The following is a 72,089-nucleotide window of genomic DNA, read 5'->3' as shown; positions in this document are numbered from 1 at the left end:
ACAGAAGTACTAGCATTCAAGTCCACTTTATGCCCACGTTTGTTGAGGGTGGGTGGAGAGGCTAAGGTCCTGGGTGATGGCAACTGTGCCAAGTTTGGCCTATGGAATTTATTTGTGGTTCATCCAGTCTTTGGTGTGATGCAATGAACCGTAACTGATTTTCTGGCCCTGAACAGAGTCTCTCAAATCTTCAAGTCTCTGTGTACGGTAAATTACTACTAGGTATCAGTGCTTTACACTGGTTCAATTTTTTCTGGCCTTGCTCAAAGCCTCTCAAGTCTACAAGTCTCTGTGGACGGTGAATTAGCCCTGCTTCTCAGCGCTATACAGTATTTTTTTTTTTTCTGGCCCTGCTCAAAGCCTCTTAAATCTACAAGTCTCTGTGTGTGGTGTATTAGGAATAGTTTTCAGTGCTTTACACTTCTTAATTTTTTTTTCTAGCACTGCATTGAGCCTCTCATATTTGCCAGTCTCTGTGGGCGGTGAATTAGGCCTAGATGTCAGCACTTTACACAGGTTCAATTTTTTTTCTGGCACTGCACAAAGCCTCTGATATCCATCAGTCTCTGTGTGCCGTTAATGAGGCCTAGGTCTCAGCACTTTACACTGGTTAAATTTTTTTCTGGCCTTGCTCAGAGTCTCTTAAATCTACCAGTCTCTGTGGGTGGTGAATTAGCCCTAGGTATCAGAGGTATACATTGATTTTTTTTTTTCTGGCCCTGCTCTGTCATTTACGCTACACGACGAGGACTAGGGGTAAGGGTCGAGGACGAGGTCGTGGACGCGGGCGTTAGAATGAGGGTGTGGGCACAGGCCGAGGTCCTGGGCAGGGTGAAACAGTGCCTGCTGCTGAGGGATTGGTAGAGTGCTGCTTATCTCCACTTCCCAGCTTCATGTCATATTTTGCAGGTCCGCATGGTAGACCATTATTAAAAGCACAGCAGTGCGATCAGGTGCTGACGTGGATAGCGGATAACACCTCCAGTACTTTATCCAGTACCCAGTCTTCCACACAGCCCACTCACGCCACCCAAGGGACTGCACCTCTGTGTCCTCAGACTGCTCTTCCTTCCTCCCAGCCTGGTCACTCCAGGAAAAGGGGAATTTGCGTTGAACAGGCATACACCCAAGAACTCTTCCTGCCCCAACCAAGAGGGCAGGTGAAACCCATTAATCGCTTTGGTTAATGTGGCTTAATTTGTAACTAGGCCTGTAGGCGGCCCAGTTAAAATAAAAATTGGTTCAGGTGCAAGTTTCAATGCTTTATTGAATTGAGAATTGAAACGTATAAACATGGTTTACAAAAGTTATATGACTGAGCCTTGTGGGCCTAAGAAAAATTGCCCGTTCGGCGTGATTACGTGAGGTTTCAGGAGGAGGAGCAGGAGGAGGAGGATGAATATAATACACAGATTGATGAAGCTAAAAGGTCCCCGTTCTTTATGGTTATAGAGAACGATGCTTCCATCCGCGGGTGCAGCCTACGTATTGTTTAGGTATAGCTGCTGTCCGCTGGTGGAGAAGAAAAGTCTGGGGAAATCCAGGCTTTGTTCATCTTTATGATTGTAAGCCTGTCGGCACTGTCGGTTGACAGGCGGGTACGCTTATCCGTGATGATTCCCCCAGCCGCACTAAACACCCTCTCTGACAAGACGCTAGCCGCAGGACAAGCAAGCACCTCCAGGGCATACAGCGCGAGTTCAGGCGACGTGTCCAGCTTCGACACCCAGTAGTTGTAGGGGGCAGAGGCGTCACGGAGGACGGCCGTGCGATCGGCTATGTACTCCCTCACCATCCTTTTACAGTGCTCCCGCCGACTAAGCCTTGCTGGGGAGCCATAAAGCTGTCAAAGGCCTTGGAGAGTGTTCCCCTGCCTGTGCTGTACATGCTGCGCCTCCCCTGCTACCTGGCCCTCGGAACTGCGCCTTCTGCCACTAGCGCTGTTGGATGGGAATTTTACCATCAGTTTGTCCGCCAGGGTCCTGTGGTATAGCATCACTCTCGAACCCCTTTCCCCTTCGGGTATGAGAGTGGAAATGTTCTCCTTATACCGTGGGCCGTCAGGGAGATATAGTGGCCCTGCCCGCCTGTGCTTGTCCACGTGTCCGTTGTTAAGTGGACCGTGGCAGTAACCGCGTTGGTGAGGGTGCGTACAATGTTGCGGGAGACGTGGTCGTGCAGGGCTGGGACGGCACATCGGGAAAAGTCGTGGCGACTGGGAGCCGAATAGCACGGGGCCGCCGCCGCCATCATGTTTTTGAAAGCCTCCGTTTCCACTAGCCTATACGGCAGCATCTCCAGGCTGATCAATTTGGCTATGTGCACGTTTAACGCTTGAGCGTGCGGGTGCGTGGCAGCGTACTTGCGCTTGTGCTCAAACACTTGCGCTAGCGACGGCTGGACGGTGCGCTGAGAGACATTGGTGGATGGGGCCGAGGGCAGCGGGGGTGAGGGTGTGGGTGCAGGCCGGGAGACGGTCGTGCCTGTGTCCTGAGAGGGGGGGTTGGATCTCAGTGGCAGGTTGGGGCACAGGGGGAGAGGCAGTGGTGCAAACCGGAGGCGGTGAACGGCCTTCGTCCCACCTTGTGGGGTGCTTGGCCATCATATGCCTGCGCATGCTGGTGGTGGTGAGGCTGGTGGTGGTGGCTCCCCTGCTAATCTTGGCACGACAAAGGTTGCACACCACTGTTCGTCGGTCGTCTGCACTCTCAGTGAAAAACTGCCAGACCTTTGAGCACCTCGGCCTCTGCAGGATGGCATGGCGCGAGGTGGCGCTTTGTGAAACAGTTGGTGGATTATTCGGTCTGGCCCTGCCTCTACCCCTGGCCACCGCACTGCCTCTTCCAACCTGCCCTGCTGCTGCACTTGCCTCCCCTTCTGAAGACCTGTCCTCAGTAGGCTTAGCAAACCAGGTGGGGTCAGTCACCTCATCGCCCTGCTGCTCTTCCTCCGAATCCTCTATACGCTCCTCCCTCGGACTTACTGCAATTACTACTACCTGAGTGATAGACAACTGTGTCTCATCGTCGTCGTCCTCCTCACCCACTGAAAGCTCTTGAGACAGTTGCCGGAAGTCCCCAGCCTCATCCCCCGGACCCCGGGAACTTTCCAAAGGTTGGGCATCGGTCACGACAAACTCCTCCGGTGGGATAAGAACCATTGCTGCCCATTCTGAGCAAGGGCCCGTGAACAGTCCCTGGGAGTCTGCCTGCTCCTCAGAATGTGTCATTGTAATGGAGTGAGGAGGCTGGGAGGAAGGAGGAGCAGCAGTCAGAGGATTCAGAGTTGCAGCAGTGGACGGCGTAGAACTCTGGGTGGTCGATAGATTGATGGATGCACTTTCTGCCATCCACGACAGGACCTGCTCACACTGCTCATTTTCTAATAAAGGTCTACGGCGTGGACCCATTAATTGTGAGATGAATCTGGGGACGCCAGAAACGTGCCTCTCTCCTAAACCCGCAGCAGTCGACTGCGATACACCTGGATCAGGAGCTCGGCCTGTGCCCACACCCTGACTTGTGCCTCCGCGTCCTCGCCCGCGTCCACGTCCTCTAGGCCTACCCCTACCCCTCAGCATGGTGTATTACCAGTAGTGCAGAAACAGACCGCTGTAATTAAATGTGCCGCTTATTGGCCTGTGGTTAGAGGCTGACTTCGCTTACGGAACGCACAGCAGAGCCAGGAACGAATTTTGCGCAAGCCTGTAGTGAGACGTAGGTGCGCATGACTGAGCTATTGGAATTCACAGCGCAGAAGCAGTCAAGTGTCCAAAGGCCACTAGTAGGCCTTAAGTATTTTGCTTCTATTTTTTGAAAGGCTGAGCTGAGACAGCAGACAGATACTGTAGGCAGTGTATATATGTATACTGTTTCCCTCTGGACGGGATGACGGCGGTGATGTAACGGGCAACGCAGAGCCAGGAAACAATTTAGCGCACGCCTGTAGTGAGACGTAGGTGCGTATGACTCAGCTAGTGAAATTCACAGCGCTGAAGCAGTCAAGTGGCCAAACGCCACTAGTGGGCCTTAAGTATTTTGCTTCTAGTTTTTGAAAGGCTGAGCTGAGACAGCAGACAGATACTGTAGGCAGCGTTTATATGTATACTGTTTCCCTCTGGACGGGATGACAGCGGTGATGTAACGGGCAACGCAGAGCCAGGAAACACTTTTGCGCAAGCCTGCTGTAACACTTAGCTGCGTATTAATTAGGACTACTACCCCCAGCAGACACTCAGTACACTGAAGACGGTCACAGGCAGCCCAAATATAGTATTTTTCGCAAATTTGTTTGAAAAAGCCCACTGCCTATATAGACAGTATATCTCTTTCACCTTTCCCACTGTCCCTGCCTCACCAGTACTGGCCCTATACTATGTACAATGACTGCAGACTGAGGGCGCAATGCTCTGCACGCCCGATATACAAAAAAAAAATAAAAAAAAAAGTGCAACACTGCTAAAAGCAGCCTCAACACTACTGCACACGGTCAGATGTGGCCCTAAGAAGGACCGTTGGGATTCTTCAAGCCTAAAATAACTCCTAATGCTCTCCCTATAGAAGCAGCAGCATCAGCAGCACTTTCCCTGATCTCTGTCAGAATGCATCTGTGGCGAGCCGCGGGCGGGGCAGATTTAAATACTCGGGTGACACCTGATCTCCCCAGCCACTCACTGCAGGGGGGTGGTATAGGGCTGGAACATCACAGGAGGAAGTTGCAATGCCTTCCCTGTCTTTCTATTGGCCAGAAAAGCGCGCTAATGTCTCAGAGATGAAAGTGAAAGTAACTCGAACATCGCGTGGTGCTCGTCTCTAGTAACGAGCATCTCGAACACCCTAATACTCGAACGAGCATCAAGCTCGGACGAGTACGCTCGCTCATCTCTAGTTGCCACACACCCACATGCACAATCTTTAAACGTGCATACCGCACAGCTACTTAGCCTGGAGATGCTGCCATGCAGGCTAGTAAAAACTGAGGCTTTCTGCAACATGATGGCGGCGGCGTTACCTCAGTACTCGGTCCCCAGTGGCCACTATTTTTCCCGGTGTGCGTGCCCGCCCTACACCAGCACGTCTCACTCAACATAAACCGTGCCCTCACAAACGTGGTAACTGAAAAGGTCAACTTAACCACCTACACTTGGACAAGTGCTGTAGGGCAGGGACACCACATCCCCCTGACTGCACATTGGGTGAACTTCGTGGAGGCAGAGACCGAGTCTGACCTTGGGTCTGCTCACGTGCTACCCACACCGAGGATTCCGGGTCCTACGTCCGTGAAGGTTTCTCTGGCTTGGAATACAAGAGGCACACCACCCAAGAGCTGTTGCAGGGTTTGACAGAGCAGACAGATCAGTGGCTTTAGCTCGGAACCTCCAACCAGGCATGGCCGTGTGTGATAATGGGCGTAACCTGGTGGCGGCTCTGTAGCTTGGCAGCCATGCCAATGCCATGTCTGGCCCACATGCTTAATCTGGTGGTTCAGCGCTTTCTGAAAAACTACCCCCATTTGTCTGACCTGTTCAGCAAGGTGTGCCGCGTGTGCTCCCATTTAAGGAAGTCCACCACAGATGCTGCCACCGTCAAGACACTGCAGCATCAGTTCCAGCTGCCAGAGCACCGACTGCTGTGCGGCATGCCCACATGCTGCAACTCTATGTTGCACACGTTGGCCAGGCTGTACGAGTAGCATAGAACCATTGTAGAATACCAGCTGCAACATGGCCGGCGCAGTGGTAGTCAGCCTCCACAGTTCTTCGCAGAGGAATGGGCATGGATGGCAGACATCTGTCAGGTCCTAGAAAACTTTGAGGAGTCTACACAAATGGTGAGCGGTGGTGCGGCCATTATCAGTGTAACCATCCCGCTATTTTGCCTGCTGAGAAGTTTGCTGCTAAGCATAAAGGCCGATGCTTTGCGGTTATGACAGGAGATGGGGGATGGCAGTATGTCGCTTGATAGCCAGACCACCCTCATGCCTGTTTCTCAATGCGTATTGGAGGAGGAGGGGGTGGAGGAGGAGGAGAAGGAGGGGGAAGAGACTGCCGCCCACACTGCATAGGGTACCCATGCTACTTCCCTCACATCTGCTCAGCGGGTATGGGCTGAAGCAAAGGAGGAGGATCATGAAAGTCATACTCCTAGTGAAGACAGTGATGTGTTGCGTACTGGGACTCTGGCATACATGGCTGACTTCATGTTAAGCTGCCTTTCCCGTGACCCTCACGTTAGATGTATTATGGCCAACCAGGATCACTGGCCGTTCACCCTTCTCGACCCACGGTATAATGAGAAGCTTTCCACTCTCATTCCCGAAGAGGGAAGGAGTACGAGAGTGATGCAATACCACAAGGACCTGGTGGAAAAGCTGATGCTAAATTTCCCATCTGACAACGCTAGTGGTAGAGGACGTGCTTCAGTGGGCCATGTAGCAACTCTACACAACTATTTGGTGTCAAAACTGGACACGTGTGTGTGTGGGGGGGGGGGGGGGGGGCTGACTGCCGACCGAGCTGGGCGCATTTTGCTAGGCTCCGCTGGCTGGTTCCCTTCCGAGCGACTATTAAGCTGCTAAAAGAGCTTTCTTCACCCTAAAGACGAGCTACCTACCGGAGAGAACACAGCGATGTCAAAGCGCAGGATTTCCAAGCCGCCCCCGCAGAAAGTCTCCGACTTCTTCTCTGCCCGGGGTGCCGGCCGGGGAGAGTCTGCAGCTGCGGACGGCCCGCCCGCGCTCCCCGAACGTTCCATAGACGGAGAAGCGCTGCAATCCTCTGCTGAGTCAGAGGGAGCTTGTGCAGCGATCGTAGATGCAGGGGAGAAGAGCAGTGATTCCTCCCCATCCAGGCAACAACAAGAGCCGCTGTCACAACGCCAGAGGAGGGTGAGTGAAAAATCTATCACACACAATCTCACCAGAGACATAGATAAGATGGCGCCTGCAACAGTAAATCAGCGGGGAAGTGCTTTTTCCCCCACCTCTAGCCCTGAAAAGCAACGGCCAAGAGTAGACTCCCCCTCCCTTTCTGATACCAGCTCACTTGCGGCAGAAAATCCGTTTATAAACCTACCCTCCACAGACCAACCGGCCTCTGAATCGTTTATAAAAAACATAGTGATGGCCTTGAGAAAGTCTATGCAGAAGGACTTTAAGATACTTTCTACTTCCGTTAATTCATCCATACAAGAACTAGGTGACCGCACAGACCATGTGGAGCACAAGATGGAGGAGCTGACCTCCTCACATAACAATCTAATTGACTCACACTATTCACTAGAGGAGGAGGTTTCGGCTATTAAAAATAAACTTGCGGACCTAGAAGATAGGAGTAGGCGAAACAACTTAAAACTCAGAGGAATACCAGAAAACGTAAATCAATCAAACTTAAAAACCTTCCTCGCAAAACTTATCACCGCCATTCTGCCAGGGACTCCAGAGTCTGAACGAATTATAGATAGAGCTCACAGACTCCCCAAACCAAATTTCCTCCCACCAGACACTCCAAGGGATGTGATTGTGAGAATCCATTTTTTCCATGTAAAAGACGCCATGATGCAGGCAGCACGAAAAATGGACTCTTTGCCTGATCCTTTCTCTAAAATTCAAATATTCTCTGACCTCTCCCAAGCAACCATCCAAGCAAGAAAAGCCTTTGCTCCTGTGACGGCGGCACTACGCGCAAACAAAATCCTATACAAATGGGGTTTCCCAACGAAACTGCTGATCAACAAAGACGGCACCCTCCATATTATCGCAACTCCCCAAGAGGGAAGTAAGACTCTCGCGACGTGGAATATTTATCTCCCGGAGTTTAGCCGGGACACCTCTACAACAAGACCCAACAAATTATCCAAATCGTGGTCCCGTACGACCCATACTTGAATCTAAATTCAGAGACTCCCAAACCCAGAATGGGACTCTCCAAATTTAAGCTTTTTTGCTTCTTGTTTCCTGGGTGAGATTGCTCATGCCAACCTTGAGGGAAGGTTGACCAACCTCAGGCGAACTTTTGCTCTCCCCCACCAGTATGCAGGCAACAAACCCTGCCTTTCTTGATGTTTGTTACACTTGTTTTGTTCTCTCCAGTTTTCTTCTTAGGCATCAAGAAATCTGCATGACATCCCCTACAAATGTCGAACCTGATGCACTCTCATTCGTATGTACCTATAATTGTTTATCTGTTGTTTGTGTGGTCTTGTCTCACTCTCGGAACTTTAATATCCACATGATTGAAAACCATGTCACTTAAGCTTACATCTCAAAACGCGAGAGGTCTAAATTCACCCTTTAAGAGAGCCATGGTGTGGAAGGATGCCAGGCAAACGGGGGCTGATGTGATTTTTCTACAGGAAACACATTTTTCCTCTTTAGCATGCCCAAAATTTTCCAATAAAAATTTCCCCCAAATTTATATGGCCTGCGCCCCTAAAAAGAAAGCAGGCGTATTAATTGCTTTTAAAGCCCAAGTCAACTTTACACTTAAAGACAGCCTAATAGACCCTAAGGGAAGGTACCTTATTCTATCCGGCACTATTGATCAAACTCCTATAACGTTTGCTAACATTTATGCTCCAAATACATCTCAAATTTCCTTTCTAAATAAAACCATAAAAAAAGTTAAAAAACTACAGATAGGTAAATTAATAATAGGTGGAGACTTTAACATTACGCCAGATAGAAATCTTGACTCAACAAATATCCATAGATCCTCGCCTACACTCTCCCCTTGGCTTCATAAAGAAGCTTTATACGACCTATTTAGATGTTTGAATTCCTCTTCTAAAGAATTCACGTATTTCTCCCCACACCACAAAACTTTTTCACGCATAGACCTGTTCATAACAGATAGATGGACACTACCACTAGTCAAGACATCTGAAGTTGGTATAGCAACTTGGTCTGACCATTCCCCAATATTCCTTAAATTAGACCTTGGACCCGCTAGAACAAACACCAAGATTTGGCGCTACAATGTTCCGTTAATGAACATCCCCAAAAATAAAATTTTAATCGCTGAAGCCTTGAAGGAATATTTTGAGATAAATGCAGACCCGGAAATCAGTCCTTTCACTCTATGGAACGCCCACAAAGCGGTCATTAGAGGGGTACTGATCAAAATAAGCGCCCAACATAAAATAAATAAGAAAAAACTGATGGACGAATTGTTAAGCCAAATCCAAACCATAGAAACCAAAATCCAAAAAACCTCCCAGACGTCTGATCATATCGAATTAGCAACTCTTAGGAGAAAATTGAGATCACTACTTATAGAAGAACATAATAAAAACACCAATTACATGACAGCTAATTATTATTCTTCATATAATAAGCCCTCCAAACTTATGTCAAACAAAGTCAAACCAAAACCTATAAAGGCAAGGGTTCCATTTTTACTCAAACTTAGCAACCCAAATGTAAGGCTCACCCATCCCCAAGATATTGCTAACGAATTCAGCTCGTTTTACGCCAATCTATACAATTTAAAAAATGACCCCGCCACTCCCCAACCGACCTTAGAATTAATCAACCACTTCCTACAAAAAGTGACCCTTCCCAAAATAGACCCATCTAAATACGATCTGGACGCCCCTATCACTAAAACAGAAGTTTTATCAACTATCAAACTATTAAAAAACTTTAAATCACCAGGCCCAGGCGGTTTCACAAACAAATATTATAAGATCCATTCGCAGACCCTCTCCCCCTACTTAGTTGATATCTTTAATGAAGCCATTACAAAGAGCACCATGCCAACAGAGATGCACCGGGCCACTATTGTTGCAATCCCCAAACCAGGAAAAACACCAGATAACCCAGCAAATTTTAGGCCTATGTCCTTACTTAGTTCGGATGCAGAACTTTTTTCCAAAATTTTAGCGGCAAGACTTCTTCAAATACTCCCAGATATAATTCATGGCGATCAGGTGGGCTTCACCAAAGGTAGGCAGACATCGGATGGAACAAGAAGGGTTGTCAACCTGTTGTCACGCATGGGGTCTAGTCGAGCACCTTCTCTACTCCTTGCCCTGGATGCAGAGAAGGCGTTCGACAGACTACATTGGGACTTCGCATTTGCGGTCCTGGAAAAGTTTGGCATCTGTAATAACTTACTTAAAGCAATTAAGGCACTTTACTCTTGCCCGTCGGCAAATTTCTTGATTGATGGAGCCCTATCTGTTCCTTTTCAAATCACCAACGGCTCTAGACAGGGCTGCCCCCTCTCCCCCCTGCTTTTTATAATGGTTATGGAACCCTTGGCCGAACTGATTAGATGTTCCCCCCATATCATCGGCTACCCAATGAATGGTAGACCACACAAGATTGGACTCTATGCCGATGATGTCCTACTAACGTTATCAAACCCACTAACGTCGGTTAGGGCATTGCAGGACATTATCGGAGAATTCAGTAATGCATCTTACTACAAATTAAATATAAATAAGTCCCTAATCCTAGGCATAAACGTTCCTTCCTCCCTAAAGGAGGCCATTCAAACCGAGTTTAAATTTTCATGGAAAACAGCGATCCCATATTTGGGAATAAACCTATCTCTTCCATTGTCGGAAATGCTGGCGCTTAATCTAGACCCTCTTTTCACTTCAATTCAGGAGGAATTGATCTATCTGGGGAGACATGAACAATCCTGGATAGGTAGAATTATGTTGTACAAAATGTTAGTCCTACCTAAACTTTTATACCTGTTTCGCACCATGGCTCTCCCAATCCCCTATAGCAAAATAGTAGCTTTTCAGAGACAACTATCGTCCTTCATCTGGAACAATAAAAGACCCAGAGTTGCATCCAAAATATTGTTTCTTAACCGTAGACAAGGAGGTTTGGGGGTTCCGGACTTGTGGGCATATTGCCAAGCTATCAATCTAAATTTGCCTGCCCCTTGGGTAGGTACAGACCAGCCCCCTCCATGGCAACATATAGAAAAACACTTCAACAAAAATAGAGAATTATAGTCCCTACTCTTAGCTACGACAGTAGCCGGACCCCCTCTACACCCCACCTTAGATTTGGAGCTTTAAGGTTTCTCTCCGCCCATGTTAGCAACCTTACAAGCCTGGAATATATGCAAGCTCAAATTAAAAGAAGATACAAATAAAAGAGAGATTAAACTCCCCCTAGAAATCCTCACTTATTTCATTCCAAACTTATCAATACTGAATTGGACCAAGGCAGGAATAACCCAAATAGCGGACCTTTTTCTGGAGGGAAGGATTGCTTCTTTTCAATCCTTAAAAATCAAACATGGAATCTCTGATAAAGAGTTCCACTCTTACTGCCAACTATGCTCCTTTCTATCAAAGACCCATTTGGAAAAGTACTATTTACCTAATAAATTACTCAGCTTCTTTTCCAAAGCAAATTCATCAAATACCTCCTTAACAAGAAAATTTTACAACATTCTTTCAGGAGATATGGGCACAAGGAAGAAAATTAATTTGCTAAATTGGGAAACGGATTTGGGGAGATCCTTCTCTGTAGATCAATGGCTATTAGCCTTTGAGTGGGCAAATAAATCTACCTTGTCGGCCAATCTCCTCCAGATACAATATAAAACCTTAACTAGATGGTACTACACTCCTGCTAAATTGGCTAGATGTTTTCCCGGTACGGACCCACATTGCTGGAGAGGCTACGGTCAAGAAGGCTCGCTCATACACTTACTCTGGTCCTGTCCATCCATACAATCGTTTTGGAGAGAAATATTTCTTATTTCTCGAGAAATCTCTAACTGCTCTATTTCTAAGACACCAGAACTAGCCCTACTGCTGCTAAAATGCAACAACATCCCATTTCCAAGGCGAAAACTGATATGCCACTTAATGATGGTTGCCAAGTTAGTTGTTTTCAGGAAGTGGAGATCCGCAGTCCTCCCAACACTATCCGAGGTCTCTGATGTTATGTCTGACTGTTGCTCCTACGAAAATTTTTTAGCATTATCAACTGACACCATGCCTAACTTCTCTCGCATGTGGAACCCCTGGCTAAATCATATCCTACGATAAGCCTGTTCGGACTCTTTAATATAGACGCGTCGTGCATAGTTCCTGAGATATAATCGCAGACCACACTGAAGTTTAGTTTGGTTATTGAAAAATATTTGTTTTCTTTATGTATACCAAATATATTTCTGTTCATCGCTTTTTATCAGCGACAATCAAAATCACCTTCAATGATTAATGACTGTTAAGTAAGCAGTAATCTTCTAATCCTGTTATTTGTGATATTCTTATATATCAGTCTATTTACTGTGATGATGTGAATGTAACATCCTATCATATGTAAACTCAATAAAAAAAACTACTTGGATTAAAACTGGACACGTGGCACAAACTTACGCTGAACTCGGGGACCATGCACCCTCTATCACCCCCAAAAAGGGGGAAAGTAGCTTGGTCTATGCCTCTCTGATCTTCCTCCCCCCTCCTCTTTCCTCACGCTGAACAGTCAAGTTTTCAGAGGGCCAAAAGGCTCTGTTAAAAGTAAATTTTTTGGAGGGCTGCATCCAGGCTCTGTTACAAATTAAGCAACTACGAGCTCTATCTTTAAAAAAAAAAAAGTTTCTGGGTTTCACCCTCACTCTCGGTAAACCCATTTTTTCAGGGGTACACCGGCACTCTTGGTACACCAATTTTTCAGGGGTTCGCCTATACTTTTGGTAAAGACATTTTTTTCAGGTGTTCGCCTGTACTCCAGGTACAGAAATGCTTCAGGGGATTGTCTATACTCTTGGTATACAAAGGTTTCCCAGCGTGGTGTTCAGCTATCTGACACATACACAGAATGAATTGTCCTGCTTTGCCCATTAAAATTTCTTCATGTTTCATGTTGTCTTTGGAGCGATGAAAGGAACTGTAACTGATTTCATGAGACTTTCACAGAAGAACTAGCATCCGAGTTTGCTTTAAATACCCTGAGTGGTAAACAGCCGGTTTGGTTTGGGTCTGATAGACACCCGCGCATCCAATCTTTTTCCCAAATATTCAACCTACACCTCAGACATATTGCCAAATTATGTCCGTTCCTCACCACGGACATGCTAAAAACACTGGTGGTTGCACTCAACCACTCCTGACTCGGCTGCTGCAACTTGCTTCTCATCAGCTTCCCCCGCACCAGACTCGCTCCAATCCATACTACCCATGGCAGCTAGGTTAATTTTTCTATCCAGCCATTATTCAGGCACCTCTGCACTATGCCAGTCGCTGCATTGGCTGCCCATCCGCTGCAGAACTAAATTTAAACTCCTCAACCGCACCCACAAAGCTGTGCATGGTGCCGCACCACCATGCATCACCTCCCTCCTTTCCGTACACCACACAGCCCTCTCACTCCCATCCGTTAACACACTCAGACTAAACATCCCTCTAATACGAACCTCACATGCTCGCCTTCAGGACTTCACCAGAGCAGCACCCATCCTCTGTGTTATCAGACCACACCGCTACCGATCTGATGACCTCGTTGCCAGGTGCCAAATTGGTAGATACGGAAGCCCGTGATGAGAAGACTGAAACCTATGCTTTGTAGTGCCGGGAACTAGGATTTTAAGATAAGAAGTCAACAGACAAATTAAATAAGGCTAAGCTATGTTAACAGAGAAGACACACAACTATTGCAGAAATGTTGTCTAATGCAACAGCAATATCCTGACTTAGGTAATTTCTATGTCTAAGACGGGCCTTAAGAGCTTTGAGAATATTTGGTAGATGTCAATAAGTCTTATGATCAATAAGTATTTTCACCTTTGTAACAGTAAGCTACGTAAAACAAATCTTTGTGCCAAGCAACATTTGGATGTGCCCTCTTCTTGCTGTATAAGAGTTGGCAATGATCATAATAAAGTAGAATTTCATTGAGATTCTCACTGGAGAAGTGTCTTGACATAACATGGAGTGATTTCATGCTATTGATAGATAATTGCTCATCACAAGCTTCCATATCTACCAATTTTTCACCTGGCAACGAGGTCATCAGATCAGTACCGGTGTGGTGCGATAACAATAGCATGGAATCACTTCATGTTATGTCAAGACTAGAGATAGACAGGTCAAACACGGCGATGGAAACTAAGTGTGTTTCATAGTCACAGACAGGTACAATTCCGCTCTGGGAAGCCACCAACGGAACATAAATAGATCCCATTGCAGCGCCCCGGATAGCTGAGCCAACGTCAGATAAAATGCAGGTGGGCTTCGGCCCACACTGCATGCCCCAGTCAGACTGTTTTTGTTTTCTTTTTTAATAAATAGACACAGGCAGGTACAACTCCCCTATGGGAAGTCTGTGTGGAGTGGACCCACAGCATGAGTGGCTCCCTGGAACCCACCAACGGTACATAAATAAAGCCCATTGCAGTGCCCCGGATAGCAGGGCTAACGTCAGATAAAATACAGGTGGGTTTTGGCCCACACTGCATGCCCCAGTCAGACTGTTTTTTTTTTTTTTAGAAAAATCACAGGCAGGTACAACTCCGCCATGGGAATTCTGTGTGCACCCACGGCACAGGTGGCTCCCTTGAAGCCAGCGACAGTACATAAATAAATCCCATTGCAGTGCCCTGCACAGCTGAGCTAACGTCAGCTAAAATACAGGTGGGCTTCGGCCCACACTGCATGCCCCAGTCAGACTGTTTTTCTTTTATATAAATAGACACAGGCAGGTACAGCTCCGCAATGCGAATTCCGTGTGCACCCGCAGCATGAGTGGCTCCCTGGAAGCCAGCGGCGGTACATAAATTAATCCCATTGCAGTGCCTCCCTTAAAGCTGAGGTAACGTGAGAAGAAATGCAGGTTGGCTTCGGCCCACACTGCATGCTCCAGTCAGTATGTGTAATTTACATTGTCACAGGTACGTAGAACTCCGCTATGGGAAGTCTGTGTGCACCCACAGTATGGGTGGCTCCCTGGAACCCACCGACGGGGTGGGTTGAGTGAGTGACAGCATATTAGCCTGCCATGGCAAGTTTGTCCTCCACAGCATTGTCTGGCTGCCGGCATATTTGTAGTGAATATGGCGATTGCGCCTGCCCTACTGCGATTTTGCTGATGGCGATTGTGCCTGCCTTGTGGCGATACTGCCTATGGCGACCGTGTCCGCTTGGAAGAGTAAGGGGTATTGGATTTTTGGCTTTTTCTGTGAATTATTCATAACATTGCAGTGCCCCGAATAGCTAAGGTACCGTGAGATAAAATGCAGGTAGGCTTCGGCCCGCACTGCATGCCCTAGTCAGTCTGGGTAATTTTTGGGGGGGCCATGTACGTTGAACACCACAATGGGAACACTTAGTGCACCCCTACCCCTCAGCATGGTGGATTATGAATAAAGCAGACACAGACCGCTGTAAATAATTATGGAATTATATGCGTACAGTTTCACGCAGAGAGCGGAATCGTAACGCTAACTCCAGGCAGAAAAAAAATGGAAGCAATGCAATAGTGATGCACCAGAACTCCCACCAGGCACCCAGTAAAATGCAGACGCTCAGCGGTAGCCCTAAGCAGGAGCTTTTTGGGTTTTTTTTGGTCAAAGAATACAGGCTGGATAGTGTGTATATTACTTCCCTTCTATCAGTCGCTGTGGCCGTATGCTGTGCGTCTCTAATTCACTGCAGACACAGCCCGGTGTAAATAATCTTGGAATTATGTGCGTAGACTTTGTCACTGAGAGCGGTATAGTAAGGCAAACTCCAGGCAGAAATCAATAGTCAGGAAGGCCGCAAACAGGCCCAAGTGCAATAGTGTGGGACTACAACTCCCATCAGACAACCTGTAAAATGCACACGGTCACAGGTAGCCCTAAGAAGGAGCTTTTATATATTTATAAAAAAAAAAAAAAAAAAAGAATACCAGTTATATAGCGTGTATATGACTTCCCCTGTATCAGGGGGGCTGTCGCCGTACGTTGTGCGTGAAGTTGACCGCAGACACAGAGTGGTGTAAAAAAAAATGGAATTATTGGCGTACAGTTGGAGGCTGACAGCGGTATTCTAACGCCAACTGCAGCCAGAAAAATATATATATATACGGAAGCCTGCAAATAGGCCTAGCTGTGCAATAGTGATGGACTACAACTCCCATCCGACAACCTGTAAAATTCATACGGTCACAGGTAGCCCTAAGAAGGACCGTTGGGGTTCTTGTACACAGGATGATACACTACCACTCTCCATATTTCAGCAACGCTGTCCCTATACTATGCAGTACAGACTGCAGCCTGAGAACGCTATAGCTGTAATGGGGCTGCACGCCCGATATACAAAAAAAAAAACCCGCAAAACTGCTACCAGCAGCCACAACAGTAATGCACATGGTCAGATGTGGCCCTAAGAAGGACCGTTGGGGTTCTTGTACACAGGATGCTACACTACCACTCTCCCTATCTCAGCAACGCTGCCCCTATACTAAGTAGTACAGACTGCAGCCTGAGAACGCTATAGCTGTAATGGGGCTGCACGCCCGATATACAAAAAAAAAAAGCAAAACTGCTACCAGCAGCCACAACAGTAATGCAGACAGTCATATGCGGCCCTAAGAAGGACCGTTGGGGTTCTTGTACACAGGTTCCTGCACTAACACTTTCCCTATAGCAGCAGCAGCACTGCGCCTGATCTCTCTCAGTGTGTGACTCTGGCGAGCCGCGAGCGTCCCCACTTTAAATACTCGGGGGTCACTTGATCTGGCCAGCCACTCACTGCAGGGGGGTGGGATAGGGCTGGAACGTCACAGGAGGAAGTTGTAATGCCTTCCCCGCATGTCTATTGGCCAGAAAATCGCGCTAACATTTCTGGGTAGGAAATGGAATTGACTCGAGTACCGCGTGGTGCTTGTCTCGAGTGATGAGCATCTCGAGTGCCCTAATGCTCGAACGAGTATCAAGTTCGGACGAGTACGGTCGCTCATCTCTATTAGTTAGAATATTTAAAGCGGCCCCGCCCGCCGCTCGCCTCAGACACACACTGGGAGTGTATACGGAAAGTGCTGCTGCTACTATAAGGGGAGTGTTAGTGTAGGATCCTGTCTTCAATACCCCCAACGGTCCTTCTTGGGGCCACATCTGACTATGTGCATTACTGCTGTGGCTGCTGGGAGCAGTTTTGCACTTTTTTTTTTTTTTAAAATCCCGGGCTGCAGTCTATTATGCAGAGTATAGGGAAAGTGCTGCTGAGATAGGGACAGTGGTAGTGTAGGATCCTGTCTTCAAGAACCCCAACGGTCCTTCTTAGGGCTACATCTGACCGTGTGGATTTTACTGGGTGGCTACTGGGAGTTGTAGTGCTTCCGTTTTAGTATTATGCAGCTAGGCCTGTTTGCAGCCTTCCATAATGTTTTTTGTTTTTGTTTTTTTCTGGCTGGATTGTGCGTTAAAATACTGCTCTCAGCGTGAAAGTGTACGCAAATAATTCCATGCTTATTTATACCGGTCTGTGTCTGCAGTAACTTAGATGCACAAAGTAGTGCCACAGCCACTTCTAGAGGGAAAGTGATATACACTATACAGCCTGTATTCTCTGCGCAAAAAAAACCCCAAAAGCTCCTTGTTGGGCTACATCTGACCGTGTGCATTTTACTGGGTGGCTGATGGGAGTTGTAGTGCTTCCATTTTAGTATTAGGCAGCTAGGCCTGTTTGCAGCCTGCCGTGTTATTTTTTTTTCGGCTGGAGTGTGCAGTAAAATGACGCTCTCACCGATAAACAGTACTGTAATATCACCGGACCACTGCAAAGTATTTCAGCTCAGCTGCTGTGCAGAGCGTCTCACAATACCCTTTCCTTGGTGGGGTTGAGATCGCCGCAGTTACCAGCACTCTCCACTGGATTTACAGTCTTCTCCCACTCCACACAGCCTCTATTATCTACAAGTCTCTGCGAGCAGTAAATTACCCCTAGGTACCAGCGCAAGACAGCGGGCTACTTTTTTCAAGCCACAGAAAAGAGCCTCCGCTATCTACAAGTCTCTGTGTGCGGTGAATTAAGACCAAGTTGTCAGGGCTGTACAGTGGGGTAATTTATTTAGCCCCTGCTTTTTTTGTAATCCGCCATGATGAGGAGTAGGTGTAAGGGTCGAGGAGGTGGACGCGGATGTCCAAGTGAGGGTGTGGGCACAGGCCGAGTTCCTGGCCCAGGTGAATCACAGCTGGCTGCTGCGGGATTAGGAGAGAGGCAAGTTTCTGGGGTCCCCAGCTTCATATCACAATGTATGGGTCCATGTGGTAGACCTTTATTACAAACAGAGCAGTGTGAGCAGGCCATGTCGTGGATGGCAGAAAGTGCATCCAGGTATGTATCGACCGCCCAGTCTTCTACGCAGTCCACTACTCCCAGATAGGGACTGCAACTCTGATTCCTCTGGCTGCAACTCCTCCTTCCTCCCAGCCTCCTCACTCCAAGAAAATGACATATTCTGAGCAGACAGACTCCCAGGAACTGTTCTCGGGCCCCTGCCATGAGTGGGAAAAAAATGGTTCCTCTCTCACCTGAGGAGTTTGTCGTGACCGATGTCCAACCTTTGGAAAGTCCCTGGGGTCTGGATGATGAGGCTGGGGACTTCCGGCAAGTGTCTCAAGAGCTTTCAGTGGGTGAGGAGGACGATGATGATGAGACACAGTTTGTCTATCAGTGAGGTAGTAGTAAGGGCAGTAAGTCCGAGGGAGGAGCGCAGAGAGGATTTGGAGGAAGAGCAGCTGGACGATGAGGTGACTGACCCTACCTGGTTTGCTAAGCCTACTGAGGACAGGTCTTCAGAGGGGGAGGCAAGTGCAGCAGCAGGACAGGTTGGAAGAGGCAGTGGGGTGGCCAGGGGTAGAGGCAGGGCCAGAGCGAAGAATCCCCCAACTGTTTCCCAAAGCACCCCCTCGCGCCAAGCCTCCGTGCAGAGGGCTAGGTGTTCAAAGGTGTGGATGTTTTTCAGTGAGAGCGCAGACGACCGGTGAACAGTGGTGTGCAACCTGTGTCGCGCCAAGATCAGCCGGGGAGCCACCACTACCAACCTCACCACCAGCAGCATGTGCAGGCATTTGAGGGCCAAGCACCCCACAAGGTGGGACGAAGGTCGTTCACCGCCTCCGGGTCACACCCCTGCTTCGCCCCTGTCGCCCCAACCTGCCACTCAGATCCAACCCCCCGCTCAGGACACAGGCACTTGCGCCTCCCGGCCTGCACCCACACCCTCACCTCCACTGTCCTCCACCCCATCCAGCAATGTCTCTCAGCGCAGCGTTCAGCTGTCGCTAGCAGAAGCGTTGGAGCAAAAGCGCAAATACGCTACCACGCACCCGTACGCACAAGCTGTAAACGTACACATTGCAAAATTAATCAGCCTAGAGATGCTGCCGTACAGTCTTGAGGAAACGGAAGCTTTCAAAACATGATGGTGGCGGCGGTCCCGCGCTACTCGGTCCCCAGTCTCCACTATTTTTCCCGGTGTGCCGTCCCAGCCCTACACCAGCACGTCTCCCGCAACAAAAATTGTGCCCTCACCAACGCGGTTACTGGGAAGGTCCACTTAACCACAGACACGTGGACAAGTACTGGCGGGCAGGGCCACTATATCTCCCTGACGGCACATTGGGTGAATTTGGTGGAGACTGGGACCGAGTCAGAGCCTGGGACCGCTCACGTCCTACCCACACCCAGATTAGCGGGTCCTACCTCGGTGCTGGTATCTGCGTCGGTCTATGCCACCTCCTCTAAACCCTCCCCCTCCTCCTACGCAACCTCTACCTCTCATTTAAGAAGTGTGAGCAGCACGTCGCCAGCAGTCGGTGTGGCGTGGCACGGCAGTACAGTGGTGGGCAAGCGTCAGCAGTCCGTGCTGAAACTACTCAGCCTAGGTGACAAGAGGCACACAGCCCACGAACTGTTACAGGGTCTGATAGAGCAGACTGACCTCTGGCTTTCGCCGCTGAGCCTCCAACCGGGCATTGTCGTGTATGACAACCTGGTGGCGGCTCTGCAGCTCGGCAGCCTCACACACGTGCCATGCCTGGCCAACGTCTTCAATCTGGTGGTTTCTTAAAAACTACCCTCACTTGCCTGACCTTCTCGGCAAGGTGTGCCGCGTCTGCGCACATTTCCGCAAGTCCACCACGGACGCTGACACCCAGAGGACCCTGCAACATCGGTTTAATCTGCCGGAGCACCAACTGCTGTGCGACGTGCCCACATGGTGGAATTCTACGCTGCACATGTTGGCCAGGCTCTATGAGCAGCGTAGAGCAATAGTGGAATACCAACTCCAACATGGGCGGCGGAGTGGTAGTCAGCCTCCCCAATTCTTTACTGAGGAGTGGTCCTGGGTGGCAGATATCTGCCAGATCCTTGGAAACTTTGAGGAGTCTACCCAGATGGTGAGCGGCGATGCTGCAATCATTAGCGTCACCATTCCTCTGCTATGCCTGTTGAGAAGTGCCCTGCAAAACATAAAGGCTGACGCTTTGCGGTTGGAACAGGAGACGGGGGAAGACAGTATGCCGCTGGATAGTCAGAGCACCCTCATGTCTATATCTCAGCGTGTTTTGGAGGCGGAGGAGGAGCCTCAGGAGGAGGAGGGGGAAGAGGCAGCTGGGCCTACTGCAGAGGGTACCCATCCTGCTTGCCTCTCATCTGTTCATCGTGTATGGCCTGTGGAGGAGGAGGATGATCCAGAAAGTGATCTCCCTAGTGAGGACAGCGAGGTGTTGCGTACAGGTACCCTGGCACACATGGCTGACTTCATGTTAGGATACCTTTCTCGTGACCCTCGCGTTAGACGCATTCTGGCCAACACGGATTACTGGGTGTACACCCTTCTTGACCCACAGTATAAGAAGAACCTTTCCACTCTCATTCCCGAAGAGGAAAGGGGTTCGAGAGTAATGCTATACCACAGGGCCCTGGTGGACAAACTGATGGTAAACTCCCCATCTGACAGCGCTAGCGGCAGAAGGCGCAGTTCTGAGGGCCAAGTAGCAGGAGAGGCGCAGAGATCAGGCAGCATGTACAGCGCAGGCAGGGGAACACTCTCCAAGGCCTTTGCCAGCTTTATGGCTCCCCAGCAAGACTGTGTCACCACTCCCCAGTCAAGGCTAAGTCGGAGGGAGCACTGTAAAAAGATGGTGAGGGAGTACGTAGCCGATCGTACCACCGTTCTATGTGATGCCTCTGCTCCATACAACTATTGGGTGTCAAAGCTGGACACGGGGTACGAGCTTGCGCTGTACACCCTGGAGGTGCTGGCTTGCCCTGCCGCTAGCATCTTGTCAGAGAGGGTGTTTAGTGCAGCTGGGGGAATCATCACGGACAAGCGTACCCGCCTGTCAACTGCCAGTGCCGACATGCTTACACTCATAAAGATGAACAAAGCCTGGATTTCCCCAGACTTCTCTTCTCCACCGGCGGAAAGCAGCGGCACCTAAAGATTATTTTCGCTGCAACCGTATAAATAAGCATTCTCTGTCACCAGAAAAAAAGGGGGGAATTAGCTTTATCAATCACTCCCGGATATTAGTCCTCCTCCTCCTCCCCCTGAAACAACATGTTATCACGCTGAACTGCCAATTTTTCTGCGGCCCAAAAGGCTCTGCTTATTTTTTTTTTTTACAATTGTTGAAAGTTTCAAAAGTATTGATACTTTACCAGAACCCCCCCCCCCCCCCCCCCACACACACACACACACACACACACACACTGGGCTGCCCCCAGGCACCGTTGCAAATTCAGCAATAGTGAGCTGTATCTTTAAAAAATATTTCTGGGTTTCACCTGCCCTCTCGGTTGATAGATTTTTCAGAGGTACTCTTGTTACACTAATTTTTCTGGCCTTCGCCTATACTGTTATCTAACTATTTTTTTCCGGACTTCGCCTACACTAATGGTACACCAAGGTTTCAGGGGTTCGCCTATACTTCTGCTACAGAAATGTTACGGGGGTCTGCCTATACTTCTGCTACAGAAATGTTACTGGGGTCTGTCTATACTGTTACTACAGAAATGGTACTGGGGTCTGTCTATACTTCTACTACAGAAACGTTACAGGGGTCTGCCTTTACTGCTGCTACAGAAATGTGACAGGGGTCTGCCTGTACTTTTACAACAGAAATGTTACAGGGGTCTGCCTATACTGCTGCTACAGAAATGTTACAGGGGTCTGCCCATACTTTTGCTACTGGAATGTTACAGGGGTCTGTCTATCCTATTGGTGCACAAAGTCTTCCCATCACAGTGTTTTACCTATCTGGCCCCAAAACACTGACTGACTGACTAGGGCATGAATTGTGGGCTGAGGCCAACATGCATTTTCTCTCGCGTTACGACAGTTATCCGCGGCACTGGTTTGGGCCAAACAAGAGGAGCGATACTGCACAAATAAGACGTTCACAGCTGCACTAGCATTGAAGTTCGCTCTATGCCCGCCATTGCTGAGGGTTTGTGCAGAGGCCTATGTCATGATGGAAATGCAACTGTGCCAGGTTGGGCCCGTGGAACTTGGCCCTGGTTAATCCAGTCTTTGGAACGGTGAAAGCAACCGCAACAAATTAAATGAGATGTTCACTGCTGTACTAGCATCGGAGTCCGCTCTATGCCCACGATTGCTGAGGGTTTGTGCAGAGGCCTATGTCCTCGGTGCAGTGAAAGTCTGCCATGTTTGGGCACTCTGATTTCTTCATGGTTCATGTCTTGGGATTCCTTGGACTCACCTATGCTTTGGGTGCACACAGACTTCCCATAGCGGTGATTTACCTGTCTGGTACAAAGACACTGACTGACTTGGGTAGGGTGCAGAGTGCAGATGGCTTTCCCCTTCCGTTGTCGATGAGGTACCCGACACCCAAACACAATGAGTAGTGTGTGGACACATAGAGTCCCCACTGCTATGTCATTGACGGTACCTTGGGTCACACAAAATGGAGGCTGGGACCAAGCCTGACCCAGGGCCCGCTCACATACTTCCCACGCAGAGTATTGCTGCATTGTGGAAATGTGTAGAAGTGCTGGTCTGGCACCTGAGTCGCCTTTATGCCCACGTTTGCGACTCCTGACAATTTTGCGACGGAGGTGGCACGGGATTGAAATTCAAAAAGGGTTGCTGCCTGACCCTGCCAACCCTCTGCAGTGTGTGCCCCCTGGTTCCTCCTCATCTCAGACGCACTTATAAATAGACATGAGGGTGGTACAGCTATGAAGCGAGCGTGTGGCATGAGGGCAGCTGAAGGCTGCACAGGGAAACTTTTGTGTGTGCTGTGGACGCAGGAGTGCAGTGTCACCTGCAGGCAGTGATTGTCCTTGGTTGCAGGTAGTGTTCTGCTTAGCTAAGGTGTGCCTTGCCAATGAGGGTTTGACCAAAGTAAAAATTGTTGTGTGTGTGTGTGTGTGTGTGTGTGTGTGTGTGTGTACATCTACAGCAGTGAGTGGCTGGCCGGATCAGATGAATGCTGAGTACTTAAACTGTTACCGCCCGCGACTCGACTCAGATGCATGCTGGCAGAGTTTAGGGATAGAGCTGCTGAGATAGGGAAAGTGTTAGTGTAGGGATTAGGTAGCAGTTAAGCAGGGACCCTGACTACATGAACCCAACAGTCCTTTCTAGGACTACTCTTATTGTGTGCTTTAGCATTTGGCTGGCTGGGCCCAGTAGTGCACCATTTTTTTTCCAAGCATCCCAGCTGTATTCTGCCCACTGTTAGAGGTTTTATGCTGTGTACTACTAGGGGTTTATATTTAGTTTTTGGGGGGCTCTAAGTGTTGTTGCTGTATCGGAGCATACTGTATCTACCAGTCTCTGCGTGCTTTGAATTAGCCCTAGTTCTTAGCGCTATACAGTGGGTTATTTGTTTCTGGCCCAGCTCAAGGCCTCTCAAATTTACGAGTCTCTGTGGGCGGTGTATTAGGAATAGATGTCAGTGCTTTACACTGCTTTAATTTTTTTCTAGCACTGCATTGAGCCTCTCATATCTACCAGACTCTGTGGGCGGTGAATTTGGCCTAGATGTTAGCGCTTTACACTGGTTCAATAGACACGTGGCACAAACTGGCGCTGTACGCCCTGGAGGTGCTGGCCAGCCCTGCCGCTAGCATATTATCAGAGAGGGAATTTAGTGCTGTTGGAGGGATTATCACGGATAAGCGTACCCGCCTGTCGACTGAGAGTGCCAACAGTCTTACACTCATTAAGATGAACAAAGGCTGGATTTCCACTGACTTCTCTTCTCCACCGATGGAGAGCAGCGGAGCATAGATATTATTTAAGCTGGAACTAAAGAACCATGCATCCTATATCACCACAAAAATGGAGGGAAGTAGCTTGGTCTATCCTTCTCTGATCTTCCTCCTCTTCCACCTTCTCCTAAACCAGCAGCCAATTCTTCTGCGGGCCAAAAGGCTTCGTAAAAACTATCTTTTTTTTTTTTTTTTTTTCTTTTCGGATGGCAGCCTCCAGGCTCTGTTAGCAAATTAAGCAACAACAAGCTCTATCTTTAAAAAAAAAAAAAAAAAAATGTTCCTGGATTTCACTTGCACTTCGGGTAAACAAATGTTTCCAGGTGTTCACCTGTACTCTTGGTCCACCAATTTTCCAGTGGTTCGTCTAAATTCTTGTTACACAACGGTTTCCCAGCACGGTGTTCAGCTATCTGACACATACACAGATTGAATTGTCCTGCTTTGCCCATTAAAATTTCTTCATGTTTCATGTTGTCTTTGGAGCAATGAAAGGAACAGTAACTGATTTAATGAGACTTTCACAGAAGTACTAGCATTCAAGTCCACTTTATGCCCACGTTTGTTGAGGGTGGGTGGAGAGGCCAAGGTCCTGGGTGATGGCAACTGTGCCAAGCTTGGACTGTGGAGTTTCTTTGTGGTTCATCCAGTCTTTGGAGTGATGAAATGAACCATAACTGATTTTCTGGCCCTGAACAGAGTCTCTCAAATCTTCAAGTCTCTGTGTACGGTAAATTACTACTAGGTATCATCGCTTTACACTGGTTCAATTTTTTCTGGCCTTGCTCAAAGCCTCTCAAGTCTACAAGTCTCTGTGGGTGGTAAATTAGCCCTGCTTCTCAGCGCTATACACTAGTTAATTATTTTCTGGCCCTGCTCAAAGCCTCTCAAATCTACAAGTCTCTGTGTGCGGTGTATTAGGAATAGTTTTCAGTGCTTTACACTTCTTTAATTTTTTCTGGCACTGCATTGAGCCTCTTATATTTAACAGTCTCTGTGGGGGGTGAATTAGGCCTAGATGTCAGCACTTTACACTGGTTCAATTTTTTTCTGGCACTGCACAAAGCCTCTCATATCCATCAGTCTCCGTGTTCCGTTAATGAGGCCTAGGTCTCAGCACTTTACACTGGTTAAATGTTTTTCTGGCCTTGCTCAGAGTCTTTAAAATCTACCAGTCTCTGTGGGTGGTGAATTAGCCCTAGGTATCAGCGGTATACATTGATTATTTTTTTTCTGGCCCTGCTCTGTCCTTTACCCTACACGACGAGGAGTAGGGGTAAGGGTCGAGGACGTGGACGCGGGCGTTAGAATGAGGGTGTGGGCACAGGCCGAGGTCCTTGGCAGGGTGAAACAGTGCCTGCTGCTGAGGGATTGGTAGAGCGCCGCTTATCTCCACTCCCCAGCTTCATGTCATATTTTGCAGGTCCGCATGGTAGACCATTATTTAAAGCACAGCAGTGCGATCAGGTGCTGACGTGGATAGCGGATAACACCTCCAGTACTTTATCCAATACCCAGTCTTCCACACAGTTCACTCACGCCACACAAGGGACTGCACCTCTATATCCTCAGGCTGCTCTTCCTGCCTCCCAGCCTGGTCACTCCAGGAAAAGGTGAGTTTGTGTTGAACAGGCATACACCCAAGAACTCTTCCTGCGTCCCTGCCCTGAGTCTAAAAAAAATGGTTCCACAGCAACGTGAGGAGTTTGCCGTGACCGATGCCGAAAATGGGGAACTTTCACAGACGCGGGGTGATGAGGGTGGGGACTTTGAATAACTGTCTCAAGAGCTATTTGTGGATGATGAGGATGAGACAGTTGTCTGTCAGCAAGGTGGTTGTTAGGGCAATAAGTCTGAGGGAGGAGCTGACTGAGGAGTAAGAGGAAGAGCTGATGGACTATGAGGTGACTGACCCCACCAGGCTTGCAAACCCTACTGAAGACAGGGCTTCAGAGGGAGGCGGGGGGGGGGGGGGGGGTAGGCAAGAACGAGCAGCAGAGCAAATTGGAAGAGGCAGTGCGGTGGCCAGGGGGAGAATCAGCTCCATAGCAAATAATCCACCAACTGTTCCCCACAGCACCCCCTCGCGGCAAGCCTCCATGCAGAGGGATAGGTGTTCGAAGGTCTGGAGGTGTTTTATTGAGAGCGCAGACGACCGACGAACAGTGGTGCGAACCTGTGTCGCACCAAGATCAGCCGGGGAGCCACCGCTACCATCCTGACCACCAGCATGCACAGGCATACGATGGCTAAGCACCCCCACAAGGTGGAACACAAGCCATTCACCGCCTGTGGGTCACGCCACTGCCTCTTCCTCAGTGTTACATCCTGGCACTGAGATGCAACCCCCCTCCCAGGACGCAGGCACAAGTGTTTCCCGGTCTGCACCCACACCCTCACCTCCACGGTCCTCCACCAATGTGTCCCAGCGCACCAGCGCAGCGTTCAGCTGTCGCGAACCCAATCGTTGGAATGAAAGCGGAAATACGTGGCCACCCACCCACATGCACAATCTTTAAACGTGCATACCGCACAGCTACTTAGCCTGGAGATGCTGCCATGCAGGCTAGTAGAAATTGAGGCTTTCCGCAACATGATGGCGGCGGTCCCTCGGTACTCGGTCCCCAGTCACCACTATTTTTCCCTGTGTGCATGCCCGCCCTACACCAGCACATCTCACTCAACATAAACCATGCCCTCACACACGTGGTTACTGGAAAGGTCAACTTAACCACCGACACGTGGACAAGTGCTGGCGGGCAGAGACACTACATCCCCCTCACTGCACATTGGGTGAACTTCGTGGAGGCAGAGACCGAGTCTGACCTTGGGTCTGCTCACGGGCTACTCACACCGAGGATTCCGGGTCCTACGTCAGTGAAGGTTGCTCTGGCTTGGGATAGAAGAGGCACACCGCCCAAGAGCTGTTGCAGGGTTTGACAGAGCAGACAGATCTGTGGCTTTTGCGCTAAACCTTCAACCAGGCATGGTCGTGTGTGATAATGGGCGTAACCTGGTGGCGGCTCTGTAGCTTGGCAGACTAACACACGGGCCATGCCTGGCCCACATGCTCAATCTGGTGGTTCAGCGCTTTCTGAAAAAACTACCCCCATTTGTCTGACCTGTTCAGCAAGGTGTGTCGCGTGTGCGCCCATTTAAGGAAGTCCACCACAGATGCTGCCACCGTCAAGACACTGCAACATCAGTCCAGCTGCCAGAGCACCGACTGCTGTGCGACGTGCCCACATGCTGGAATTATATGTTGCACATGTTGGCCAGGCTGTACGAGCAGCATAGAACCATTGTAGAATACCAGCTGCAACATGGCCGGCGGAGTGGTAGTCAGCCTCCGCAGTTCTTCACAGACGAGTGGGCTTGGATGGCAGACATCTGTCAGGTTCTAGAAAACTTTGAGGAGTCTACACAAATGGTGAACTGTGATGTGGCCATTATCAGTGTAACCATCCTGCTGCATTGCCTGCTGAGAAGTTTGCTGCTAAGCATAAAGGCCGACGCTTGGCGGTTATGACAGGAGATGGGGATGGCAGTATGATGCTTGATAGCCAGACCACCCTCATGCCTGTTTCTCAATGTGTATTGGAGGAGGAGGGGGTGGAGGAGGAGGAGGAGAGGGATGAGACTGCCGCCCACACTGCATAGGGTACCCATGCTACTTTCCTCACATCTGCTCAGCGTGTATGGGCTGAAGCGAAGGAGGAGGGCGAGGATCATGAAAGTCATACTCTTAGTGAGGACAGCGATGTGTTGCGTACTGGGACTCTGGCATACATGGCTGACTTCATGTTAAGCTGCCTTTCCCGTGACCCTCACGTTAGATGTATTATGGCCAACCAGGATCACTGGCCGTTCACCCTTCTCGACCCACGGTATAATGAGAAGCTTTCCACTCTCATTCCCGAAGAGGGAAGGAGTACGAGAGTGATGCAATACCACAAGGACCTGGTGGAAAAGCTGATGCTAAACTTCCCATCTGACAACGCTAGTGGTAGAGGACGTACTTCAGTGGGCCAAGTAGCAGCTCTACACAACTATTTGGTGTCAAAGCTGGGCACGTGGCACAAACTTACGCTGAACTCGGGGACCATGCACCCTCTATCACCCCCCAAAAGGGGAAAAGTAGCTTGGTCTATGCCTCTCTGATGTTCCTCCCCCTCCTCCGTCCTCCTGATTACGCTGAACAGCCAAGTTTTCAGAGGGCCAAAAGGCTCTGTTAAAACTAAATTTCGTGGAGGGCTGCATCCAGGCTCTCTTACAAATTAAGCAACTACGAGATCTATCTTTAAAAAAAAAAAAACAGTTTCTGGGTTTCACCTGCACTCTGGGTAAACCAATTTTTTTTCAGGGGTACACTTGTACTCTTGGTAAACCAGTTTTTCAGGGGTTCGCCTATACTTTTGGCAAACACATTTTTTCAGGTGTTCGCCTGTACTCTTGGTACAGAAATGCTTCAGGGGTTTGTCTATACTCTTGTTACACAACGGTTTCCCAGCGTGGCGTTCAGCTATCTGACACATACACAGAATGAATTGTCCTGCTTTGCCCATTAAAATTTCTTCATGTGGGGGGGCGAAGCATGACCGCTGAGAAGAATGGCCGCGTGAGAGTACAGCTCCCTCGGCAAGACTCCCTTTTAGGACCCTCAGCAGCTTCCAGCAGCGCAGAAATGAGAAGAGTCGGGAAGGAGAGGGGCATGGAGCCCTCAGGGACGCCGCGGACGAGCAAAGGACAGGCGGATATGCAGTGCTATCTAAAGGAGAAGAGCTCCTGCTCCCCGCTGTTCCCAGCTAAGATGGCGCCGGCCCAGCTTTCGACCGCAGCACACAGTAAGGAGGGGGAGGAAGGGGCTGCCTCGGACAGCGAAGATGGTGAAGCAGTGTCCAGAGGCTTCATGAAAGACCTCATTATGAATCCCCTGAACCCCATTATGACAGAGCTGGGGGAGATCAAGGAGGATATTAGGCACCTGGGTCGACGAGTGGAGGACTTGGGGACTTCCACCTCCTCCATTATTACACATGCTACAGAAGTGGTGCACACTTTACGGGAGCACCACAACCATATTAACAAGGCCCTCTTGATGCAGGAGGACTTAGAGAATATAAACCAATGATCTAATATACGCATCAAGGGGCTGCCGGAGTCGTGGGCTACGGACTGCCTTCCCAAGGTGACTAAATACATTTTCTCACTCCTCCTCGGAGCTGAGAGGGCAGCCCCTATCACGATTGAAAGGATTCACAGAGCCCTTAGACCCCTCCCGGCTAATACAGAACCGCCACGGGATGTCATATGCAAAGTCCTTGCCTTTCAAGACGCATTTGCTATCTTAGGGGGAAGCCAGAAGCCACAGATACTTGAAATATTCTGAGGTACCTATACAGATCTTCGAAGACTTGGCCCCGTCTACCTTAGCAAAGCGCCGCCTTCTCCGCCCGCTCTTGGATGCTCTGAGAGAAAGGGGAATTAAATATGCTTGGCTGTTCCTCTTCGGCCTGGGCATATCACACAAGGGCTGAAGGCTTAATATCCATTACCCAGAAGATCTCCAGGCATGTTGGCAGTTTCTAGAGATGGAGCCGCTAGATCTTCCCTGCTGGCTCCCACTCCCGGAGCTACCCAAATTCACAAATCTTCCATCCATAACCAACTGGAGTACGGCGGGCCCAGCCAAATCACCTAAGTGGAAGAAGAAGAAGAGTCGAGACCCCACTCCGGCAGGCGAATGAGGATCTGCTCCAGCCCGCTTATTATCTGGGCTAGAAATCTTCCCATCTGACCTCTGATCGCAAAGCTGAGGTCCTGGTGCCACAGCTGGATCGAACGAGTTCAGGTCCACAGAGGGACAATGGCGAACTTTGGGATCATTTCCCTCTTCCCCTTTCTTTCTTTCATTTGGAAGCACCGCCGTCCCGTGGGTGGTCCCATTGCGGACTCACTAGCTCGTCAGCTTATAGCTAACATGTTGTCCCCCCCCCCCTCTCTTCTGACTTAATTGAGTCAAATTTCATAGTTAACCACTTCACAGAGGCAGTAAGGTCCCAATTACTTAATTAAGCTCACTTTTAGGACCCAAAAATATAAATTCATAAAAATTAACTTTTAATAAATATTGCTTAAAAACCTTATGGACACACAAACAAAAAAAAAAAAAAATCCACTATCCGGTAGGGAATGTGAAATTGTATCATACAGTAACACTTCAAGATCAGTATCGATCTTGGACGTTTTCTTTATTATGTCTTTTACGTCCAAAAGATAGCTCTTTTTTGGGGGGGGGGTTTCTTGGTTTTAATGTTCCAAAAAACCTATGCATTTTTTCCCGAACCTGAACATGTCATAATCAGCCGGAATCGACATGCAACTCATATAGTCCAATGTATAATAGACATGAGATGTTTTTATGTACAGAATAGACCTTGTAATTGCCCAGATGTTTTTATGTACAAAATAGACCTTGTAATTGCCCTACGCGTTTCGCCCACTGCGTGGGCTCCTCAGGGGCTCAAGTATCTCCTGGGATGATTCCCTGGAGAAAGGCTATCAGTCATCAACTGAGTATAGAAAATTGTTTATAGATTAGGACTATAATCCATTAGAGGCAATGAGTAAGTATAGGTAAGGTACTGTATTGAATTAGCACCCCACTATGAGGAGTGATCGCTGCAATAATACCTCTTAAGCTGATATGCGGTACTTAATAGCCTAATAATATTTCCTAGAGGAACAGTGCCCAGTTATCACTTAGAGTGATGTCTTGGTCAATACCCAGATAGTCTGCGCACTAAAAAAAGGTTCCCCAGGTAATGCATCGCTGTCTATTAGATCCTTTTAGTAGGTGAGTTTTGATATACTCAAAAGCTATCAATAGAATAGCTCCCACTAAATAGGGTTTTTCTGCAGTCAGGCAAATTCTCAGCCTAGTGAAGGGTTGTAAGGTTTCCCCCCCTATCAGGATCAGATAAAGCAGAATGAAATCATAAAATAAATAGAACAAGCGGCAGCATGACAGTCCTGGTGGTGGACTGCCAGCATACTGAATCCTTGTAGCCTAGCTTCTTAAATAAGGCTTGCATAGCTACACCCATTAAGGGTGTGTACCCCACAGCGGCCAATCCACACAGCAGGTATACTAATGCAACGCCCATACACATCCTGGTAACCATGGTAATCAAGTGGAACACAATCGCTTTAAAAAATACTTCTTCCTCCTTTATGAACATTAGTAATTGACGTTTTCTTTACCTGGGAGATGTAGCATGAGTCCTCCCTGCACATTGCTAAATGGCATAGCATCTTTGATGAAGTAAAAAGTTCGTTTTGATCAGTGGCTTCCTGGGAGCAATAGGTCATGTGACCTGCTCCCGGTCACCTGACCATACGCATCACGTCGTGACATCATCACGGGGCGTGGTTTGGAGGGGGGCTGGCTGAGTGTCAGAGCTCATGTCATGTGATCGCATACATCATCTAGTGATGCGGCCGCCTCATTAGCACATTACACCCCCCCCCCCCCCCCCGGCATCCAATGCTAGAGGAACAGTTTTAATCTATCACAAGGGGCGGAACAAAGCAGGCCCATGTAAATCTGCATCGCATGATCGCATAATCGCTCAAGCATCTCTGATTTAATATCATTAAAACCCTTTAATATCATTTAAGGCTCCGTTTAAGCATTCCATGGTATTAAATCAGTTGGAAGCCTTGGAGAAGGTAGAGATCAATGAGCTAATTCAGATTCATATTGCATGAGCCCACAGCTGTTTCCTTAGTCATAATCCTCCAACTTCTTTCTTCCATTATGCTATGTTGATTAACTTAGATGGATCTCGTATTTGACTCTTATCGTATAGTCCCTTTTCAAAAGGAATAGATACCAATTCGCATGATAATATTGCTTCAATATCACTAAAGGGCCACTTATATAAGATGCCTGATATGTACATGCCATTATAGTAATGTACTTGTGTATAATTGTGCACATTCATTGCTCCCAAGCAATTGTATTTTTATCATGGTGGTGTGTACCTCTGTTAAAAAGAGGTAAAGCACGTAATTCCTGAGAAGGATTTATTGTGTTCATACTCGTCAACCTATTAAAGGGATGGTGTATAGCGTCCAAAACTGCTTATATAAGACTTATATGCATGTTTAGATGTTCATAAGATTTTATGATGCAAAATAATTGATGGTAAACGCACTAGTTGTACTGGCGCAATGATTACAAGACTTCTGATGGAACAACCATGCATAAATGCATAAGTTCAGGCAAATGACAACTGGGGCTATAATTACAGTGAAATACATGTCCCAATATGCATAGATTTCAGACAGATGTCAGACGAAGCTGTTGAAGGATATACTCTCATTTAGCCCAAGAGGGATGACTGACTGCATGCGGAAGATCCAGCTCGTTTCTTTCTGTAGTAATAATTTGTCTAAGTCACCTCTGCGACCATCCGGTCGGATCGTTTCAATTCCCTGGAATCGTATTTGTGTAATGTCCCCACCATGCACTTCCCACATGTGGGATGCCACTGGTGTGCTTTCGTGGCGCCTGATATTCCCTACATGATCTATTATGCGGCGGCGGGATTGCCGATTCGTCTTGCCCACATAGTCACGTGGGCATGTGCAGGTTGCCAGATATATTACATTTGTTGAACGACAATTTATAAATTCACGATTCGTGTATTCAACTGAGGTTACTGAACAACAGAATTTGGGGCTTTTTTTAATAAACGTACAAGCAGCACAGTTCGAACATGGAAATGCTCCCAAGAATCTGTGTCTACCCAGCCACATTGTGCTAGGGATGTTGGATTTCAAGTGACTCCTCACCAACCTATCACGTAGATTACGTCCTCTTCTGAACGTGATTGATGGAATGGTCGGTAAGACTTCTCGCAGATCCTCATCGTCCCTTAGGATATCCCAAAAATTCGTGAGGATCTGTCTGATTTTGGAGGCACCTGTATCGTAGGTGCCTATAATGCGGAGCACGTCTGATTGTTCCCTTTGACGGGGCTGTAGTAATTGGGATCTTGTTTGTTGTGCTGCATGATCATATGCTTCGTCTATTAAGATTTCAGGGTAGCCCCTTTCTTTGAAACGTGTGGCAAGTTTGTTTCCTTCCATCATATAGTCCTTCTCCAAGGAACAGTTCCTGCGAATCCCAGGCAAATGACAAATGTAGACACGCCCAAAATAATGACACAACGCATGACAAACTGCAAGTTATTAATTTGTCAGATCGAGTATTATCCGCAGAGGAGGTGAGCGTTTTGGAGAGGGGGCTGTCCTTCGTCCCGACGAGCTCCTACAACCCGTTCGTCTGGACGAAGGACATCTCCCTCTTCATGCGCAAACTTAGATGGAAAAAGTTTCATATACAGCAGGACAAAAAAAGAGCCTTAGAGTATGGCCTGTCCGCCACTGATATGCCGATCCTGCGCGATCTCCAACAATTGGAAAACAAAATGAACTCCATCCCAGGCCAGGGTCCATTTACCCAATTAAAATTAAAAAACGCATCAAATCCTTCAGCTCTGCATAGCCCGCTTTTGGACACATTTGAGCGAATTGTTATGAAAGAAATCAGAAATATAGATCAGAAAGAGTTCAGGAAAACCACAAACATGTCCCAGAAAGAAATGTCAGCCCTCAAGTCATTGGAAAATGACGAAAATATTGTCCTGAAACCGTCTGATAAAGGCGGGAATATTGTCATCATGAACAAAACGCAATATTCAGATGTCTGTTTAACACTACTACAAGACAAAAATACATATGAGAGATTACCATCAGACCCGACGGTACTATATTCCAAACAGTTACTCTCAATTGTGGAGAAAGCGCTGATGAAGAAACTAATCAGCCCATCCGAATTTGAATATCTAATACCTAAACACCCGAGAGTGGCTACCTGTTATATACTACCTAAGGTCCACAAAGGGCTGTCACCGTTACGTGGTCGACCAATCGTCTCCGGGATAAACAACATCTCCCAAAATGCCAGCATATACATTGACAAAATATTAAGACCGTTCGTCTCGGCGCTCCCGTCGCATGTCGAGGATACGCTTGACATGCTACGTCAACTGGACGGCATTCACGTCGAGACACATGTTTTGTTGGCAACCCTTGACGTGGAAAGTCTTTACAGCTCAATCCCCCATGATCTTGGACTAAAAGCTGTAGCACACTTTTTGGATCAAAAAGGAGTCCACTTCACAGAACATAACATCTTTGTGAGGGAGCTACTTAGCTATGTGCTGACACATAACTACTTCCTATTTCGGGGACACTTCTTCCACCAGCTCAGGGGCACCGCGATGGGGACATCGTGTGCCCCATCGTATGCTAACTTGCTCCTGGGCTGGTGGGAGGAGAAATTCGTATTTTCAGAGGAAAATGTGTCTCAAACTGGTAACATTCTAACATGGGCTAGGTATATCGATGATATTTTCATTCTGTGGACAGGGAGTAAAATCGACTTTGAGATGTTTGTGGAAAAACTGAACAACAACAACCTGAATTTAAAATTTACTGCGGAATGCGATTCATCTACCATCGCGTTCCTGGATCTGAGAATTTCCAAGGGTGAGGATGGCATGCTAATAACAACTAATTTTCGTAAGGAAACAGCCACCAATTCCTTACTAACCTGGCATAGCCATCATCCGTATCCGCTCAAACGTGGTATACCCAAAGGTCAGTTCCTGCGGATTCGCAGGAACTGTTCCTTGGAGAAGGACTATATGATGGAAGGAAACAAACTTGCCACACGTTTCAAAGAAAGGGGCTACCCTGAAATCTTAATAGACGAAGCATATGATCATGCAGCACAACAAACAAGATCCCAATTACTACAGCCCCGTCAAAGGGAACAATCAGACGTGCTCCGCATTATAGGCACCTACGACACAGGTGCCTCCAAAATCAGACAGATCCTCACGAGTTTCTGGGATATCTTAAGGGACGATGAGGATCTGCGAGAAGTCTTACCGACCATTCCATCAATCACGTTCAGAAGAGGACGTAATCTACGTGATAGGTTGGTGAGGAGTCACTTGAAATTCAACATCCCTAGCACAATGTGGCTGGGTAGACACAGATTCTTGGGAGCATTTCCATGTTCGAACTGTGCTGCTTGTACGTTTATTAAAAAAAGCCCCAAATTCTGTTGTTCAGTAACCTCAGTTGAATACACGAATCGTGAATTTATAAATTGTCGTTCAACAAATGTAATATATCTGGCAACCTGCACATGCCCACGTGACTATGTGGGCAAGACGAATCGGCAATTCCGCCGCCGCATACTAGATCATGTAGGGAATATCAGGCGCCACGAAAGCACACCAGTGGCATCCCACATGTGGGAAGTGCATGGTGGGGACATTACACAAATACGATTCCAGGGAATTGAAACGATCCGACCGGATGGTCGCAGAGGTGACTTAGACAAATTATTACTACAGAAAGAAACGAGCTGGATCTTCCGCATGCAGTCAGTCATCCCTCTTGGGCTAAATGAGAGTATATCCTTCAACAGCTTCGTCTGACATCTGTCTGAAATCTATGCATATTGGGACATGTATTTCACTGTAATTATAGCCCCAGTTGTCATTTGCCTGAACTTATGCATTTATGCATGGTTGTTCCATCAGAAGTCTTGTAATCATTGCGCCAGTACAACTAGTGCGTTTACCATCAATTATTTTGCATCATAAAATCTTATGAACATCTAAACATGCATATAAGTCTTATATAAGCAGTTTTGGATGCTATACACCATCCCTTTAATAGGTTGACAAGTATGAACACAATAAATCCTTCTCAGGAATTACGTGCTTTACCTCTTTTTAACAGAGGTACACACCACCATGATAAAAATACAATTGCTTGGGAGCAATGAATGTGCACAATTATACACAAGTACATTACTATAATGGCATGTACATATGAGGCATCTTATATAAGTGGCCCCTTAGTGATATTGAAGCAATATTATCATGCGAATTGGTATCTATTCCTTTTGAAAAGGGACTATACGATAAGAGTCAAATACGAGATCCATCTAAGTTAATCAACATAGCATAATGGAAGAAAGAAGTTGGAGGATTATGACTAAGGAAACAGCTGTGGGCTCATGCAATATGAATCTGAATTAGCTCATTGATCTCTACCTTCTCCAAGGCTTCCAACTGATTTAATACCATGGAATGCTTAAACGGAGCCTTAAATGATATTAAAGGGTTTTAATGATATTAAATCAGAGATGCTTGAGCGATTATGCGATCATGCGATGCAGATTTACATGGGCCTGCTTTGTTCCGCCCCTTGTGATAGATTAAAACTGTTCCTCTAGCATTGGATGCCGGGGGGGGGGGGGGGGATGTAATGTGCTAATGAGGCGGCCGCATCACTAGATGATGTATGCGATCACATGACATGAGCTCTGACACTCAGCCAGCCCCCCTCCAAACCACGCCCCGTGATGATGTCACGACGTGATGCGTATGGTCAGGTGACCGGGAGCAGGTCACATGACCTATTGCTCCCAGGAAGCCACTGATCAAAACGAACTTTTTACTTCATCAAAGATGCTATGCCATTTAGCAATGTGCAGGGAGGACTCATGCTACATCCCCGAGGTAAAGAAAACGTCAATTACTAATGTTCATAAAGGAGGAAGAAGTATTTTTTAAAGCGATTGTGTTCCACTTGATTACCATGGTTACCAGGATGTGTATGGGCGTTGCATTAGTATACCTGCTGTGTGGATTGGCCGCTGTGGGGTACACACCCTTAATGGGTGTAGCTATGCAAGCCTTATTTAAGAAGCTAGGCTACAAGGATTCAGTATGCTGGCAGTCCACCACCAGGACTGTCAGGCTGCCGCTTGTTCTATTTATTTTATGATTTCATTCTGCTTTATCTGATCCTGATAGGGGGGGAAACCTTACAACCCTTCACTAGGCTGAGAATTTGCCTGACTGCAGAAAAACCCTATTTAGTGGGAGCTATTCTATTGATAGCTTTTGAGTATATCAAAACTCACCTACTAAAAGGATCTAATAGACAGCGATGCATTACCTGGGGAACCTTTTTTAGTGCGCAGACTATCTGGGTATTGACCAAGACATCACTCTAAGTGATAACTGGGCACTGTTCCTCTAGGAAATATTATTAGGCTATTAAGTACCGCATATCAGCTGAGGAGGAATTACTGCAGCGATCACTCCTCATAGTGGGGTGCTAATTCAATACAGTACCTTACCTATACTTACTCATTGCCTCTAATGGATTATAGTCCTAATCTATAAACAATTTTCTATACTCAGTTGATGACTGATAGCCTTTCTCCAGGGAATCATCCCAGGAGATACTTGAGCCCCTGAGGAGCCCACGCAGTGGGCGAAACGCGTAGGGCAATTACAAGGTCTATTTTGTACATAAAAACATCTGGGCAATTACAAGGTCTATTCTGTACATAAAAACATCTCATGTCTATTATACATTGGACTATATGAGTTGCATGTAGATTCCGGCTGATTATGACATCATGTTCAGGTTCGGGAAAAAATGCATAGGTTTTTTGGAACATTAAAACCAAGAAACCCCCCCCCAAAAAAAGAGCTATCTTTTGGACGTAAAAGACATAATAAAGAAAACGTCCAAGATCGATACTGATCTTGAAGTGTTACTGTATGATACAATTTCACATTCCCTACCGGATAGTGGATTTTTTTTTTTTTTTTTTTTGTTTGTGTGTCCATAAGGTTTTTAAGCAATATTTATTAAAAGTTAATTTTTATGAATTTATATTTTTGGGTCCTAAAAGTGAGCTTAAATTTCATAGTTAGATTTATTCTGTTAACTTTAAACGGTCCTTAGGAGTCGTTCAGGGCAGGTATAGTGCAACTCGGTCTCCATCTGGTTAGCCCGTGAGCTCCAGTATCCACTCTTGTGGTGTACACCGCCTTGGACGCCACCCCCACTGACCATCTCCGGACGAATTGGTCTTTTTCATCACAAATACTTTGTTTTCATTGCAGCGTTACTATCCCTTCTGTGTCTTCCACCTTCCCTTAGTGTCCCCCCCCCCCCCCACGGCCGTCCTTCCCTTTTTACTGACAAAGTGCACTTTGTTTTGTTGAGCATTTTGATTCTCTTTACAACAGCACGTCTCTCGGACCCTCTATGCCCCCTCCGCCACCTGCTGGGGATGACCGCTTCCGTCTCTCCTCTTTCAACGTGAGAGGACTCAATTCTCCCTTCAAAGGACACAACGTAGTGCAACTACTACGAAAATATGGCACCAAGATCGCCTTCCTACAAGAGACCCACTACAAGGAGGGTAAGTGCCTATCATTGCTGGGCAGACAGTTTCCCCAGGGCTTCCACAACCCTCACCCGACATCCGCCTCAAAAAGGGTGTACATTTTGTTCCATAGATCCATTACTCCATTACATTTAAGTGCGAGGCACAGCATACTGATGGAGAGGGCAGAGTCATCTTTTTAAGGGGACGCATAAATAACTTCCAGATTACCCTGGCCAACCTTTACACTCCAAATTCTACTCAAGTGGCGTGGCTGGTCGGGCAGTTGGGGATCCTCAGGGAATTCGCGGTAGGTCCCATTATTCTGGGAGGGGACTTAAACCTCACGGTAAATCCTCTGCTCGACTCGTCAGTCGGACGTTCCCAGATATCACATCCTAAACTGAGATGCCTGCTACATTGCTTCTCGAAGATGGGATTGGTGGATGCATGGCGCCAGTGCTCACCTTCCGCCAAAGACTATACCTATTTTTCACATGTCCATGCCTCATTTCAGAGGCTGGATTACATCCTTATAACCTCTAACCTCCTCCCTCTGTTAATAGACTCTTCCATCGCTCCCACCACTATCTCTGACCACGTGCCGTTACACGTGGACCTGGGACCTCTATGCAGCTCCCCCCGGGAGTGGAGATGGAAGCTGAATGCTTCTCTCCTGGACTCCGCGGAAGACAAAGCTGCAATCTCTAATCAATTAAAAGAATTCTTCGAGCTTAATGGGGGCGGTGATCAATCAGTCCCAGTGGTGTGAGAAACGTACAAGGCATTTATCAGAGGGGTGCTGATTAGAGATGAGCGAACGCGTTCGTCCGAGCTTGATATTCGTGCGAATATTAGGGTGTTCGTGATGTTCGTTATTCGTAACGAACACCATGCGGTGTTCGGGTTACTTTCACTTTGAGACGTTAGCGCGCTTTTCTGGCCAATTGAAAGACAGGGAAGGCATTACAACTCCCCCCTGTGACGTTCAAGCCCTATACCACCCCCCTGCAGTGAGTGGCTGGGAAGATCAGGTGTCCGCCGAATATAAAAGTCGGCCCCTCCCGCGGCTCGCCTCAGATGCCGTGTGAGTTAGATGAGGGACAGTGCTGTTTGTACCGGAGCTGCTGTAGGGAAAGAATTGGTAGTTAGTGTAGGCTTCAAGACCCCCCAAAGGTCCTTATTAGGGCCACTGATAGCTGTGTGTTGGCTGCTGTTAGCAGTGGCAATTTTTTTTTTCTCAAAATCGCCTCTGCAGAGCGTTGCACCCGGCATTAGGGACAGAAGTGCTGCATAGGCAGGGAGAGTGTTAGGAGTGAGTGTAGCCTTCAAGAACCTCAACGGTCCTTTCTAGGGCCATATTTATCCGTGCGCAGTACTGTGCTGGCTGCTGTTAGCTGTGCTGCATTTTTTTTTACTTCTCAAAATCGCCTCTGCAGAGCATTGCACCCTCCATTGATACTGCAGGGAAAGAATTGTGTAGGCAGGGCCACAACACAGTTATTATTCATTGAATATACGCAGTGCTGCCTTTTGGTGCAAAAAAACGGAAAATAATTCTATTTGTCCTGCCTCTGTCCGTCCTAAGGGCGGTGGACACGTGTCGGCTGCGTGTGCAACCTTTAAAAATCAGACGCACCCAGCTACGGTTTACTGCTGGCTTCGCCATTTGCTTTCCTTAATTGGGAAAAAAAATACCTGCTCTGCCACAGTTAATAACTCTGCTACCCTCACGTTCTGTGACACATTAGCAGGAAAACAGCACAGTTATTAAACTTCTCATGTTCATTGAATATACGCAGTGCTGCCTTTTGGTGCAAAAAAACGGAAAATAATTCTATTTGTCCTGCCTCTGTCCGTCCTAAGGGCGGTGGACACGTGTCGGCTGCGTGTGCAACCTTTAAAAATCAGACGCACCCAGCTACGGTTTACTGCTGGCTTCGCCATTTGCTTTCCTTAATTGGGAAAAAAAATACCTGCTCTGCCACAGTTAATAACTCTGCTACCCTCACGTTCTGTGACACATTAGCAGGAAAACAGCACAGTTATTAAACTTAGATTATACATTCACGAGAGGCAGTGGGGCCTTTCGTTTTCAAAAAAGGGAAAAAATTATATTTGGCCTGCAGTCTTGCGCCAATTTATTAGCTGCCTGTGAAATCAAATCACTGGTAATACAGCATGCTGAGGGGTAGGGGTAGGCCTAGAGGACGTGGACGCGGCCGAGGACGCGGAGGGCCAAGTCAGGGTGTGGGCACAGGCCGAGCTCCTGATCCAGGTGTGTCGCAGCCGACTGCTGCGCGATTAGGAGAGAGGCACGTTTCTGGCGTCCCCACATTCATCGCCCAATTAATGGGTCCACGCGGGAGACGGTTATTAGAAAATGAGCAGTGTGAGCAGGTCCTGTCCTGGATGGCAGAAAGTGCTTCAAGCAACCTATCGTCAACCCGCAGTTCTGCGCCGTCCACTGCTGCAAATCCGAATCCTCTGTTTGCTGCTCCTCCTTCCTCCCAGCCTCCTCACTCCACTACAATGACACCTGCTCAGGAGCGGGAACACTCCCAGGAACTGTTCTCGGGCCCCTGCTTAGATTGGGCAGCAGCGGTTCCTCTCCCACCAGAGGAGTTTATCGTCACTGATGCCCAACCATTAGAAAAGTTCCCGGGGTCCGGGGGAAGAGGCTGGGGACTTCCGCCAACTGTCTCAACAACTTTCTGTGGGTGAGGAGGACGATGACGATCAGACACAGTTGTCTTGCAGTGAGGTAGTAGTAAGGGCAGTAAGTTCGAGGGAGCAGCACACAGAGGATTCGGAGGAAGAGCAGCAGGACGATGAGGTGACTGACCCCACCTGGTGTGCAACGCTTACTCAGGAGGACAGGTCTTCAGAGGGGGAGTCAAGGGCATCAGCAGGGCAGGTTGCAAGAGGCAGTGCGGTGGCCAGGGGTAGAGGCAGGGCCAGACCGAATAATCCACCAACTGTTTCCCAAAGCGCCCCCTCGCGCCATGCCACCCTGCAGAGGCCGAGGTGCTCTAAGGTCTGGCAGTTTTTCACAGAGACGCCTGACGACCGACGAACAGTGGTGTGCAACCTTTGTCGCGCAAAGCTCAGCCGGGGAGCCAACACCAACAGCCTCACCACCACCACCATGCGCAGACATATGATGGCCAAGCACCCCACAAGGTGGGACGAAGGCCGTTCAGCGCCTCCGGTTTGCACCCCTGCCTCTCCCCCTGTGCCCCAACCTGACACTGAGATGCAACCCCCCTCTCAGGACACAGGCACTACCGTCTCCTGGCCTGCACCCACACCCTCACCTCCGCTGTCCTCGGCCCCATCCAGCAGTGTAGTTCAGCGCACCGTCCAGCCGTCGCTTGCGCAAATGTTGGAGCGCAAGCGCAAGTACGCCGCCACGCACCCGCACGCTCAAACGTTAACCGTCCGCATAGCAAAATTCATCAGCCTTGAGATGCTGCCGTATAGGGTTGTGGAAACGGAGTCCTTCAAAAGTATCATGGAGGCGGCGGCCCCGCGCTACTCAGTTCCCAGTCGCCACTACTTTTCCCAATGTGCCGTCCCAGCCCTGCACGACCACGTCTCCCGCAACATTGTACGCGCCCTCACCAACGCGGTTACTGCCACGGTCCACTTAACTACGGACACGTGGACAAGCACAGGCGGGCAGGGCCACTACATCTCCCTGACGGCACATTGGGTGAATTTAGTGGAGGCTGGGACAGAGTCAGAGCCCGGGACCGCTCACGTCCTACCCACCCCCAGAATTGCGGGCCCCAGCTCGGTGGTGGTATCTGCGGAGGTGTATGCTTCCTCCACTAAAGCACCCTCCTCCTCCTCCTCCTCCTCCTCCTCCTCTGTCTCGCAATCAAGATGTGTTAGCAGCAGCATGTCGCCAGCAGTCGGTGTCGCGCGGTGTGGCAGCACAGCGGTGGGCAAGCGTCAGCAGGCCGTGCTGAAACTACTCAGCTTAGGCGATAAGAGGCACACGGCCCACAAACTGCTGCAGGGTCTGACACAGCAGACCGACCGCTGGCTTGCGCCGCTGAGCCTCCAACCGGGCATGGTCGTGTGTGACAACGGCCGTAACCTGGTGGCGGCTCTGCAGCTCGGCAGCCTCACGCACGTGCCATGCCTGGCCCACGTCTTTAATTTGGTGGTTCAGCGCTTTCTGAAAAGCTACCCACGCTTGTCAGACCTGCTCGTAAAGGCGCGCCGGCTCTGCGCACATTTCCGCAAGTCCCACACGGACGCTGCCACCCTGCGCACCCTGCAACATCACTTTAAGCTGCCAGTGCACCGACTGCTGTGCGACGTGCCCACACGGTGGAACTCCACGCTCCACATGTTGGCCAGGCTCTATGAACAGCGTAGAGCTATAGTCGAATACCAACTCCAACATGGGCGGCGCAGTGGGAGTCAGCCTCCTCAATTCCTTTCAGAAGAGTGGGCCTGGTTGGCAGACATCTGCCAGGTCCTTGGTAATTTTGAGGAGTCTACCCAGGTGGTGAGCGGCGATGCTACAATCATTAGCGTCACCATTCCTCTGCTATGCATCTTGAGAAATTCCCTGCAAACCATAAAGGCAGCTGCTTTGCGCTCGGAAACGGGGGCGGGGGAAGACAGTATGCCGCTGGATAGTCAGGGCACCCTCCTGTCTATTTCTCAGCGCGTACAGGAGGAGGAGGAGGAGCATGAGGAGGATGAGGAGGAGGGGGAAGAGACAGCTTGTCCGCTGCTGACGGTACACCGGCTGATTGCCTGTCATCCTTTCAGCGTGTATGGCCTGAGGAGGAGGAGGAGGAGGAGGAGGAGGATCCTGAAAGTGATCTTCCTAGTGAAGACAGCCATGTGTTGTGTACAGGTACCCTGGCACACATGGCTGACTTCATGTTAGGATGCCTTTCTCGTGACCCTCGCGTTGCACGCATTCTGGCCACGACGGATTACTGGGTGTACACACTGCTCGATCCACGGTATAAGGAGAACCTGCCCACTCTGATTCCCGAAGAGGAAAGGGGTTCGAGAGTGTTGCTATACCACAGGAACCTTGCGGACAAGCTGATGGTAAAATTCCCAGCCGACAGCGCTAGTGGCAGAAGGCGCAGTACCGAGGGCAAGGTAGCAGGGGATGTGCGTAGATCGAGCAGCATGTACATCCCAGGCAGTGCAACAGTCTTTAAGGGCCTGGCCAGCTTTATGGCTCCCCACCAAGACTGTGTCACCGCTCCACAGTCACGGCTGAGTCGGCGGGAGCACTGTAAAAGGATGGTGAGGGAGTACGTAGCGGATCGCACGACCATCCTCGGTGACGCCTCTGCCCCCTACAACTACTGGGTGTCGAAGCTGGACACGTGGCCTGAACTAGCGCTGTATGCCCTGGAGGTGTTTGCTTGTCCTGCGGCTAGCGTCTTGTCGGAGAGGGTGTTTAGTGCGGCTGGGGGAATCATCACAGATAAGCGTAGCCGCTTGTCAACTGACAGTGCCGACAGGCTAACACTCATCAAGATGAACAAAGGCTGGATTTCCCCAGACTTCTGTTCTCCACCAGCGGACAGCAGCAATACGTAAGCAATACGTAGGCTGCACCCGCGGATGGAAGCATCGTTCTCTCTCACCATCCAAAACGGGGACATTTCTGCTTCATCAATCTGTGTCTAATATTCCTCCTCCTCCTGCTCCTCCTCCTGAAACCTCACGTAATCACGCTGAACGGGCAATTTTTCTTAGGGCCACAAGGCTCACTCAAATAATTTTTCTGAACAATTTTTATAAGTTTCAATGCGCTTAAAAGCGTTGGAACTTTAACTTGAACCAATTTGTCGTTACACTGGGCTGCCTCCAGGCCTAGTTACCACTTAAGCCACATTAACCAAAGCGATTCACCTGCCATCTTGGTTGGGCATGGCCAATTTTTACTGAGGTACATTAGTACTGTTGGTACACCAAATTTTTGGGGCCCTCACCTACAGTGTAATCATAGCAATTTGTATGTTCTTCGCCTGCACTCATGGTACAGAAAGGTGTGTGGGGTTGGCCTACACTTTAGCTACATAAATGTAACTTGGGCCTTGGCTATACTAAGGCTACTGAAATGGAACTAAGACTGCGCTCCCGCTATACTGCTGCTTCGGAATTATTACTGGGGCCTGTCTTGAGTGCTACTATTGCTGACATGGAACGAAGACTGCGCTCCCGCTATACTGCTGCTTCGGAATTGTTACTGGGGCATGTCTTGAGTGCTACTATTGCTGACATGGAACGAAGACTGCGCTCCCGCTATACTGCTGCTTCGGAATTGTTACTGGGGCCTGTCTTGAGTGCTACTATTGCTGACATGGAACGAAGACTGCGCTCCTCCTATAATGCTGCTAGTGATATGTTAGTGGGGCCTGTCCTAATGCTACGGCTGAAATGTTACGAATTCTGGCCTCTGCCTATACCGCTGCTAATGGTATGTCTCTGGGGTGTGGAAACAGAGGCTTCCCAAAGACATGATGGCGGCGAGGCCATTTCCCACCAACGCGGTTACTGTAAAGGTGCATATAACCACGGACACGTGGAGAGGACACGTAGTGCCTCAAAAACATCCCCCTCCTCCTCCAACAGGGAAAACATTCTTGGTAAATGTCTTTGCATTGGTTCGTCTGGTGGCAGTCCAAGAATTTCACCTTTACCGACACAACGAGAGCCCCCACACCATCCCCCCGCCACGGCCCACTTAATCCTGGCCGCATTCCGAAAACCAACAAAATACAACCGTGCTACTAGGTCCGCAGTCACCGCCACATTACCACCAACGCGGTTACTGTTAAGGTACATATTACCAGTCTGACTGGGGCATGCAGACACCTTGACAGAATGAATAGTGTGTGGCACATAGGTTCCCCATTGCTATGCCCACGTGTGTAGCTCCTGATGGCGGTGGCACAGGATTCTATTTCTCATTGCTTCTGTACAGCATTGTGGGCTATCGCCCCGCCCCTTTTAAAGAGGGCCGCTGCCTAGCCATGCCAACCCTCTGCAGTGTGTGCCTGCGGTTCCTCCTCATGGCAGACACACTTCTAAATAGACATGAGTGTGGCGTGGCATGAGGGCAGCTGAAGGCTGCGCAGGGACACTTTGGTGTGCGCTGTGGGGGGGAGGGGGGCGGTTGGTCAGCATGTAACCCAGGAGAAGTGGCAGCGGAGTGTCATCCAGGCAGTGATTGTGCTTTGTTGTAGCTAGTGTGGTGCTTAGCAAAGGTATGCCATGCTAATGAGGGCTTTTCAGAAGTAAAAGTTGTTGGGAGGGGGGGGGGGGCACTCTTGCCGGTATTGTGGCTTAATAGTGGGACCTGGGAACTTGAGATGCAGCCCAACATGTAGCCCCTCGCCTGCCCTATCCGTTGCTGTGTCGTTCCCATCACTTTCTTGAATTGCCCAGATTTTCACACATGAAAACCTTAGCGAGCATCGGCGAAATACAAAAATGCTCTGGTCGCCCATTGACTTCAATGGGGTTCGTTGTTCGAAACGAACCCTCGAACAGCGCGGGAAGTTCGTTCCGAATAACGAACACACGAACATTTTGGTGTTCGCTCATCTCTAGTGCTGATAGCTTTAGGTTCTAGGAAAAAGAAAAGCCAACAAAAATATAAAGATGGCCTACTGAAGCAAATCGCCTAATTAGAATACACTACCAAACTCTCTGCTAGTAAAGAAAACTTTTCCAAACTCTCCACCATCAGAAAAGAACTGAATCTCTGCTTAGAATCAAGATTTAACAAAAAGTGCCTATACCTCAAACATATAGCCTTCGCCCAAGGTAATAGAGGTAGCAAATACATGACAGCTATGATCAAGAAAGCCCACACTAAGAACCAAATTGACGCAATAAAAACTCATTCAGGCTCCCGAGTCACTTCATCCCCAGACATAGCAGCTGAATTCCAACATTTCTACTCCCAACTCTATAACTTACGCCCGCAGCAGGACCAAAATGATATGGGTGAATCTAATAAACAATTAAAGGACTTTCTAAATAAGCTATCCCTACCCAAATTGGACTCGGAGACAGCCAACCAACTTCTGGCCCCCGTAACGGAAGCGGAGGTCGACAAAGTGATAAACTCCTCCCCCCCGGGCAAAAGCCCAGGTCCGGACGGCCTTCCCCTTATATATTATAAATCTTTTGGATATCTGGTGGATAGGGAGCCGGCCGGCTTTGTGAGGGGGAGGGAGGGGAGGGATAATTGCATCCGCGTCCTGCACGCAATGCACTGTGCCCACTCAAAAAGAATTCCACTCGCCTTAGTAAGTACTGACGCCAAAAAGGCTTTTGACAGAGTTGATTGGCAATACATGAAATCTGTCTTACTCCACTTCAACCCCCCCCCCCTCCTTTGTCGCGGCCTTCTTCTCCCTGTATGCCGAACCCTTCGCTAGGTTGAAAATAAATAATATCCTCTCACCCCCTTTGAAATAAAAAATGGCACACGCCAGGGTTGCCCCCTTTCCCCTACTCTATTTATACTGGCCCTGGAACCCCTTCCCCTTCTCCAGTATATCAGGATGGACCAGGAGATACGGGGACTAACAGCGGGTGATTGTTCTTTGTCCGCAGCTGCCTTTGCAGACATCATCTTCTTAATTACTAACCCCGAAACGGGCCTTCCCAAACTCACTGCCTGCCTGGAATATTTTGGGACTCTTTCAAACTTTAAAATAAATTTTAACAAATCTACAGTACTCAATGTCTCGATCCCAAGAGCTCGCTGTGAGAACCTGATGTCCGGCTGCCCTTTCTCCTGGTCCAATACCGCAATTGACTTCCTGGGAGTGAAGTTGACAAGGAAGTTAGATGATCTCTTTGCAGCCAATTTCCCCCCATTAATCACTAAAATTAAAACTCTGTTACATAACTACAACCTCCCCTATATCTCCTGGTTTGGGAGAAAAAACATAATAAAATCCTACATATCGACGGGGCCAAGGCACTTATCCCCCCCTGTGGCTGCAAAAGTCTCCTCCCCTCTTCTGTCAGTGGAGGGACAGAATGAATCGGACCTACAACCTGGAGGAACTCTCCAGTTGGTCAAAAGGCTCACGTGAGAAATTCTTAGAGACTTGGGGTCCCTGACATAGAATACGCTCTGAGCTCCGACTCTAGACCCTCAGAGGAGGAGAGACTGAAGTTGTGCTTTCGGTTAGGATTATCTCGAGAGGACCCCCCACGGAGGGAGAATGCCTTCACAAGTTAACCGCACCCACAAAGCTGTGCATGGTGCCGCACCACCATGCATCACCTCCCTCCTTTCCGTACACCACACAGCCCTCTCACTCCCATCCGTTAACACACTCAGACTAAACACCCCTCTAATACGAACCTCACATGCTCGCCTTCAGGACTTCACCAGAGCAACACCCATCCTCTGTGTTATCAGACAACACCGGTACCGATCTGATGACCTTGTTGCCAGGTGCCAAATTGGTAGATATGGACTATCAATAGTGTCCTGAAATGTAAAGTGTTAAGTTTCAGAATGCAATAAGTGTATGTCTCTTACCTTGTATTGGACTATTGACCCTTAAATAGAAGACTGAAACCTATTCTTTGTAGTGCCGGGAACTAGGACTTTAAGATAAGAAGTCAACAGACAAATTAAATAAGGCTGAGCTATGTTAACAGAGAAGACACACAACTATTGCAGAAATGTTGTCTAATGCAACAGCAATATCCTGACTTAGGTAATTTCTATGTCTGAGACGGGCCTTACGAGCTTTGAGAATATTTGGTAGATGTCAATAAGTCTTATGATCAATAAGTATTTTCACATTTGTAACAGTAAGCTACGTAACACTAATCTTTGTACCAAGCAACATTTGGATACACACTCTTCTTCCTGTATAAGAGTTGGCAATGTTCATAATAAAGTAGAATTTCATTGAGATTCTCACTGGAGAAGTGTCTTGACATAACATGGAGTGATTTCATGCTATTGATAGATAATTGCTCATCACAAGCTTCTATATCTACCAATTTGGCACCTGGCAACGATGTCATCAGATCGGTACCGGTGTGGTCCGATAACAATAGCATGAAATCACTTCATGTTATGTCAAGACTAGAGATGAGTGAGCACCAACATGCCCGGGTGCTCGTTGCTCGAGTCGAACTTTCTGCGATGCTCGAGAGTTTGTTTTGAGTAACCAACCCCATTGAAGTCAATGGGCGACTCGAGCATTTTTGTATATAACCCATGCTCCGCTAAGGCTTTCTATGTGAAAATCTAGAAAACCCAAGAAAGTGATGGAAAGCACACAGCGACGGATAGGGCAGGCGAGGGGCAACATGCAGGGCTGTATCTCAGGTTCCCAGGTCCCACTATTAAGCCACAATAGCGGCGAGAGTGGACCCCCCCCCTTACAATTTTTACTTCGGACAAACCCTCATGAGCAAGGCATACCTTAGCTAAGCACCACACTACCTCCAACCAAGCACAAGCGCTGCTTGCGGGACACACCGCTTCCTCTTCTCCTGAGTTGCATGCCCCCCCCCCCCCGGATTACATGCTGCCTAACCTAACACCCCCCCCCCCATCCCGTGCTCGACCCTGCGTCCGCACCGCACACAAAAGTGTCCCTGCGCAGCCTTCAGCTGCCCTCATGCCACACGCTGGCCACATAGCCACACCACTCTCATGTCTATTTATAAGTGCGTCTGCCATGAGGAGGAACCACAGGCACACACTGCAGAGGGTTGGCACGGCTAGGCAGCGACCCTCTTTAAAAGGGGCGGGGCGATAGCCCACAATGCTGTAGAGAATCGATGAGAAATTGACGTTCAATCTTCATTCCAATCCTGTGCCACCTCCATCAGGAGCTGCAAACGTGGGCATGCGTTACATAGCGATGGGCAATCCATGTGCACACACAGTATTCATTTTGTCTAGGTGTCGCATAGCTCAATCGACACTGCAAGGGGAAAGCCATCTGCACTCTGCCCCCTACCCAAGTCAGTCAGTGTCTTTGTGCCAGACAGGTCAAATACTGCGATGGGAACTAAGTGTGCTCCAACAGCATAGGTGGTTCCTAGGCAACCCGAGACATAAACAATAAATAAATCACAGCGGCCAAACATGGCAGACTTGGGCCGCGCCGACGACATAGGCCTCGGCCCAAAGCCTCAGCCATCGTAGGCAGGGAGCGGACTTTCACTGCACCTAGGACATAGGCCTCTGCACAAACCCTCAGCAATCGCGGGCCTACTGCGAACTCCAATGCTAGCGTAGCTGTGTACGTCTCATTAGCGCTGTATTGCTCCTCTAGTTTGTACCAATGCAGCGCCGCGGATAGCTGAGCTAACGTGAGATAAAACACAGGTTGGCTTCGGCCCGCACTGCATGCCCTAGTCAGTCTGGGTAACTTTTTGGGGGGGCCATGTATGTTGAATACCACGATGGGAACACTTATTGCACCCATAGTATGCACAGACCCCTGTAATACTCCTGAAGCAAAGGTATAAGCTGACCCCACTAACAGTTATGCTGCAGAAGTCCAGGGAGACCCTATTAACACTTCTGTAGTAACAGTATAAATGGACCCCAGTAACATTTCAGTAGCTGCAGTATAGGCAGAGCCCAGTATCAGTTACATTTCAGTAGTAACAGTATCGACAGACCTCTGTAACATTTCTGTAACAGCAGTATAGGCAGAGCCCAGTATTAGTGGGATTTCAGTAGTAACAGTATAGACAGATTGACAACACCTATGTGGAAAAGCTAGTATTTTCTGAGACAAGAGAGGGGCATTTGATTGCAATGAAAAGGATATTCAAGGTACTGAAAGTCTGCACTCCTTCTCATCTCAAGCTGAAATATGGAAAGGCTTCATTCATATGGTTTCCGTTGTCCATTTCAAAGTGTTAGCAAATAGCAATCCAAGTTTCCGGCTACTACCACGGATCTTTCTTAGGAATTACCAAAGATGATAACAAGTAAAGGCCTCATCATCGGTCAGTCCAAAATCATTCAGGGAGTATGTGGTTCTCAGCTGGCCTGCTTCCACCAAGGATCGGTGCCTGCTGCTACTCTGTCCCTTGCCCTGCAGGGATGCTGTGTTCTATAGTCACCTATATTCCGATCTCAGCTGTACGCTTATCTTTGGACTTAGCAGTACCAACAAGTTGGAAGCCACCATTGTACTACCAGTCGGCTGAAAGCTTCAGCTAGGGATAACGGACTAGTACCGCGGTTTTACTTAGTTGGTTTTCGGAATGTGGCCAGGATGAAGTTGTGGAGTGTCGACCTAGTAGCGCGGTTGTATTTAGTTGGTTTTCGGAATGTGGCCAGGATGAAGTGGGCCGTGGCGGGGGGGGGGGGGGGGGGGGGGCTTTCTTATTGTGTCGTTTTAGGTGAAATTCTTGGACTGCCGCCAGACAGACCACTGCAAAAGCATTTGCCAAGAATGTTTTCATTGTTGTAGGAGGAGGAGGGGAATGTTTTTGAGGCAGTACGTGTCCTGTACACGTGTCCGTGGTTATATGCACCTTCCCAGTAACCGCGTTGGTATAAAAATTGCTGCGACTGTGGACCTACTAGCGCGGCCTCGCCGCCATCATGTCTTAGGAAAGCCTCAGTTTCCACAAGCCTGTAACATTTCCGTAGCAGCAGTATAGGCAGAGCCCATAACATTTGAGTAGTAACAGCATAGGCAGACCCCAGTAACATTTCATTTGCAGCAGTGTAGGCAGACCCCTGTAACATTTCAGGAACAGGAGTATAGGCAGACCGAAGTAACATTTCTGTCGCAGAAGTATAGGCAGACCCCATGTAGCATTACTGTGGCAGAAGTATAGGCAGGCAGACCCGGGTGACATTTCTGTAGCAAGAGTGTAGGCCAACCCCAGACACATTGGTGTACCATCAGTGTAGGCGAAGGCCAGAACAATTACTTGGATTACAGTGTAGGCGAGGGCCCAAAAAATTGCTGTACCAACAGTACAAATGTACCCCAGAAAAATTGCTCAACCGAGAGGGCAGGTGAAACCCATTAATATTTTAGCTTACTGTGTCTTAATTTGTAACTGAGCCTGGAGGTAGCCCTGTTAAAAAAATTTGGCTCATGTTGAAGTTTCAATGCTTCAGTTAGAAAAGTCAAAATATTGTTAGACAAAAGTTATATGAGCCCTTTGGGCCGCAGGAAAACTGGCAGTTCGGCGTGCTGACAGGATGTTTTAGGAGGAGGAGGAGGAGGAGGAGGAGGAGGAGGAGGACTAATATCATAGACAGATTGACAAAGGTAAATGTCCCTTTTTTTTACGGTGATAGAGAAGAGTGCTTTTATACGGTTGCAGCAAAAAGATTGTTTAGGTACTGCTGCTCTCCGCTGGTGGAGAAGAGAAGTCTGGGGAAATCCAGGCTTTGTTCATCCTTATGAGTGTAAGCATGTCAGCACTGGCAGTTGACAGGCAGGTACGCTTGTCCGTGATGATTCCCCCAGCTGCACTAAACACCCTCTCTGACAAGACGCTAGCGGCAGGGAAAGCCAGCACCTCCAGGGCATAAAGTGCAAGTTCGTGCCACGTGTCCAGCTTTGACACCCAATAGTTATATGGAGCTGAAGCATCACGGATGACGGTGTTACGGTCGGCTACGTACTCCCTCACCATCTTTTTACAGTGTTCCCTCCGACTCAGCCTTGGCTGGGGAGTCGTGACGCAGCCTTGCTGGGGAACCATAAAGCTGGCAAAGGCCTTGGAGAGTGTTCCCCTGCCTGCGCTGAACATGCTGCCTGATCTCTGCGCATCCCCTGCTACTTGGCCCTCAGAACTGCGCCTTCTGCCGCTAGCGCTGTCAGATGGGAAGTTAACCATCACTTTTTCCACCAGGTCCTTGTGGCATTGCGTCACTCTCGAACCCCTTTCCTCTTCGGGAATGAGAGTGGAAAGGTTCCCCTTATACCATGGGTCGAGAAGGGTGTACACCCAGTAATCCGTAGTGGCCAGAATGCGTCTAACGCGAGGGTCACGAGAAAGGCAGCCTAACATGAAGTCAGCCATGTGTGTCAGGGTGCCAGTACGCAAGACATGGCTGTCCTCGCTAGCAAGATGACTTTCAGGATACTCCTCCTCCTCCTGCTCCACAGCCCATGCATGCTGAACAGATGAGAGGCAAGCAGCATGGGTACCCTCTGCAGTGTGCCCAGCTGTCTCTTCCCCCTCCTCTTCCAAAACACGCTGAGATATAGACATGAGGTTGCTGTGACTATCAAGCGACATACCCTTTTTCCCAGTCTCCTGTTCCGACCACAAAGCATCAGCCTTTGTTGTTTGCAGCAAACTTCTCAGCAGGCATAGCAGAGGAATGGTGATGCGAATGATTGCAGCATCGCCGCTCACCACCTGGGTAGACTCCTCAAAGTTTCCGAGGACCTGGCAGATGTCTGCCATCCAGGCCCACTCCTCAGTAAAGAATTGGGGAGTCTGACTACCACTCCGCCGCCCATGTTGGAGTTGGTATTCTACTATTGCTCTACGCTGCTCATAGAGCCTGGCCATCATGTGCAGCGTAGAGTTCCACCGTGTGGGCACGTCACACAGCAGTCAGTGCTCTGCCAGATTAAACCAATGTTGCAGGATCCTCAGGGGGCAGTGTCCGTGGTGGACATGCGGAAATGTGCGCAGACGCGGCGCACCTTGCCGAGCAGGTCAGGCAAGTGAGGGTAGTTTTTAAGAAACCGCTGAACCACCAGATTGAAGACGTTGGCCAGGCATGGCACGTGTGTGAGGCTGCCGAGCTGCAGAGCCGTCACCAAGTTACGGCCGTTGTCATACACGACCATGCCCGGTTGGAGGCTCAGTGGCGGAAGCCAGAGGTCGGTCTGCTCTGTCAGACCCTGCAACAGTTCGGGGGCCATGTGCCTCTTGTCACCTAGGCTTAGTAGTTTCAGCACGGCCTGCTGATGCTTGCCCACCGCTGTGCTGATGTGCCACACCGACTGCTGGGGACGTGCTGCTCACACTTCTTAATTGAGAGGTAGAGGTTGCTGTCATGTTTTTGAAAGCTTCCGTTTCCACAAGCCTGTACGGCAGCATCTCCAGGCTGATTAATTTTGCAATGTGCACGTTTACAGCTTGTGCGTACGGGTGCGTGGTGGCGTATTTGTGTTTTTTACTCCAACGCTTGTGCTAGCGACAGCTGAACGCTGCACTGAGAGACATTGCTGGGTGGAGTGGGGGGCAGTGGAGGTGAGGGTGTGGTTGCAGTCTGGGAGGCGCAAGTGCCTGTGTCCTGAGCGTGGGGTTGGATCTGAGTGGCAGGTTGGGGCACAGGGGGAGAGGCAGCGGTGCAAACCGGAGGCAGTGAACGGCCTTCGTCCCACCTTGTGGGGTGCTTGGCCATCATATGCCTGCGCATGCTGGTGGTGGGGAGGCTGGTAGTGGTGGCTCCCTGACTGATCTTGGCGTGACACAGGTTGCACACCACTGTCCGTCGGTCGTCTGCGCTCTCACTGAAAAACATCCACACCTTTGAAGACCTAGGCCTCTGCAGGGTGGCTTGGCGCGAGGGGGTGCTTTGGGAAACAGTTGGTGGATTATTCAGTCTGGCCCTGCCTCTACCCCTGGCCACTCCACTGCCTCTTCCAACCTGTCCTGCTGCTGCACTTGCCTCCCCCTCTGAAGTACTCTCCTCAGTTGGCTTAGCGAACCAGGTGGGGTCAGTCACCTCATCGTCCAGCGGCTCTTCCTCCGAATCCTCTGTGCGCTCCTCCCTCGGACTTACTGCCCTTACTATTACCTCACTGATAGACAACTGTGTCTCATCATCATCGTCCTCCTCACCCACTGAAAGCTCTTGAGACAGTTGCCGGAAGTCCCCGGCCTCATCACCCGGACCCCGGGAACTTTCCAAAGGTTGGGCATCGGTCACGACAAACTCCTGAGGTGAGAGAGGAACCATTATTTCCCAATCAAGGCAGGGGCCCCAGAACAGTTCCTGGGAGTCTGTCTGCTCAGAATATGTCATTTTCATGGAGTGTGGGGGCTGGGAGGAAGGAGGAGTTGCAGCCAGAGAATTGAGAGATGCAGCTGTGGAAGGCGTAGAAGACTGGGTAGTCGATAGATTGCTAGATGCATTTTCTGCCATAAGACCACACCGCTACCGATCTGATGACCTCGTTGCCAGGTGCCAAATTGGTAGATACGGAAGCCCGTGATGAGAAGACTGAAACCTATGCTTTGTAGTGCCGGGAACTAGGATTTTAAGATAATAAGTCAACAGACAAATTAAATAAGGCTAAGCTATGTTAACAGAGAAGACACACAACTATTGCAGAAATGTTGTCTAATGCAACAGCAATATCCTGACTTAGGTAATTTCTATGTCTGAGATGGGCCTTAAGAGCTTTGAGAATATTTGGTAGATGTCAGTAAGTCTTAAGATCAATAAGTAGTTTCACCTTTGTAACAGTAAGCTACGTAACACTAATCTTTGTACAAAGCAACATTTGGATACGCCCTCTTCTTCCTGTATAAGAGTTGGCAATAGAGATGAGCGAGCACCAAAATGCTCGGGTGCTCGTTACTCGAGTCGAACTTTCAGTGATGCTCGAGAGTTCGTTTCGAGTAACGAACCCCATTGAAGTCAATGGGCAACTCGAGCATTTTTGTATATCGCCGATGCTCGCTAAGGTTTCCATTTGCGAAAACCTGGGAAATTCAAGAAAGTGATGGGAACGACACAGAAACGGATAGGGCAGGCAAGGGGCTAACTGTTGGGCTGCATCTCAAGTTCCCAGGTCCCACTATTAAGCACAATAGTGGCAAGAGTGACCCCCCCCCCCCCCCCCCCCCGCTGTCAGCATAAAGATCATTCTCCTCTGCCACAGCTGTAACAGCTGTGGCAGAGAAGAACGATGTTAGCCAATTGAATTCAATGGAACCGGCAATACAGCAATGTACGGCAATGATCGCGGGATGAATTGTCGGGAAGGGCTTAAATATATAAGCCCTTCCCTGCAATTCATCCAGAAATGTATATATATATATATATATATATATATATATATATATATATATATATATATATATATATATATATATATATATATATATATATATAAGCGTACCCGTCGCACGTTGCCGCGAAGACAGACATACATACATACATTTGTTTTTATATATCTAGATAACAACCAATCACAGCGCAGCTTTCAAGTTACCTCAGCGGTATAATATATAACAACCAATTACAGCACAGCAGCTTTCATTTTACCTCAGCATTCTCAATATCCAGCAATTGTCTTGCGAAACGTTCGGCGGATGCATCATTTTGTAGTTGAACACGCATCCCGTTGCTCGTAATGCCTTTTGCTTTTGTGCTTGAGATGGAAATCAAACGATCTTTGTCTGGGGGGCATAACTGTCGACGATGCTCGCAGGATAGTGGTACTATGCCAGTAATCTTCCCAGGAGTGTACTCAACAAATTACCAAAGTTTCATGGTGATTAGATGAATGGTGTAGTAGCGCAAAAAGGACAGACAGACAGACATACATTCCTTTTTATATATATAGATGACATCAGCAAGTGAGAGAAATAGATTCCGTACGTAAAATTTGGACGCTAATTATTTTGTGCTTAGAATTGAATAATCGAGTTGGGACCCATTAACTTTTCCTATTTATGACATAATCAATGCTCGTGCCAAACTTCAAGTTTCTATGACATTGGGAAGCGAGAAAATTAGATTCCGTACGTAAAATTTGGACGCTAATTCTTTGGCGCTTAGAATTGAATAATCGAGTTAGGACCCATTAACTTATCCTATTTATGACATAATCAATGCTCGTGCCAAATTTTTAGTTTCTATGACATTGGAAAGTGAGACAATTAGATTCCGTGCGTAAAATTTGGATGCTAATTCTTTTGCGCTTAGAATTGAATAATCGAGCTGGGACCTATTAGCTTTCCCTATTTATGACATAATCAATGCTTGTGCCAAATTTCAACTTTCTATGACATTGGGAAGTGAGAAAATTACATTCTGTACGTAAAATTTGGACGCTAATTCTTTGGCGCTTAGAATTGAATAATTGAGTTGGGACCCATTAACTTTTCCTATTTATGACATAATCAATGCTCGTGCCAAATTTTTAGTTTCTATGACATTGGAAAGTGAGACAATTAGATTCCGTGCGTAAAATTTGGATGCTAATTCTTTTGCGCTTAGAATTGAATAATCGAGCTGGGACCTATTAGCTTTCCCTATTTATGACATAATCAATGCTTGTGCCAAATTTCAACTTTCTATGACATTGGGAAGTGAGAAAATTACATTCTGTACGTAAAATTTGGACGCTAATTCTTTGGCGCTTAGAATTGAATAATTGAGTTGGGACCCATTAACTTTTCCTATTTATGACATAATCAATGCTCAAGCCAAATTTCAAGTTTCTATGATATTGGGAAGCGAGAAAATTAGATTCAGTACGTAAAATTTTGACACTAATTCTTTGGCGCTTAGAATTGAATAATCGAGTTGGGACCCATTAACTTTTCCTCTTTATGACATAATCAATGCTCGTGCCAAATTTCATGTTTCTACGACATCGCGAAGTGAGAGAATTAGTGGCAGTGATGGAAATCAAACGATCTACGTGGGGGGGGGGGGCGTAACTGTCGACGACGCTCGCACGCGCGCCATTTATCATAGCATAATTGTACTATGCCTATACTCTTCCCAGAAGTGCACTCAACAACTTCCTAAAGTTTCATGGCGATTAGATGAATGGTGTAGTAGCGCAAAAAGGACAGACAGAGAGACATACATTCCTTTATATATATATATATATATATATATATATATATATATATATATATATATATATATATATATATATATATATATATATATATATATATATATATGACATCAGGAAGTGAGAGAATTAGATTCAGTACGTAAAATTTGGACGCTAATTATTTTGCGCTTAGAATTGAATAATTGAGTTGGGAACTATTAACTTTTCCTATTTATGACATAATCAATGCTCGTGCCAAATTTCAAGTTTCTATGACATTGGGAAGTGAGAAAATTACATTCCGTACGTAAAATTTGGACGCTAATTCTTTTGCGCTTACAATTGAATAATCGAGTTGGGACCTATTAGCTTTCCCTATTTATGACATAATCAATGCTTGTGCCAAATTTCAAGTTTCTATGACATTGGGAAGTGAGAAAATTACATTCCGTACGTATAATTTGGACGCTAATTCTTTGGCGCTTAGAATTGAATAATTGAGTTGGGACCCATTAACTTTTCCTATTTATGACATAATCAATGCTCATGCCAAATTTCAAGTTTCTATGACATTGGGAAGCGAGAAAATTAGATTCAGTACGTAAAATTTCTTTTTGGCGCTTAGAATTGAATAATTGAGTTGGGACCCATTAACTTTTCCTATTTATGACATAATCAATGCTCGTGCCAAATTTCAAGTTTCTATGACATTGGGAAGCGAAAAAATTAGATTCCGTACGTAAAATTTGGACGCTAATTCTTTGGCGCTTAGAATTGAATAATCGAGCTGGGACCCTTAAACGTTTGATATTTATGACATAATCAATGCTCGTGCCAAATTTCAAGTTTCCATGACATTGGAAAGTGAGAAAATTAGATTCCGTGCGCAAAATTTGGACGCTAATTCTTTTGCGCTTAGAATTGAATAATCGAGTTGGGACCCGTTATATTTTCCTAATTATGACATAATCAATGCTCGTTCCAAATTTCAAGTTTCTATGACATTGGGAAGCGAAAAAATTAGATTCCGTACGTAAAATTTGGACGCTAATTCTTTGGCGCTTAGAATTGAATAATCGAGTTGGGACCCATTAGCTTTTCCTATTTATGACATAATCAATGCTCGTGCCAAATTTCAAGTTTCCATGACATTGGAAAGTGAGAAAATTAGATTCCGTGCGTAAAATTTGGACGCTAATTCTTTTGCGCTTAGAATTGAATAATCGAGTTGGGACCCGTTATATTTTCCTAATTATGACATAATCAATGCTCGTTCCAAATTTCAAGTTTCTATGACATTGGGAAGCGAAAAAATTAGATTCCGTACGTAAAATTTTGACGCTAATTCTTTGGCGCTTAGAATTGAATAATCGAGTTGGGACCTATTAGCTTTTCCTATTTATGACATAATCAATGCTCGTGCCAAATTTCATGTTTCTACGACATCACGAAGTGAGAGAATTAGTGGCAGTGATGGAAATCAAACGATCTACGTGGGGGTGGGGGGGTCGTAACTGTCGACGACGCTCGCACGCGCGCCATTTATCATAGCATAATTGTACTATGCCTATAATCTTCCCAGGAGTGCACTCAACAACTTCCCAAAGTTTCATGGTGATTAGATAAATGGTGTAGTAGCGCAAAAAGGACAGACAGACATACATTCCTTTATATATATATATATAGATGACATCAGGAAGTGAGAGAATTAGATTCCGTACGTAAAATTTGGACGCTAATTATTTTGCGCTTAGAATTGAATAATTGAGTTGGGACCCATTAACTTTTCCTATTTATGACATAATCAATGCTCGTGCCACATTTCAAGTTTCTATGACATTGGGAAGTGAGAAAATTACATTCCGTACGTAAAATTTGGACGCTAATTCTTTTGCGCTAAGAATTGAATAATCGAGTTGGGACCCGTTAGCTTTTCCTATTTATTTATTTTTTTATTTTCTTTCAAATCCAATTTTTATTATGGTTTACATAGGGTATACAAGGAATCTGACATCATTTCTACACAGGCAGACATTCAAATGGACTGCAGTCCAATGCGTAACGACGCTCCCACAAAATGCCTCCTCTACATACATATTATTCTCCACTTGAAAAATCTAAAACAACATTAACTATTAGAATGATCGAACTGGGGAGCTTTGACGTCCGGCAACGGACTGAGCTGACATTCAACCTTTAACAGTCTGCATTAACAAAGATGAACAGGACAAGACAAACACTGACACTCACAGTAAGGGAGGGGGGAGGGACGTTGGGAGGGGAGTAGAATAGGGGGAACTACCAAAGCGGGTGGTTCAGGGGGGTTACCTCTCACACATCCCACAACGCCGCGGATCTCACCTCTCGCCAAGGAGCCCAAGTCACAATGAATTTGTCATAGGTATTATTTGACCAGCTGTGCAGTTCCTCCAAGGAGTATAAGCTGTCCACTCTCTCCCTCCAGAGACCCAGCGAGGGGGGAACCTTTTGAAGCCAAAGGCGGGGAATGAGGGATTTAGCTGTGTCTATTAGCAGGGCAACTAGTTTGTTCTTTTTTGGGTGGAAATGTTTACTCGGCCTCCACAAGAAAACCAGGTCAGGGGATAGGCAGACACCGGGCCAACCTTTTCAATGATTTTCCCTACATCCCTCCAGAAGGGGATCATCACCGGGCAATCCCACCAGATGTGTAGATAAGAGCCCGTCTCTCTCAAACATCTCCAGCAGGAATCTTGAGGAGCGAGCTTATGTTCAAATAGCCATTGTGGCGTTCGGTACCATCTGACTAGTAACTTGTAGTGAGCCTCTTGTGCAATTACGCAGGGGGTGAGTCCGAAGGACGTATCAAGGATCGTCCCGGTCTCCTCCTCCGTGAGCCGGATGCCCAGCTCCCTCTCCCACGATGTAAGAAAAGCTGGTTTGTAGGGTAGGAAGGGGGCGATTAAGGTCTTGCGAATAAACAATATCTTTTTGTGTGAGGTTATATTATCTGACCAGGACTTTTCAAACACAGTGAGGGGTCTGGTCGATTTGAACTTCCCGAGAAATTCTTTGAAGACACCCGCCAGTTGAGCACCCTCTAAGAAGGAGAGGGATTCCGTGGGGAATAGTTTTTGGAGGATCGTCGGGGGTGTTAAGTGCGCCAGCGCTTGCAAGCTGGCTATGGAGATCGACCTGCATTTGCTCCAAACCGGTGCCCGGGGTCGATCGCCTTGTGAGTTCATTAATCCAGGTATCACATCAATGGGGGAGATAGGCGAGGGAGACGGCGCCAGCTCCGTTCTGAGCTTATCCCAGACTTCGCAAGGTCCCCTAAGGAGGGGGTTAAACGTTTTGGCCCGGTATTGGGCACTTGTGGGTAGCCATAACATCTCAGATAGCGGCACGTTACTACGCGCTACTAACAGCCTTGAGAGCGGTTCGTCATACCTCAATCTAGAGATGTCCCACCAGTAGCGGAGTTGAGCTGCGCAATAATAATCGTAAAGGTTGGGGAGATCCACACCCCCCTCCCTTTTCTTTCTAGTCATCAAACCCTGTGCTAATCTCGGTCTCCTCTGTCTCCATATGAACGCCGAAAAAGCCGCATGCATTAGTTTGAAAAATTTAGTGGGTAGGTGAATAGGGAGCATTCTTATTTTGTAAAGAATGAGAGGGAGGATATATGTCTTTATAATATTCTTTCTCCCCAGCCAGGAGATATAGGGAATGTCATATGACTTGAGCAATTGTTTGACCCGGGCAATGAGGGGGATGAAATTAGTAGCGTACAGGTCTTCCGCTTTTTTGGTCAATTTAATCCCAAGGTATTCCACATGGGAAGACGACCAAGTGAAAGGGGAGTTGCTTCTTAAGATTTCAAATTGCCTTTGCGGGATGGAGACATTCAGTGCTGTTGATTTCGTAAAATTAATCTTAAAATTTGAGAATGCCCCGAACTCTTCAAGCAGTTCAGAGAGTCTGGGGAGACTCTTCTGGGGCTCCGTGACCACAAAGGCGATGTCGTCGGCGAAAGCCGCCGCCGAGATCTGCTGTTCTCCCACCTGCAGGCCCTTGAATCCCGGGTCTTGTCTGACCCTCAGGAGGAGGGGCTCGAGGGATAAGATGAACAGTGATGGGGAGAGGGGGCAACCCTGCCGCGTGCCATTTTTTATAAGGAAGGGAGGGGAGAGGATCTCATTAATTTTCAGGCTTGCATTAGGGCAGCCATAGAGCGAGAAGATCGCTCGTGTAAACTGCACCGGAAGACCGAAGGCCAGCAGCACTCTCTCCATGTACAGCCAGTCCACCCTATCAAAAGCCTTTTCGGCGTCAGTACCTACTAGGGCGAGAGGAATCCTGTGATGTTGGGCGAACCTGGCTGCATGGAGGAGTTTGATGCAGTTGTCTCTCCCCTCCCTCCCTCCAACAAAGCCCGCCTGTTCTGGGTCAATCAGACCGGCCATAAACGGCTCCAGTCTTTTTGCTAGCAATTTAGCCCACAGCTTCATATCTAGATTAATCAAAGATATGGGGCGGTAGCTGCCGCATAACTCCGGGTCCTTATTGTCTTTGAGGATTAAGGTGATATGGGCTTCCTGGGACTGACGCGGCAGATACGCCCCCCCTAAAAGGTCATTAAACAAGGATGTCAGTCTTGGTTTTAATGTAGCGAGGAAGGTTTTATAATATTGTATTGGTAGGCCGTCCGGGCCCGGACTTTTATTAGGGGGACTCGAGGAGATCAGCGCCTCCACTTCCTCCTGTGTGACCTGAGTGACCAGAGTTGCGGCACCCGCAGGGTCTAGTTTCGGCATATTGAGTTGCTCCAGAAATTTGTCTACATGGGCCGCGAGATTCGCTACCGGGGGTGTATTATGGGTGTCTCGAAGGTTGTACAGGTTCGAGTAAAATCTCTGGAACTCAGTTGCAATATCTCTGGAGGTGGTCAATGTTGTCCCCGTGGGGGATTTGATTGCTCTGATTTGTTTTTTTGCCCTAGCTTTTTTAATCATCGACGACATGAGCTTGCTGCCTTTATTTCCCTGGGCGTATATTTTGTGTCTAAAGTGCAGCTGACTTTTGTTGAATTTAGCGTTGAGCAGGAGTTTCAGGTCTGCCCTTGCTACCGCAAGTTCAGACAGGTTCTGCTTCGCCTGGGAGAGTTTCACAGTCAACTCCAGACTGGCGATCTGTGAAAGCTTCTCATCAATGGCTTTCTGGTTTCTTTTCTTAATCCGTGAGCCCAGGGCTATAAGTAGGCCACGCATATAGGCCTTATGGGCTTCCCAGACCACAGGTGAACTCGACTCTTCTGTTGAGTTGAGACAGAAATATTCTTCTAGGTATTTTGATAAGTATTCCCTATCCTCTAATTGATCTAAAAGGGAGGGGTTCAATGATCATCTCCACTCCCTGGCTAGAGGCTGGGGGAGACGCAGAGAAGTATGCACCGGGGCGTGATCAGAAATCGTCCTAGTATCAATGTTCGAGCTGATCAGGGACGGAAGAAGGGAGGAGGAGACCAGGACGTAATCCAGTCTCTGGAATGTGGAATGCACGGAGGAGAAAAATGAAAAATCTTTCGTGGTGGGGTGCAAGGTACGCCAGGTATCTACTAAGCCCAATTCTTGGAGCCGATTACCGAGTTTTTTCAGTTTTCTTTGGGATATATGTGAGCGCCCCGAGGAGGAGTCTACCGTGGGGTTGAGGGTAACATTCAGGTCGCCCGCTAAAATAATCTGGCCCTGACTGAAGTGTTTTAAGATTTCAAGGTGCTTTAGCAGCCAAGGTATTTGATCTGTATTTGGAGTGTATAAGTTGGCTAAGGTTATTTTAGAATTGTTCAGAGTGCCCCTGATGAACAGGACTCTGCCCCCGTCGTCTCTGAATTGAGCCTCCTCGACAAAATTAATTGCTCTATGAAGAAAAATGGAGACCCCCTTCGAGGCCGACGAGGGGTGAGTGCAGTGGAACGCATAGGGGAATGTCTTCCCTGGTAGGGAAAAAGTTTTATTACCTTTGTAGTGGGTCTCCTGGAGGAAGAGAATTTTAGTGTCGTACCTCCTCAGTAGCAACTCGAGGCTGTGGCGTTTGGAGGGCGAGTTGAGACCTTTGGCGTTGAAGGAGGTGAAACGCAGTCCATTCATGACGAGAACACCGTACTATATATGAGAAAGAGCACAAGTGAGTAATCGATACAGAGTTAGCAGTTGTAGAGAGTGGGAACGGGCTCCGCAAGCACTCTCCTACGCGATACCCGGGTTTGGTGGCTGGGAGAGGCGCGAGGAAAGGGGGGGTAGGTGAGACAGGAGGGGGAGTAAGACACAAGTAGGTGGGGGTTCAAACAATCAAAGTCAGCAGAGTAAACAACGTACAGATAAATCTCTGCAGCCAAGCTTCCTCTGGCAGAGAAAACTTATTTAGAGTGTGCCCCGGGGGGGTCCAATGACCCCCTACTTAGGGCCCACTCTAGGGGCAGTCTACCGAGATCCCACCAAGCAACGGCTCGGCGGGAGGTCAGCGAATTAGTTTCGGCCTGGACGAAACAGACACCCACAGCCCACTATTAAATGACAGAAAAGAAAGCTTTTAACCAGCCAAACATAGGTACCGGAGGTTCTAAATACTTGCATCAATAATAGCTTATACTCGTTCTACAAAACATTCTTTCAGCATTTTACATAATCACCGGTCCGGGTAATGTGATCTGCGATATCAAGTCCCGAAAGAAGAGCGTTACTCCGCCACGAACACAAAGACCGGGACTCCATACCGGTCCGCAGATCCGCTCGACGTCGGCCCTCCGCTGTCGCCAGCTATAGGAACAAAGGTTAGCACGCAAAAAAGAGAAAGAAGCATAACCGGAACCTGAACCAGCCGACCACCGCGGGGCCATCTCCAAGTCGCTCAAGAGTTGGCCATGGAAGGAAGGGCCCGACGGCTTGTCACCGGGTCTGGGGGCAAAACAGGAGAGATCACTCTCCGGCACAAGCGAATCACGAGTCCTGCTTGGGCTTTTTCTTTTTCCCTTTCAGGGATTTCGTGCTGCCCGCCAGCAGCCAGTCTCCTGGACCCTCTAAAGGCTGGAACTGGGGGAGGTCCGGGAGAGGTTGCCAGTTGGGAAGCTCGATCGGATCCATTTCCAGTAGGTCCCACAGCTCCCGCATCTCTTCTTGGGAGCGTATGTTGACCCTCTTACCCTTGATGGTCGCACCGATGCCAAAAGGGAACAGCCATGCGTACCTGATCTCACGAGCTCTCAAGATTTCCAGCAGGGGACGCAAGGCTCGGCGCTTCGCCAGGGTGGAGGGCGCCAAGTCCTGGAAGATCGAGATCGGCGCTCCCTCGAACTTCAGATCCTTAAAGATTCTGGCCGCCCTAAGGACCGCTACTGCGTCTGAGAACGACAGAACTTTACAAATAGCGTCCCTTGGCGGTTCAGAGGGGCCCGACGGTGGTCTGAGGGCCCGATGGATCCTCTCAGCGCAAATAGTGGACGATCTCTCCTCTCCCAATAAGGTGGAAAAAATCACTTTAGCGACTTTTTCCAGGCATTCGTTTGCATAAGATTCAGGGATGCCTTTAAAGCGCAGATTGTTCCGCCTGTTCCTGTTTTCTAAGTCCTCCTGGAGCAGGAGAGACCTATTTAATTGCTGGTGCTGTTCCTTTAAGGCTTGCTCAACCTGCAGAGAGTGAGAAGCAAAGGCTGCAGCGGAGGACTCAAGATCTTCCACCCTGTGCCCCATTAGTTTGAACTCCTCTTTTATCTCTGCTAAATCAGCACTAATGGGGCGCAGGGCTTGTGACAGCAGGTTCTTCATGAAGCCCTTGGATATGGACTCACCATCTTCTTCCTCCGAGGACTGTTCTCCTTCATCCACATGGCTGAGAGCGGGAGCGAGCGCTCGTGCCGGCGCCATCTTCGCCAGGGGCCGCGGGGAGCGAGAGGAGCAATCCTTAAAGAAACCCCTCATGTCAGCTTGCGTTCTGGACGGGCGAGGGGTGCCCTGCAGGTCAGAGCTTTTCTCCTTGCTCGTCTTGCCCATCTTTCAGTCGGCTGTGCGCTGCTGTAAGGTGCCGTGGGTGCCCGTTTGTGAGAGCGCAGCTATTAAGCAGCCATTGCTCTCGGCGTCCAGGCTCCGCCCCCCGAACTTTTCCTATTTATGACATAATCAATGCCCGTGCCAAATTTCAAGTTTCCATGACATTAGGAAGTGAGAAAATTAGATTCCGTACGTAAAATTTGGACGCTAATTCTTTTGCGCTAAGAATTGAATAATCGAGTTGGGACCCATTATCTTTTCCTAATTATGACATAATCAATGCTCATGCCAAATCTCAAGTTTCTATGACATTGGGAAGCAAAAAAATTAGATTCCGTACGTAAAATTTGGACGCTAATGCCAAATTTCATGTTTCTACGACATCGCAAAGTGAGAGAATTAGTGGCAGTGATGGAAATCAAACGATCTACGTGGGGGCCGTAACTGTCGACGACACTCGCACGCGCGCCATTTATCATAGCATAATTGTACTATGCCTATACTCTTCCCAGGAGTGCACTCAACAACTTCCCAAAGTTTCATGGCGATTAGATGAATGGTGTAGTAGCGCATAAAGGACAAACAGACAGACATTCAATTTTATATATATAGAAGATGAATGGGTGAGTGACTGCTGCCTCTCATTGGCTCAGCGGGACCAATCAGATGAGAGGCAGCAGTCACTCACCCATTCATGAATTCATTGCAGAGCCCCGGATAGCAGAGCTAACGTCAGATAAAATACAGGTGGGCTTTGGCCCACACTGCATGCCCGAGTCAGACTGGGTTTTTTTTTTTTTTAATAGTCACAGGCAGGTACAACTCCCCTATGGGAAGTCTGTGTGGAGTGGACCCACAGCATGAGTGGCTCCCTGGAACCCACCAACGGTACATAAATAAATCCCATTGCAGTGCCCCGGATAGCAGAGCTTTACGTCAGATAAAATACAGGTGGGCTTTGGCCCACACTGCATTCCCCAGTCAGACTTTTTTTTTTTTTTTTTTTTTTAATAGACACAGGCAGGTACATCTCCGCAATGGGAATTCCGTGTGCACCCGCAGCATGGGTGGTTCCCTGGAACCTACCGGCGGTACATAAATTAATCCCATTGCAGTGCCTCCCTTAAAGCTGAGGTAACGCAAGAAGAAATGCAGGTTGGCTTCGGCCCACAATGCATGCTCCAGTCAGTATGTGTAATTTACATTGTCACAGGTACGTAGAACTCCGCTATGGGAAGTCTGTGTGCACCCACAGTATGGGTGGCTCCCGGGAACCCACCGACGGGGTGGGTTGAGTGAGTGACAGCATATTCGCCTGCCATGGACAGGTTTGTCCTCCACAGCATTGTCTGGCTGCCGGCATATTTGTAGTGCTTATGGCGATTGCGCCTGTCCTACTGCGATTTTGCTGATGGCGATTGTGCCTGCCTTGTGGCGATACTGCCTATGGCGACCGTGTCCGCTTGGAAGAGTAAGGGGTAGAGATGAGCGGTGCTCGTTACTCGAGACGAAATTTTCGCGATGCTCGAGGGTTCGTTTCGAGTAACGAACCCCATTAAAGTCAATGGGCGACCCGAGCATTTTTGTATTTCGCCGATGCTCGCTAAGGTTTTCATTTGTGAAAATCGGGGCAATTCAAGAAAGTGATGGGAACGACACAGCAACGGATAGGGCAGGCGAGGGGCTACATGTTGGGCTGCATATGAAGTTCACAGGTCCCACTATTAAGCCACAATAGCGGCAAGAGTGCCCCCCTCCCTCCCCCAACAACTTTTACATCTGAAAAGCCCTCATTAGCAATGCATACCTTAGCTAAGCACCACACTACCTCCAACAAAGCACAATCACCGCCTGCATGACACTCCGCTGCCACTTCTCCTGGGTTACATGCTGCCAAATCACCCCCCCCCCCACGACCCAGTGTCCACAGCGCACACCAAACTGTCCCTGCCCAGCCTTCAGCTGCCCTCATGCCACGCCACCCTCATGTCTATTTATAAGTGTGTCTGCCAGAGGAAAAGCAGGCACACACTGCAGAGGGTTGGCACGGCTAGGCAGCGACCCTCTTTAAAAGGGGCGGGGCGATAGCCCACAATGCTGTACAGAAGCAATGAGAAATGCAATCCTGTGTCACCTCCATCTGGAGCTGCACACGTGGGCATAGCAATGGGGAACCTATGTGCCACACACTATTCATTCTGTCAAGGTGTCTGCATGCCCCAGTCAGACCGCGGTTTTTTATAAATAGTCACAGGCAGGTACAACTCCGCAATGGGAATTCCGTGTGCACCCACACATGGGTGGCTCCCTGGAACCCACCCGCTGTACATAAATGTATCCCATTGCAGTGCCCTGGGCAGCAGAGCTAACGTCAGATGAAATGCAGGTGGGCTTCGGCCCACACTGCATGCCCCAGTCAGACTGGGATTATTTAGACGTGGACACAGATGCATTTACAACTCCCTGTGGACCCACAGCATGGGTTGCTCCCTGGAACCCACCGGCGGTACATAAAAAATATCCCATTGCATTGCCCATCACAGCTGAGGTAATAATGTCATGTTTAATGCAGGTGGGCTTCGGCCCACACTGCATGCCCTAGTCAGACTGGGGTTCTTTAGAAGTGGACACAGATGCATTTACAACTCCCTGTGGACCCACAGCATGGGTGGTTCCCTGGAACCCACCGGCAGTACATAAAAATATCCCATTGCATTGCCCATCACAGCTGAGGTAATAATGTCATGTTTAATGCAGGAGGGCTTCGGCACACACTGCATGCCCCAGTCAGTTTGGGGTTCTTTAGAAGTGGACACAGATGCATTTACAACTCCCTGTAGACCCACAGCATGGGTGGGTGCCAGGAAGCCACCGGCGGTACATAAATATATCCCATTGCATTGCCCATCACAGCTGATGTTACGTCAGCTGTAATGCAGGTGGGCAAAAAATTGATTTGATTACACTGTAGGCGAGGGCCCACAAAAATTGGTGTACCAACAGTACTAATGTACCTGAGAAAAATTGCCCATGCCCAACCGAGAGGGCAGGTGAAACCCATTAATCGCTTTGGTTAATGTGGCTTAATTGGTAACCAGGCCTGGAGGCAGCCCAGTTAAAATAAAAATTGGTTGAGGTGAAAGTTTCAACGCTTTAATGAGCATTGAAACGTATAAAAATTGTTTAGAAAAAGTATATGACTGAGCCTTGTGGGCCTAAGAAAAATTGTCCGTTCAGCGTGATTACGTCAGGTTTCAGGAGGAGGAGCAGGAGGAGGAGGAGGATGAATATTATACACAGATTGATGAAGCAAAAAGGTCCCCGTTTTGGATGGTGATAGAGAACGATGCTTCCATCCGCGGGTGCAGCCTACGTATTGTTTAGGTATCGCTGCTGTCCGCTGGTGGAGAAGAGAAGTCTGGGGAAATCCAGGCTTTGTTTATCTTGATGAGTGTAAGCCTGTCAGCACTGTCGGTTGACAGGCGGGTACGCTTATCCGTGATGATTCCCCCAGCCGCACTTAACACACTCTCTGACAAGACGCTAGCCGCAGGACAAGCAAGCACCTCCAGGGCATACAGCGCGAGTTCAGGCCACGTGTCCAGCTTCAAGACCCAGTAGTTGTAGGGGGCAGAGGCGTCACCGAGGACGGTCGTGCGATCGGCTACATACTCCCTCACCATCCTTTTACAGTGCTCCCGCCAACTCAGCCTTGACTGGGGACCGATGACACAGTCTTGCTGGGGAGCCATAAAGCTGTTAAAGGCCTTAGAGAGTGTTCCCCTGCCTGCGCTGTACATGCTGCCTGATCTCTGCGCCTCCCCTGCTACCTGGGCCGCGGAAATGCGCCTTCGGCCACTAGCGCTGTCGGATGGGAAGTTTGCCATCAGTTTGTCCACCAGCGCCCTGTGGTATAGCATCATTCTGGAACCCCTTTCCTCTTCGGGAATGAGAGTGGAAAGGCTCTCCTTTCGGAATCACGGCTTACTCAATTTGGAATGTTTACAGCCCTCCATATTAATTCTGAATTGATAATGCGCATAATAAGTTCCCACACTGACACGAGGTTCAGCATGCATAGCTTCCTCAATTCTAACTTTAATGATCGGCGTGTAGCCTATTTTAAGAGTTTAACAAATCCGCCCATCTGGGCAGGTCAAAGATTACATAGATACAACGTATTGTTTAATTATTGGATAAGCATCTTGCAATTCTTCCATCCTCCGGTCATCTGTGATTGGCCATCAGGTGGTGGATGAAATGAGTGGGTTGTCTTGGAGCCACGTGGGGTTCCTTCGATATGATTGGATGTTACATCATGAACTATAAATTGCACAAACCTCCCATGTTATTTGCATACGTTTCCAGTAAAATTGCTTGGGTAATTTCTGCGGTTGTCCATGTCTGAGTTACTGTCCTCCAAAATTGCGAAACAGATGGAAAATGTAACGTGTTTATACTATATATTATCTTGTCAGCGTTTTGAGTACAGAAGTTTCCATGTCAGCAGAATTATAAAACAGATACTTTCATATGTAGGAAGTACCTATTGCACAACTGTCATGAACTATATTTGTAGCAAGACAGAAAGCAAAATATGTATACAGAATGTTAAATTGACAACTGTCTACTGCCAAGGCCCACCGATCCAAAATATAGGAATACTGGACTTCCACCACAACACCGTGGGTCGAGCAGTGTGTACACCCAGTAATTTGTAGTGGCCAGAATGCGTGTAACGTGAGGGTCACGAGAAAGGCATCCTAACATGAAGTCAGCCATGTGTGCCAGGGTACCTGTACGCAACACATGGCTGTCCTCACTCGGAAGACCACTTTCAGGATCCTCCTCCTCCTCCTCCTCTGGCCATACACGCTGAAAGGATGACAGGCAAGCTGCATCTGTACCCTCAGCAGTGGGCCAAGCTGTCTCTTCCCCCTCCTACTCATGCTCCTCCCCCTCCTCCTCAACGCGCTGAGATATAGGCATTTGGTTGCTCTGACTATCCAGCGAAATGCTGTCTTCCCCCGCCTCCGTTTCTGATTCAAAAGCGTCTACCTTTATGCTTTGCAGGGAACTTCTCAAGAGGCATAGCAGAGGAATGGTGACGCTAATGATTGCAGCATCCCCGCTCACCATCTGGGTAGACTCAAAGTTTCCAAGGACCTGGCAGATGGCTGCCAACCAGGCCCACTCTTCTGTAAATAATTGAGGAGGCTGACTCCCACTGCGCCGCCCACGTTGGAGTTGGTATTCCACTATAGCTCTACGCTGCTCATAGAGTCTGGCCAACATGTGGAGCGTAGAGTTCCACTGTGTGGGCACGTCGCACAGCAGTCGGTGCACTGGCAGATTAAACCGATGTTGCAGTGTCCGCAGGGTGGCATCGTGCGTGTGGGATTTGCGGAAATGTGCGCAGAGCTGGCGCACCTTTCCGAGCAGGTATGACAAGTGGGGGTAGCTTTTCAGAAAGCGCTGAACCACCAAATTAAAGACATGGGCCAGGCATGGCACATGCGTGAGGCTGCCGAGCTGCAGAGCCGCCACCAGGTTACGGCCGTTGTCACACACGACCATGTCCGGTTGGAGGCTCAGCGGCGCAAGCCAGCAGTCGGTCTGCTCTGTCAGACCCTGCAGCAGTCCGTGGGCCGTGTGGCTCTTCTCTCCTAAGCTGAGTAGTTTCAGCATGGCCTGCTGACGCTTGCCCACTGCTGTGCTGCCACGCCGCGTGACACCGACTGCTGGCGACGTGCTGCTTCTGCTGCTGACACATCTTGATTGCGAGACAGAGGTTGCGTAGGAGGAGGAGGAGGGTGGTTTAGTGGAGGAAGCATACACCCCCGCAGATACCACCACCGAGCTGGGGCCCGCAATTCTGGGGGTGGGTAGGACGTGAGCGGTCCCAGGCTCTGACTCTGTCCCAGCCTCCACTAAATTCACCCAATGTGCCGTCAGGGAGATATAGTGGCCCTGCCCGCCTGTGCTTGTCCACGTGTCTGTTGTTAAGTGGACCTTGGCAGTAACCGCGTTGGTGAGGGCGCGTACAATGTTGCGGGAGACGTGGTCGTGCAGGCCTGGGACGGCACATTGGGAAAAGTAGTGCCGACTGGGAACCGAGTAGCGCGGGGCCGCCACCGCCATCATGCTTTTGAAAGCCTCCGTTTCCACAAGCCTATACGGCAGCATCTCTAGGCTGATCAATTTTGCAATGTGCACCTTTAACGCTTGAGCGTGCGGGTGCGTGGCGTCGTACTTGCGCTTGCGCTCAAACAGTGGCGCTAGCGATGTCTTGACGCTACGCTGAGAAACATTGCTGGATGGGGCCGAGGACAGCGGAGGTGAGGGTGTGGGTGCAGGCCAGGAGACGGTACTGCCTGTGTCCTCAGAGGGGGGTTGGATCTCAGTGGCAGGTTGGGGCAAACCGGAGGCGGTGAACGGGCATCGTCCCACCTTGTGGGGTGCTTGGCCATCATATGACTGCGCATGCTGGTGGTGGTGCCTCCCCAGCTGATCTTGGCGCGACAAAGGTTGCACACCACTGTTCGTCGGTCGTCAGGCATCTCTGTGAAAAACTGCCACACCGTAGAGCACCTTGAACTCTGCAGGGTGGCATGGCGCGAGGGGGCGCTTTGGGAACCAGTTGTTGGATTATTCGGTCTGGCCCTGCCTCTACCCCTGGCCACCGCGCTGGCTCGGCCTGTGCCCACACCCTGAC

This window comes from Eleutherodactylus coqui, chromosome 8 (genome assembly GCF_035609145.1).
Source record: "Eleutherodactylus coqui strain aEleCoq1 chromosome 8, aEleCoq1.hap1, whole genome shotgun sequence".
Lineage (NCBI taxonomy): Eukaryota > Metazoa > Chordata > Amphibia > Anura > Eleutherodactylidae > Eleutherodactylus > Eleutherodactylus coqui.
Note: the sequence above shows the minus strand (reverse complement) of the source record.